This window comes from Nicotiana tomentosiformis, chromosome 10 (assembly GCF_000390325.3).
Source record: "Nicotiana tomentosiformis chromosome 10, ASM39032v3, whole genome shotgun sequence".
Lineage (NCBI taxonomy): Eukaryota > Viridiplantae > Streptophyta > Magnoliopsida > Solanales > Solanaceae > Nicotiana > Nicotiana tomentosiformis.
This window is the reverse complement of record NC_090821.1, coordinates 18891413-18963501: the sequence shown is the minus strand read 5'-3', so window position 1 is coordinate 18963501 and position 72089 is coordinate 18891413. Positions and strand designations below refer to the sequence as shown.

The 72089-nt window shown below is 39.4% G+C and overlaps 3 protein-coding genes across 3 annotated transcripts; 2 read left to right on the top strand and 1 right to left on the bottom strand.

Annotated features, from left to right (window-relative positions):
* Positions 1-20206: 20206 nt before the first annotated feature.
* Positions 20207-20842, bottom strand: LOC138899838 (uncharacterized). Its single transcript, XM_070186535.1, has 2 exons — positions 20522-20842; positions 20207-20434 (listed from the first exon to the last, which is right to left on the bottom strand). The coding sequence occupies exons 1-2, from the start codon at positions 20840-20842 to the stop codon at positions 20207-20209; spliced, it is 549 nt and encodes a 182-aa protein (XP_070042636.1).
* Positions 20843-42358: 21516 nt separating this feature from the next.
* Positions 42359-46755, top strand: LOC138899837 (uncharacterized). Its single transcript, XM_070186534.1, has 4 exons — positions 42359-42791; positions 43464-43612; positions 45075-45443; positions 46690-46755. Exons 1-4 carry the CDS (start codon positions 42359-42361, stop codon positions 46753-46755), a joined length of 1017 nt encoding a protein of 338 aa, XP_070042635.1.
* An 18631-nt stretch (positions 46756-65386) lies between these two features.
* Positions 65387-66917, top strand: LOC104096380 (cytochrome P450 94B3-like). The gene has a single exon (XM_009602742.4). The coding sequence runs from the start codon at positions 65427-65429 to the stop codon at positions 66915-66917; it is 1491 nt and encodes a 496-aa protein (XP_009601037.1). The 5' UTR covers positions 65387-65426.
* The last annotated feature ends 5172 nt before the right edge of the window (positions 66918-72089 follow it).

Genomic DNA, 72089 nt, shown 5'->3' with positions numbered 1-72089 from the left:
TTGCGTTTTATCAAAATCTATTTCCTCCTCATCATTTTCATCAATAGTTGGATTAGAATAAAGAGCATTCATTAATTCATGGTCTAATTGTTCACCAGCTCCAACATTATGACAAAATTGACTCTTAGTAAATTGTAATAAAACTATTATCACTATCAAGAATAGCAGGTGTAGGACTGGTATGGGGTTTGGGTCGGGGAGCCGGGGGAAGTGGAGGAGGAACAGATTGGCCACTAGATTCACCTCTCTTGAATTTTTCCTTATTTTTACCAAAATATTTTTTAAGGAAGTCATCTTAATTAATCAAGTAATAGAAAATAAATAAAACAAACAAAACTATAATATTAAAAATTAAGAGTTGGAACGAGTTTACCGAATTGACGAACAACGTGTTGAAAATTGATTATCGATGAAGACTTGAAGACTTCAATTCACCAACTTCACAATTGTTTCACAAATTGTAATAATAAAGTAAGCAATTATAGCAATTATAGAAGAAATTTATAGAGAGATTGATGATTTTGTGAGAAAAATGAAAGAATGAGGGGGTATTTATAGTTGAAAATATGGGGAAAGTGTAATTATAAAAAGTTTGGGGGGTTAAATGACTATTTTGAAAATAGCCATTGGCTATTTTGCAAATAGCCAACGGCTATTTTGGCAGACCAACGTCTAGTTTTTAAATGCCCAAACGGGCAAATGTTTTTTTTTTAAAATCTGACCGTTGGGACCGTTTAGGCCCGCCAAGGACCGGTCCGGTCCCGGTCTCGCGGTCATTTTGTGAAGGACCGGCCCAGAAGACCGGCCCACCTCCACGGTCCCAGTTCTAACCGGTTAAGGACCGTTTAGGCCCAGAAGCCCACATGGTCCGCGGTCCCGGGCCGGTCCTGGGCCTGGACCGGCCCACATGCCACCCTTAGTTGAAGTTATTGCATTCCTTATTGTCTTGTTACCTCTTAATTGTTGAATCACTTTTAGTTGAAGTTGTTATTTCGTGGACTATCATCTTGTTGAGTTATTGGTGTTGAAGTTGTAATAGTCGTTATCACATTGAGGCGAAGTTGTTAATTGTTGAGATACCTTTCCTTGTTGAGCATTCCATTCATTTTATTATTGTTGAAATTCTTGTACACATCGTGGTTGAGCCATGGACTATTTGTTGTGGAAATACTGGTGTTGTTGAGTTTGTGTCAAGTTGTGGCCTATGGGAACTTGTGGTGCGAGTGGTGATTGTGTTGTGATATTGATACGCATGCGGTGATATAAGTATAGGGGTTGATATGCATGCGGTGAGATATGGTGGGTTTGATATGCGTGTTGCTAGTAGGGGAACTAATTGAAGCCACGCGGTGAGATAAGGTGGGCTAAAACGTGTGTAGCTATTTCGAAAAAAATAATTTTCAAAACTAAATGTAATGTTCACGTGGTGATATAATGAAAGATTGTGATTGAAATTGTGAAATGTGAATACGAGGCGGTACCTCAGTTGTGAATTTTATTGTACATTCCATGTTGGAACAACTTGTTGATTTGAACAGTCATTATTCTTCCTTCAATCATTCATCCGCATTTTGATTTTGTTTGGTTATTCGTTGTTATCTTGGTGTTGGAGAAATTGTGGTTTCTTGTGTGAGTCATGCATTCTACGTGATTTGTTGTGTTGCTTTAGCATGCTAATATGTGCCTCCGTTATAACTTAGTGAATGGATTGTCAATATGAATTTAATTGTGTGGAGTGACTATATCATATTCTGTTGAGTTGTTGGTAATATAATGGTTTAAATAAAAGAATTATTAACATACTTTTTTCTATGTACCTCTTAAGATAGAACCCATTATCTCACTCGGTGCCTTATTATTCTAAATGGTTATTGCACTTCCACTATAATTGGATTCTCAAATTATACTCATCACCCTATTAGATGTTTGCCTTTCTTAAAATTATTATCATGTTTTTCTTAACAAATTCTATATTTAATTCGTTAATTTAACTTATGTTTTGCTTTGTTTAAAAATGATACTTTTACTCAATTTTATTGATTTCTAAACTAAACCCATCTTATACTCTGTTTGGTACAAATTGTATAGTATTTTATTTTACTTGATTTCTAAAATAAACTCATTATTTTATTTGACACCTTACTTTGTTCAAGATTGTAATTATATTTTATGGTGTTTAAATATATCTTTCGTTCATCTAAATAAATATGTTTCACGGTTGTAATATACATGGTAGAACAGGGGCTTTGCTATGAGAAGGTGATTGTTATTGTGGGCACGAGGTGCCATATGTGTAAGATTTGGAAATTGTGGCCCATGGCTTGTAGTTTATGAGGTGTGGTGCCTCGGGGTAATTCTTGTTGTAAGTCCATGCATTGGGAGCGATTTGATTATTTGAGTTGTCATCCATTTTTCCTTATTTAATTCACTTACATCTCTTCGGTGTTCTGATTATGTTATTTTTTTTATTACTCGTTTACTACTTGCTGCCATTTATATTTCTATTACTTCATTGTTGGTTGTAAATAATAATTTTTCCGTCATTGGTCTTATATTGATGTTCTTTCCATTGTTAGCTTATGTATATCTTGAACATGTTTCTATGTTTAGTAGGTGTCTTGACCTGGCTTCGTCACTACTCTACCGAGGTTAGGCTTGATACTTACTGGGTACCATTGTACTGTACTCATGGTATGCTTCTGCACATTTTTTGTGCAGACCCAGGTATATTAATTGTTGTTGAGAGTTGCATCTGCGCGGCGGGAGACTTCAAGGTATACCTGCTTGACGTTCGCAGGCTTCAGAGTCATCATTTCACTTCATTATGCTATTGCTAAATTGTAATTCAAAACAGTATTGTGTTTAGAAATTCTAGTGCGTTTTAATAGTGCTTATGACTCCGTACTACCGGTTTTAGAAAATGTTTAACTATTGGCTGCTTGCGGCTATGTATGCCATTTAATGGTTTATGTTAAATAATTAAATAGTTCAAGTTTGTTACTAAATCAACATGTGTTAGGCTTACCTAGTCTTAGAGATTAGGCGCCATCACGAAATCCTAAGGTGGGAAATTGGGGTGTACTGATTATGGTATGAAAGCTCTGTCAATTTTGATATCAAAGGTTTTCAGATGCAGATCTTACAGGTGACAAAGTTGAATGAAAAAGCACAAGTGGAACTTGTCTATTACTAGGAAATGCACTCATTTCCTGGCACAACAAGAAATCAAATTGCGTTGCATTATCCACTACTGAAACAAAGTATCTTGCAGTAGAAAACTACTGCACACATGTTCTGTGGATTATGCACCAGCTTCTAGATTATGATTTCCTTCTTAAGTTTGTTCCAATTATGTTTGATAAGACTAGTTCTATTTGTCTTTCACAAAGTTATGCGCAACATTCTAGAGCTAAGCACATTCAAATCAATCATCACTTTATTCGTGATCATATTGCAAAAGGTGACATTGTATTAGAATTTGTGAGCATTGAAAATCAATTTGCTGATATTTTTACAAAACCTCTGCTTAAAGAAAGATTTTACTCACTTCGTGACAAAATCGGCATATCCTCAATAACCCTTCACTGCTCTAAGTTTAGTATTTTACTTATTTAATCATTTTAAAAAATCTTTTAGACTCCAGTGTGTAAAATATTTTTATTGATTTGGTTGATATAATCGCATGCATTATCACACGTCTCACTCTAATCAAGGTAACTCCTTAGTCAACCACTTCTCTCCTTATAAGTCACCCCTTCTTTCACCAGTTACCATCTCTCATCCAAAAACCTTGACATCGTGGACATAATCAAACCCTCTCCGTCCTCCTCTATGCCACAAAGAAGTCACTGATTCAGAAAAAACCAAAACTCTAAAGAACCTATTGATTTTGAGTCATCGGAGGGCTCAGTTCGTCGGGTATTCGAAGATGAATCTAGTGATCTCTTGAGAAAACTCTCATAGCTCAAAAGAGGGCCGGCAAACGTCCAATGGAGTCATATCCCAAACAATCCACCCAGAAGAAAGTTAAAATCGAAATCATGGAGTTTGGACCCGAGGACAAGATGAATATCTACTGCCCGGAAGAGAAATCCAAGTATATTGCCTACAAAGGGAAGTCCATTGCTTAAAGATGCACTTTAAGTTTGAAATCCAAGTATGTTGCAGTTATTGCTGATACTGTTTATGAGGAACCTGTGCGTATGTTTTATGCAAATTTATTTGTGAATAACAATGATCAATTGGAATCCATGGTACTGGGAACTCACATCATTCTTGATACTTACTAATTTTGAAAAGATTTTCTCCACAAAATATTTTGGGTACAGTTATTCGGTGCAACACTCATGGCCTAATGATTTTGAAGTTTCTTTTGAAGAAGCAAAAAGTGTCTTGTTTGAGAATCGATTCTGATATAGGTCCTAAAAACCTAAGGTTTGAGCACTGTGTGTTAGCCCGCATTATTTCTACCATCCTCCTACCTTGCACTGGGTCCCTTATCACTTTGTCTACTAGAGATATGTTGTCTTATACTGTCTTGTGAATGGAAAAGCTATTGATTGGTTTTCTTGCATACGTCAATACATGCTTGAAGGTATTAGAGATTTATCTTCCTCTGATAATAGCATGCCTTATGGTCTACTAATCTCTCATATTCTGCAAGTGATGAAAGTGGACTTATCACCCTTTGTTCCTAAAGTCATCTCTAGTACTTATGAAAAAATAGCGTTTGCTATGATGGGATACACCCTGGTTGAAGGGAATTTGGTTAAGAAAGACAAATCCATATATACTACACCTCTAACTAAATATGGTAATGGAGAATTCAGGTCTGAAGCTAGACAACCTTATAGCTCAGATCAATTACTGCTAATTTAACAAAGTATTGCATGTATCAAGGACATGCTAACTACTATGTAGGGACAGGTGGACAAAATTAGGGATCTGACCAAGGAAACTGGAGCAGTTGTGGCAACACTAAGAATCAATCTTCAAACTACAAAGAGACAAGGAATCAGGGCTATGCAGGATGTCACTAAGCGATTGAAAAAATTCTCCAAGAATATTAATACCTCCTATGATAGCTTCTACACCAAAATGATCAACACCCTAAAGTGCTTCCTTTGAAGGAATTGATTAAGTGGACTGTTTAAAACTATGACTTCTTTTTGGTTTGTTAAGACTTTATTTTTGTGTGGTGGTTTCCCAAACATAAGGTCAGCTATAGGCCAACTATGACTGCTTTTGCTTGACTATGACAGCTTAACTAATGTGTATATATAAGTACTGCATGTATATTGTCGTTTCTTTTATTATCTGTGTATCCTCTCTTTTTTATTGTTGTCAAAGAAGGAGAGGAAAAGAGTATAAAGATAGGGGAGCAGTATAACAAAGAAATAGTGCAAAGACAGGGGGAGAACTGATGACTAGCAAGCATGTGGAAATCAAAGCAGAAGGATGGATGGAGAATTTCAAAGGGAAGTTTCAACTAAACATTACCTAAAATCTTTAAATCTTTTGTTTAATATCATCATCAAAAAGAGGGAGATTGTTAGGTTTCAAATTTTAATGATGACCAAAACAAAAGTCAAATACACTCTATTAATGTGTGTATTGCTTATGCAGGTCAACTATTCAGAACACAAGAAAGCAAGTTCCTAAAATCAGTGCAACATACTAGGAAAGAGAATAACATATATCCAATGATAAAGGCAGACAACTATTCGGTATCAATCTTTCTATCAAAGGCATATATCAAGAGAATGAGGAAGGAAAGAAAATCAACCAACCATGCAAGAACTACGGAAGTATATCAGAAGATTCAAATCAGGCATCTAGAAAGAAGACTGCCAAGAATGGAAGGCTTTGAAGTCGAAGACTGTTAAGGATGATCTGACGAATTGGTTGAGTTTGAATCCAGTCATGTTTTATATGCTGGATTCAAGATGTACACTTTGGGTCCTACTCTTAGAATACAGATGCCTCAAAAGGGAAAATCGTAATCAATAATTTTCCAAATCTCAGCACAAGGAATAGAGAGCTTCATCAAAAACTATTTATGAAGAGAAGGAAGACATGGAAGAACTACTTAGATTTCAACCAGTTTTTCCTCTTTCTACTTCTTAGAAAAATATTGTACTCCTAAGCTTACTAATGTCTCAAAATATAGAGAGAAAAACAAAGCAAGTGAAAGGTTGGATTACTTTTTAATTCATTGGTGGTAAACGCGAGAAAAACCACATTCTCATCTGTAACTGTTCTTCTGAAGATCTAAGAGAACCTTGTGACCCAAGAGAACTAGATGTAGGTACCACATCGTTACACGAACCAGTAAAAAAATCACTGTCTCTCCTGCTTTTTACTTTACTATTTATTATATATATTTGTTCAACTAACTTTTGCGTGCAGAACAACAGTAGTCGACAAATACAAAAATAGTCGACTAAAGAATTTTTACAATTCACCCCCCTCTTGTACTTTCACCTGGGCTCGCGAGTACGGACTAAACCCCTAAGCAACAGACATCACAAATACGACATAAACCATCAAAAATGTGACACGACACTTATAAATGCGACACACCCATCATAAATACGATGGTCGCAAATGCGACACTGGCATTCCCAACCCCTATCAAAAATGTGAGGTCAGGTCCGGAAAAGCGAACCTTGCATTTTCAAGCAGATGATTGCAGCATCAGTAGGCCCCATACATATCAAATTAGTCCAAAACTCAGTCGAGCCCCTCAGGTCCCATTCTAAACATCTATACAAGTATATAAAACTTATACGAACTCATTCGTACGTTAGAAAAATGTCAAAATAACTTCTTGAATCAAGAATCAAGCATCGAACCACAAGTTGCACACCTCTTAAGTTCAAGAACTTCTAAACTTCCAACCAAACATCTGATTCACGCCTAATGAGTTCACAGCCAAACTTTGCACACAAGTTCCATACTACAAATGAACCTATTCAAGTTTTGGAACAACATTCAGAGTCTGATATCATCAAAATCAACTATCGGTCAAACTTAAGAACTCCTCAATTCTTCATATTGCCAACTTTTGGCAAATATCATCAAAATCCTCTATGGACCTCCAAATCCAAATTCAAACATATGCCTAAGTCCAAAATCACCATACAAACCTATTAGAATCATCAAATCACCAATCTGAGGTTGTTTATACAAAAGTCAAACCTTGGTCAACTTTTTTGATTGAAGGCGTCAAAAATAAAACTAAGTGTTCCAATCCACTCCCGAACCCCATGAAAACCAAACCATCCATCCCTACAAGTCACAAATCACCAAATACAGATACGGGAAATATTAAATAGGAAACATGGATCATGGACTCAAAACGATCGGTTAGATCGATAGATTCTTCACCCCTTAAACAAATATTCGCTCTCAAATGGGTTTAGAAATATACCCGAACTACTGAAAAGAAGTGGATATCTACTCCGCGTATCTGACTCGGTCTCCTATGTAGCCTCCCCTCTTGGTTGGCCTTTCTAGATCACCTTCACCATCACTATCTCCTTAGACTTGAGTTTTCGAACCTACCTATTCAAAATGGCCACCATCTCTTCCTCATAAGCCAGATTCTCATCCATCTGTACTGAACTAAAATCTAACACATGTGATTGATCTTTATGATACTTCTGAATCATAGAAATATAGAATACCATAATAACTCCCAATAGGCTGGGTGGTAAGGCAAGTCTGTAAGACACCTCACTAACTCTCTATATAACTTCAAATGGATCAATAAACCTCGGGCTAAACTTTTCCTTATTTCCAAACCTCATCACGACCTTCATAAGTGAGTTTCTAAGAAGAACCTTCTCACCTTCCATAAATTCCACATCGCAAATCTTCTTGTCCGCATAACTCTTCTGCCTGGACTGAGTAGTGCAAAGCCTCTCTTGAATCAACTTCACCTTCTCTAAAGCATCAGGGACTACATATGTGCCCCACATCCTAGCCTCACCCAGCTCGAACTAACCAATCGGAGAACGACATCGCCTTCTGCATAAGGCCTCATATGGATCCATATGGATACTAGACCAGTAGCTGTTATTATATTCAAACTATGTTAAAGGCAGAAACTGGTCAGACTAGCCTATGAAATCGATAACGCATGCCCTTAATATATCCTCAAGGATCTGAATAGTGTGCTCGGACTACTCGTCCTTCTGAGGGTGAAATGGAGTGCTGAGCTCCACCCGTGTGCCAAACTCACTCTGAACTGCACTCCAAAAGTGCAATGTAAACTGGCATCATATGAAATGATAAAGATAGGTACACCATGCAAGCGAACAATATCTTTGATGTAGATTTGAACCGACTTCTCTAAGATGTAGGAAGTCATAACCGAAATGAAATGTGCCGACTTACTCAACCGATCAACAATAACTCAAATAGCATCAAACTTTCTCAAAGTCTGTGCTAAACCTGCCATAAAGTCCATAGTAATGCGCTCCCACTTCTACTCTAGTATATCAATCTTCTGAAGAAAACCACCCGATTTTAGATACTCATACTTGACCTGTTGACAGTTCAATCACCGTGTAACATGCATAACAAAGTCCTTCTTCATCCTTCTCAACCAATAATGTTGCTTCAAATCATGATACATCTTCATAGCACCAAGATGAATAGAATACTGCAAATTGTGAGCCTCCTCACGAATCAACTCTCTCAAGCCATCCACATTAGGAAAAAAACCGACCCTGAAGTTGTATAAAACCATCATTCCCGATAACCACCCTCTTAGCGCTGTCGCACCACACCGTGTCCCTAAATACCAACAAGTGTGGATCATCATACTGGCGAGCCTTGATACATACAAATAAAGATGACTACATAACAACACAAGCAAGAACTATGGTAATCTTGGAAATATCCAACCTCACAAATCTATTGGCCAAAGCTTGGTAATCCATAGCCAAAAGCCTCTCCATAACTGGAATAAACGCCAAAGTTTGCATACACTTCGTCTTTCTACTCAAGGCATCTGCTACTACATTAGCCTTCCCCGGATGATACAGATTAGCCAACCACCTCTGCTGCCTCAAATTTAGTTCTTTCTGTTTAAACAAATTCTAAAGACTCCGATAATTCGTGTAAACCTCATATAATACGTCATACAGATAATACCTCCAAATCTTAAGTGTGTGGACAATAGCTGCTAACTCCAAATCATAGACAAGATAATTCTTCTCATGGGGCTTCAATTGGAATGATGCATAAGTAATCACTCTACTATTCTGCATCAATACACACCCAAGACCAACACGCGAAGCATCACAATAGATCGTATACAACCCTGATCCTGAGTGCAATACCAAAACTGGAGTTGTAGCTTATGAAAGCTTTCCTCACACTCGTTAGACCATCTGAACGGAGTGCCCTTCTAGTCTACTTTGTCAATGGAGCTACAATAGGCGAGAAACCCTCTAGAAAACAACGATAGTAACTAGCCAAACCCAAGAAACTCCTAATCTCAATAGTTAAAGAAGTTCTGGGCCAATATGAATTGCCTTAATCTTCTTTGGATCCACCTTGATCCCATTACTAGACTCCATGTGGCCCAAGAATTCTACTGAATCTAACCAGAACTCACACTAGGAGAACTTTGCATAGCACTTCTTCTCCTTCAGAATCTGAAGCACAATCCTCAAATACTGCTCGTGCTCCTCTCTACTACAAGAATATACCAATATATAATTAATGAACACAATAACAAAAGAATCCAAATAAGGTTGTAACATACTGTTCATCAAATGCATGAAGGCTACTGGGGCATTAGTCAAACCAAAAGACATCACCAAGAACGCATAATGCCCATACGAGTCCTGAAAGCCGTCTTAGGAATGTCCGAAGCCCTAATCTTCAACTAGTGATAACCTGATCTTAAGTCAATATTCGAGAGCATCTTAGCAAACTCAACCTGATCAAACAAATCATCAATGCAATGCAATGAATACTTATTCTTGATAGTAATCTTGTTCAATTGCCTATAATATATGCACATCCTCATGGAACCATCCTTCTTGTTCTAAAACAACATCAATGCGACCCAAAGAGAAACACTCGGCCTGATGAATCCCTTATCTAACAACTCTTGCATCTTCTTTTTCAACTACTTCAACCCAGTTAGAGTCATGCGATATGGTGGAGTAGATATGGACTGAGTGCCTGATACCAAGTCAATACCAAAATCATTATTCCTATCGGGTGACAAGCCCAGTAGGTCTACTAGAAACACATCCGGAACCTCTCTCACTATGAGGACTGAATCAACCATAAGAGTATTAACACTACCATCTCTAACAAAAGTTAGGTACACCAAGCACCCTTCTCAACAATCCATTGAGCCTTCAGAAAAGAAATTATCCTACTAGGAGTGTGACCCAAAGAACCCCTCTATTCCAACCTTGGCAAACCTAATATGGCCAATGTCACGGTCATATAGCGAGATAATCAAGAATAGAGTGGTATGAAGATAACCAATTCATACCCAAGATAACCTCAAAATTAGCCATATCTAATAATAACAGGTCCACCTGCGTCCCATAACAACAAATAGTGACCACACAAGATCGATAGACTCGATCCACAATAATAAAATCCCCCACAGGTGTGGATACATAAATAATAATATCAAAAGAATCATATAGCTTATCCACACAAGAAGAAAAATATGATGACACATAAGAATAAGTGGAGTCAGGTTCAAATAATACCGAAGCATCCCTGTGGCACACTGAAACAATACTTGGGATCACATATCAGGACCCAAACCCACCTTGTCATGATGGAACCTAACCCCAACATGCTAGGTAAGCCAAGCAATGAATAATACAACTCAAATAAAATATCATCAATAAATAAGAAGATGAATATTCATACAAATACCGCAAGAATTGGTATAACCACTACGATTTAGAATTACAAAGCCGGTTCGCAGAATAAATATAACATTTGTATGAATATATATAAACATAAAAACAAATCCAAAATTACCAAGAACAAGTGGTAGCTTATATCTAAAACAAAGGTAAATCTTCAATGCTAGCCTTCGTCAACCCCAACAGCTTAGCTCCAAGCTCTGCATACAAGGTGCAGAAGTGTAGTATGATTACAATCAATCCTATGTACTCAGTAAGTATCCTGACTAACCTCGGTGAAGTAATGACGAGGTTTTTAAGTAAATAAAATACTCACTTTGAATAACATGTGCAGCTCAATAACATGTGCAATACAAAAAAGTGTCCAGAAAAGATAATCACAGAATAATGGATATCAATAATAAAGGTGCACCACTGGGGTAGGGGTAATAAATAAGCTTTTCCAATTAAACGAATCAAGCAAATGCTACTTGCACCAACTACGCACATAAAGAGACATGCACCAAGTAGTGTGTGCGCTCAAGTACTCATACATGAATGTAAAGTATGTGCATAACAATGATCCAATTATGTATCAATTTCCAAATACCATGTGTAGGAGTCTAAAGATTCAATGTATGATGATAACTCTCTTTTTCTATAAATCTGACACTCTCCAAGTCGAACAACTCACTAACAAGTATCGTACATATGTAAAATGCATCAACTAGCATATGTATATGATATGCATGAATAATGCATGTAAATGCATGAATATGCACAAAGGATCAGTCGAATGGCCAAGCTTCCACCTTTATGTTCAATAACTCATCACAAAGGATCCCACATCATAATCAACCAGAAACCCATTAGTTTAACACAACATGCGTGTACGCCATCAAAAGAGAAACATGAGAGAGCAACCCTTGGGAAATGGATCCATATCCGCACGCGGCACGGACAACTCAAGTGCTACAACCGCACGGACAACTCATGTGTTGCACGGACAAATCACATGCGAATAATCATAACAACCGCATGGACAACTCACGTGTTGCATAGGCATATCACGTGCCAATAATCATAATAATTGCATGGACAACTCACCTGCCATAATCATAACAACCGCACGGACAACTCACATGTTGCACGTGCAACTCACATGCCATAATTAATATCACATCACAGTCACTGCACGACAAAGACCTCATGCCCAATCAATAACAATATCTCAATATCCGCACGGCAGAAAACTTGTGCCATAACCTCAGTCCATATCCGTGAATCATATAGAGTGATGTATGCATAAGAATATGAGGTAAGCATATAAAATGCCCATGGATTGAGAAATAGCCATGCATAGATTAATGCATGTATACAAGGTGATCCCTGGGTAGGATATATACCTATATGTATGTATGACCATGTACCTAATATGGAATACGCCACCGAATTAATAATCATGCCCAAATAAGTATCATAAGCCATTTCATAGTCTTTAAGGCATAACACAAGAATAACAAGTACGGTTGTGTGTTCATAACATAAGTCTGACTACGTCTAAAGCATGTATAGCAACAGTCTCAAGAATAGTTCATCATGCTCCAAATAAGGTACAATTAGCCTCATCATTAACTCTAGCATGGTTTATCGTGCTCATGTAGTCAATCAATTGAGTAAAACATAGAATTAAGCAGAACACACAACCAAGCAAGGCATAAGGTAATCCAGAATCTACCCCGAGAATGAATACCCATGGCACATGTATATGCGCTCATTAGCTCATGTATACATCACCCCTCGTATGTAGCAAACAATACCAATTATTAGAAAAAATTACCTCAACAAAAGATCGGGATGACATTTACCTCATCCGGGCTATTGCAAAGCTCCAAAATTGTATTTCCTTAAGAAATCTCCTCTAAGAAGCTCAAATCTAGCCAAACATCAACCAAAAAAAGTCAACAAATGCCATAGGAAATGATCCCAATCCATAAAGCTTCGATCTTTCAGGCGAGTAGGATGGTGGTCCTTTACAAATCGTGTTTGCGTAGTTTTAGAGGAAACTAAGTATGCAAACGCGAAGAACAAAACTCCAGCGATCAAAATCACTCTATGTGAATGCAACCCACTGACTGCGAACGCGAAGTACATTAGGGATACTAGAAGATCAAGTGTGCAAATCAAATAAAAATAATTTGAAACTACCTCGAAACAAACTCGAACCCCTCGGGACCCCGTCCAGTCATACCAACAAGTCCAAATACATCATCCAAACTTATCCAACGTTTCAAACCATCACAAATAACATAAAAACCAAGAATCAAAGATTAATTTATTCTCTTAACTTTCAAGCATTCACACTTTGCCGAATGCATCTGAATCATATTTAGACATTCCGGATCATAACCAAACTTTGCACGTAAGTTCCAATCCACAAAATGAACCTATACAGTATCTCAAAACCATAATCCGAGTCCGATAACATTAAATTCAACTCCCGGTCAAACTTATGAACTCTTTAATTCTTCCAACTTCCAACTTTCAACAAATAGAGCAAAAATGTTCTAGGAACATCCAAATTCAAATCCGAACATACGCCCAAGTCCAAAATTACCAAACGAATCAATTGAAATCATCAAATCACAAATTCGAGATCGTTCACTCATATGTCAAATCTTGGTCAACTCTTCCAACTCAAAGTTTCCAAATTGAGAATTAATTTATCAAATCAATCTCGAACCACTCAAAAATCAAAACCAGCCATGCACACAAGTCATAATATACCATATAAAGCCACTTGAATTCTCAAATCACATAGCGAAGTGATAGAACTCAAAACGACCAGTCGGGTCTTTACATTCTCCCCCACTTAAACATACGTTCGTCCTCGAATATGCCAAGAGTCATTCCAAAGTTGTCCAGTCACGGTATAACTCATCATACACATCACCATGGGTGATCTCATGTCACCTCAATCCATATAAGACCATCAACGCATTCCTAACTGAAGATTCTTTCTTTAACCTTAGCTTACAATCCTTAGAACCAAATTCCAACGTCCAGAACTCCTTCCACGATCCGATGCTTGAAAATATACATTGTATCAATCTTAACAAGTTGCATCAAGCTGTCAATATACTGCCAAAATCTACCACATAGCTCATGTACTCGTAGCAATAGCTTCCGAACATCATAGTTGCTCATTAATGAACTTGGTGCCAGTAGTATACCTTATATAAAATAGAACCTTGTTCCAAACCTTCATAACACTGTTGATGATAAAAGAAACATGTAGAAACTCTTAACCTCCCACCAAATCAACAAGTCCTGGAGCTCTCTCTCCCGACAAGGACGATTGTCATATTATGAGCTGACTACTGACATTATTATTCCAAACATAACTTATCCCAATCCGATTGCACAAATTCCAGGTCCCATAATCTGTCACCCATTACAAGATTCCCGGCTATCAAGCCACACCAAATAACACTTAGAACCATATACGACGCAATTCGTGCACCAAATAAACGACATCTCGAATGTGATAAATAATGCAACGAGAATCAAATAAGAGAACTATCAAACAAGTTTAATAGATACAACCACAAAAGCACAATGTTGTGAATTGACCCCACAAGAGAGAAACAAAGCACATGGAATAACAATGCGAAATTATATCCAATCATAACTCTATTACAGCGTGTAACCCAATCGAATATCATGCCATTTCGGCGCGCAACCCGATCCAAATATATCAATCCACACGAGAATACCCATTGAGCTATATTCCTCATGCTCACCTAGCACAAATGTAACAACAACAAGCATGTGAAGTGCATGACCATAACCATGGAAGATACATAGCACGATATACCACATATCGGCAAAGCACGACTAAGGTGTAATAAGAAATCCAACATCTCAAGAGCCATCTCACTCAACATAGCCATAAGGCCTAAGCAGAACCACAACAAACATGTTAATAATCAAGAAATCTCACAGCCCATCATAGCATAAGAGAGGAACACATAGCACAAATCAAGGCATGAATAACATCTATTATGCCGATGATACACCCACGGTAAAATCTGCATAAGAGTAAGCAAATCCAATCTGGTATAGAATACACACCGGTATTAGGCCGACTAATAAGCCCCCAAACTATTTCAAACAAGTCTGAAATAGGTAAATTGCCTTTCAGAGATCCATAGTGACCTACCTATAACACGTACAACCAGCTATCTAACCTCTAACACACCTTCACAATCTACAACCAAGGAATAGTCTGCCTCTGAGAATATCCGTCCCTAAACCTCAAGATTACGAGAATCTCCATATTTGATCTCTTAAATGACTTATACGTCACTCATACACAATCACCTCAAGAGAAATACTCCCATAAATATTTTGCGTCAAGTAGCAAATCTGAAAATCAATGGTTACTAACCACACGATTTCTATAGTACTAGTCAAGTATCGGCAAATTAGTACACAATGCGTCTTCCCAATGCACGCCTTTATCAAGCGATGCAAGATATTGCCAGCATTTTCTTAAATATCTGAAATCCCTCACACTGCCTAGAACTCGTGAACTTCCTTCCAGAACTGAATCACAACCTTGTCCATTTAATTCCAAATGCCTCGCGACTCACTGCATTAATTATGCCATGATATGAAATTACGAGAACCCGATCATCAACTCAAAATCACGAGTAGGATATACACCCATCAAGAAAGAACCTTCCACTAAACTCAATCCAGGAGAACATCATAACATGCAACAAAGCTTCAATACTCGTAGAAGAATCAACCTCAAGCCGTGGTCAAAACCATCATGAACTCTTTGAAACCGACTAGCACATAGCGCATCCATTAGAAATGGATCTATCTAAATCAACCAAGTCATGCAGACTACCAAACCTAAAAGTAACTCAAATCGCTCGCTTTGAAGAGACCTTTTAATGAATCTTAAGTTGTTTCTTCCATCTCTCTAATACTGTAATGTAGAACCAATAATGATATAGAAGTATTGTAAGTCTCGGCATCATCCAATGCAAATCTAAAATCTTAGCCACACACAAATCTGAAAATCATTAAATATCACATATTAATCTTGAACCCACTAGAACCACTCTCTAGAGTCACCACTCTGACCTAGTCTCGAATGCATAGCAAAACATACCGAACAACTAGTGCATCGCCAGCACATGAACACTCTGAAAGAAGCAACAAAGAAATTCTTTCCTCATGCACACACTTGAGCCACTCCACAACCTCCATATACTCATAAGATGCAATACATCATGCATCTAGTAAATTCCTTGCCCAAATAATCCTTGATGACAACCTTCCCAAACCATATCAAATCCACAATGCATCTAAATCTAGGAACTACAGCAACACATGCCCAAATGACCCGATCATCAATGGTAAACTCCCCCACTTAGCTTAGAGCCACAAACACCTCATCTGATAACCCACAATACCTTTCTTTCTTAACTTGCCATGACCTCGTGCTGCTATCCAATTGAATCTCCTCATAAGCTCGCATAGCACTAATCAAAACACACTCGGATCATCTGCCGAGTACATAATTATCCTCACAACAGTCAAGCTAACTTCCTCAAGTGCTCCGACATGGTATTATATGCATTCCACTAAATAGAAGCCTTGTATGAATCACACAACCTTAAATCTTTGTCGCAGGAGATAACCCGCCTACTAACCTCGAATTGACATCTTCCTATGACCCTACCGTGGTCACAACTACAAAGCAATCAATTATCATCCCGAGTCTACACTCATCAAAAAGATTTAATAAATCCACTTCATTTCTCAGATGAGCAACTGAAAGATCTACCAACACATCCACATCTCAAAACTATACAACACATCAAGAGGATGATCAAGTATCCATAGCCCTACTCACCCTCTCTGCAATATCACAATTCCTTGGTGCACATCAAATACCAATTACTCAACATTACACACGAATCAAAGAGAAAGAAATTGGAGATTAGGCTTCAAGCTAAGACAAAGTCGCATGATAAAGAAAGAAAGAAAGAAAGAAGGGAAGTTTCCTATATTCCTTGTAGCCTCTAGAAAATAGGTATGGACATCATCATACCGATCTGCAAGACTCTAATAGACACCTACTCATAACTCGTAGAACCTATGAATCTAAAGCTATGATACAAACTTTTCACAACCCAAAATTTTACCTAATCGTGATAGCACCTAACCATGACATTCTAGGCATGTCAAACAATGAATAATACAACTCAAATTAAAGATCATCAATAACAATATATAAGAAGATGCATATCCAAACAAATACCCTAGGTATTAGTAGTACAAGTCATGTGCCACTAAAATTTAGATTTACAAAACTGGTTCAGAGAATAAATACAACATCTGTATGAATATACATAAACAGAAGTACAAATCCTAAACTACCAAGAATAAGTGGCATCTTATGTTGCACCCTATTTGCACGAGTCAAAACAAAATCCAACTAGTGATTTACCTGTTGATAATAAAAGAGAGTCTCCACCTAATATTTAAAGGTATACTAGAGTACCTATTTAGTTACTAAGAACATTTATCTATTATCCTGGTAATCGGTGAGATTTTGGGTAAGGGTTCTTATTCTTCTAAGGGGAAGGTATTAGACACTCCTTAAAAACTACTTGAGGTAGCTCCATAGGACTTAGACCAGGTTTAAGGAATTTCATGTCTATATTCTGCTTAATTAATGTCTAAAAGTATAGCTTATTGTATATCCAGTTTAAAGCCTATTACATAAAAATTAATATATGTAATTTTGAAAGGAGGGTATAGATTTATAAAAGCTTTTAAGAAATGTTTTACATCTACATGATTGAAAGTGTTTTTAGAAGTATATAATGTTTGTATTTCCAAAACCTTGTAAGATGTGGCTAAGCTTTAAAATACGTTTTCTTTTAAAAATGATGTGGCTATTTATATAACACTAGTAAAATAAAGATTTTTTTTTAAAGAAATAGGTCTTAGGTCCATCTTGAGGATTGATTCTCAAATCTCGCATTTTTATTTGAAGAAGTCGTTTGGAACCTTTGGCTTTATAGCAGCGTTTGTTTATTTATTTGTAGAAAAGCTCAACTTTAGAAGATCAATTTTTTATTCCAGTTCTTCTGGTTTTTAAAAGAGAGGATTTTCGTCCTTCGCAAAGGTTTTTTTAGTTTCAAACTTCATGAAAATCGTTAGTAAAGGTTGAGAGATAAATAATATAAGCGATTATCGAACTAGAATTCTCTACTAATATGTCTTAATGCTCCTTTTATACTATGTTTTTAGAGCTTACCTAAATTGTTAACATAATTCAAATATATAAAGCAAAGAATTCAATCAAATATTGTAAGTACTATATACATGTGAAAAAGAACAATAAACTCAATAAAGCAATAGAGGAAAGGAGTGGACTCTAGGTTTGGGCCTGAAGGAAAGTAGGCCCAGCAGGTAGCGAGGATGGATATCAGCAGCTTCAGACTCCCGAAAGGTGCAAGTACAGAGCTTGGGCCTGAGTTCTTTGAGAAATCGGCAAGCCCAATTTTAATACATGTTGAAGAAAACAAGAAAATCATTAGATATGCTGCCCAATTTATATAATTATACATAAGTAACACTAGTATGATCCCAAGATGAATTATAACAATCGGTAGTAATCAAGAGTGCATAATTAGTATAAAATCACGTATAGTAAAGCAATTTACTGGGCCTGAAGTTTACAATGAACACCTCATTAGCACCTACAAGGAGGTGTTCCTTTGGACTATTCCTTTAGAAATTTACTGAGCTTGAATGGACTATTCCTTTGGCTTCTTCTTGATTAGGGAATATTTTCTTTAAAACCAACTTCTCCGGTATAAATTGGCGAGGTTTCACCTTTTTGTTGAATGCATTGTCTATCCTATTTTGATACAGCTGACCGTGGCATACTGCATCCATTCTCTTCTAGTCAGTGAGCATGAGTTGCTCCTGCCTGACCCATATCCATTCTGCATCGTCTAACTTAGCTACTTGAATGACCCTTAAATATGGTATCTCGACCTCTGCGGGTATCACAACTTCAGTTTCATATACCAACATGTATGGCATTGCCCTAGTGGATGTCCTCATGATGGTCTGATCACCTAGTAAAGCGAAGGAAGATTTCTCGTGCCATTGCCTATGATTGTCCACTATCTTTCACAGAATCCTTTTGATGTGTTTGTTGGCTGCTTTAATTGCTCCATTCATTTGTAGCCTATAGGTTGTAGAGTTACGTGGACAATTCTGAACTTCTCACAAATTTTCCTCATGAGATCACTATTGAGATTGGTCGCGTTGTCACTAATGATTGACTCGGGTAACCCAAACCGGCAGACTACTACTTTCTTAGTGACGGCCTTTTATGTAGAAGCTTCTACCAATTTAGTGAAGTAATCAATTGCTACCAAGATAAATCGGTGTCCACTTAATGCAGCAGACTCTATAGGTTCGATTACGTCCATGCCCCAAGCAGCAAACGGCCAAAGGGAACCCATCACATTCAGCTCATTTTGTGGAACCAGGATGAAATCCCCGTAGATCTGGCACTGGTGACACTTGTGCACATAGTGGATACTATCACTTTCCATGGTCATCTAAAAGTATCACCTCTTAAAATATTCTTTGCTAAGTTAAGCCGTTCATGTGGGGTTTGCATGTCCTTGCATGTATTTCTTCTAGCAATCTGTTTGCTTCAACAACCTCTACATATCTTAACAAACCCAAGTCTTGGTTCCTCCTATACAGGACTTCCCCATTAAGGAAAAAGTGATTTGCCAGCCTTCTAAGAGCTCGCGTCTGAACCTTGGTGGCATTCTATGGATACTTTTTTGTTTCAAGGATCCTTTTGATGTCGTGAAACCATGGCTGACCATCTGGCTCTTCACCTATATGAAAATAGTATGCATAATAATCCTTGATCTCTATCTCTATAGGGTCGATGTAATTCTTATCTGAATGTTGGATCATTGATGACAAGGTTGCGAGAGTGTCGACAAACACATTCTGGATCCTGGGAACGTGCTTGAACTCGATCTTTGTGAACATTTTTTATAGCTCCTTTACACAGTGCATGTATGGAAGGATCTTGACGTTCTTGGTAGTCCATTCTCCTTGAACTTGATATATCAACAGATCATAATCTCCTAAGACCAAAAGCTCCTTGATGTTTATGTCAACCGCCATCCTAATCCCTAGGATGCATGCTTCGTACTCGGCCATATTATTGGTGCAAGGGAACATTATCTTTGCTGATGCTGGGTAAAAATGCTTCGTACTCGGCCAATTCCTAATCCTTTGAAATTTGTTGCTCCGTCGAAGAACATTCTCCACACTAGGTATGACTCTGTAATATCTTCTCCGGCGAACAACACTTCTTCATCTGGGAAGTATGTAGTGAGCGGTTCATAATCTGTGTCCACCGGATACTCTGCAAGGTGGTAAGCTAAGGCTTGTCCTTTGATGGCCTTCTATGTTATGTACGCAATGTCAAATTTGCTGGGAAAAAGATGCCATTTGGCTAGTTTCTGGTAGGCATCGGCTTTTGAAAGATATACTTGAGTGGATCCAGCCGGGATATTAAATGTGTGGTGTATGCTGACATGTAATGTCTTCTGGGGGATCCAAGTTAAGGCGCAACAAGTGCTCTCTATCAAAGTGTATTTGGCCTCACATGGTGTGCACTTCTTTCTTAAGTAATAGATAAATTGCTTCTTTCTTCGGGTCTCATCGTGTTGTCCAAACACGCATCCAAATGCATTATCCAAAACTGACAAGTATAAAAACAATAGCTTCCCGAGTTCAAGAGGAACCAATACAGGTGGATTTGACAAGTACTCTCGATCTTGTTGAAGTCTTTCTGACACTCTTCTATCCATTTTGTAGCAGCATCCTTTTTTAGCAGCTTGAAGATAGGCTCAAACATTACTGTGGATTAGGCTATGAATCAACTGATGTAATTTAGCCTACCAAAGAAACTCATCGCATCCTTCTTGCTTTTAGGAGGTGGCAATTCTTGAAGGCATAGTGAACGTTGTCTTCTCTGTGTCTTCTTCATGCATCAGGATCTTATGGTACCCAGTGGAAAAATCCATGAATGACTGCAGCTCATGCTTCGTGTAGTTGTCGATGAGGATATGAATATTTGGTAAAGGGAAATCTTCCTTTGGACTAGCCTTTTTAAGATCCGGATACTTAATCTTCCCATCCTTTTTTGGTACTGGTATGATATTTTCCAACCATGTGGGATAATTGGTGACCCTCATTACGTTCGCATCTATTTTCTTAGTTACTTCTTATTTTATCCTCAAACTCAAATCTGTCTTGAACTTTCTGGGTTTTTGTTTGACTGGCGGTCTGGCAGGATCGGTAGGCAATCGATGCAAAATGATGTCGGTGCTTAAACTAGTATTGTCGTCATATGACCATGCGAATATGTCGGCGAACTGTCGGATGAGCTCGACCAATTCTTCTTTTTGCTATGCTTCCAGATGGATGCTGATTCGAGTTTCTTTCACGTCTTCTTAGCTTCCCAGGTTGACTACTTCTGTCTCCTCAAGGTTAGGTTTTTTTTTTTGGCTTTCCAACTATTCGATCTCTTGTGAGAGGTTATCTGGCATCATGATTTCGTCTATTCCTCGTAATTTGGATTGCTTTGCTCGAGAGTTTCGTTACATGTCATAATTGAGGGATGCAAATTTGTATCATTTTGATTACTGAAAAGAAAAACTAAGTATAAATGAAGCTCGGGCAGGAGTGTAATAGGTTTTTGCTTAAGTGACAATCATGGGGATGTTATACATGCACATGGGCAGGAGATTAATGAAACAACCAACACTGAAGCGGAGACATTAACAATACTTGAAGCACTCAGATATTGTAAGCAGAACCATCTTTCTTATATGTGGTTGCAAACAGAGTCTTTGTTATTGAAAAATATCATTGAGGGGACTTGGAGTACACAATGGGGAATAATGGAATATGTGGAGGTAATATGGAGATTAATGGAGATGTGCAATGCTAGGATAACATATATATTTAGAGAAGGCAATAAATTGGCTGATCACCTAGCAAATTATGCATTGGACAGTGGTCCTATTGAGTGTAATTCTTTCGCTCAACTGGACACCATAGGAAGAAAGGTTGTGAACGATGATAAACTACAATGCCCCTACTTGAGGATAAGAGTTGCAAGAGGTTAGAAGGGGATGAGATGAAGAGCACAATGGAGGAGGAGATGATTGTTACTACATGTTTCCACCTTGTTCAAATACTTATGGAGGAGAGCATGGTGGATTTGGTTTTTACTAACTTTGTGTTCTTTTTTGCAGAAAAAGCTATTGTCTTCATGCCTTACCTCTCGATACAACTTCAATGGGTGGTATTAGTACTTAGTACTCATTCCCTTTAAGGAGTATTGAGAGCAAGCACAAGCATGGAGACAAAAATGGAAGCAAGGATCACAGTGTTGATGCTAAAGTTTGGTTGTTTTAGCTGGGCCTACTATACAAGGTAATAGCTGAACTTGTTTTGTATTGATACTGTATCCATCATGGGACAGTGTACTTGCATCCATCGCACATCTGGAACACAAGAATGGATTACTGTCCAATTTTTTGGTCATGGTTATCACTTGGTGATCAGGTTTTTGTGAGGAGTAATGAGGTTACTGCATGCATTATGGATTGACAACCCAATGTATCTTAGTAATACACTTCTTTGTAATTGGCTTTATGCATCAAACTCAACAGATTACACCTGAAGGTCACATGTAATTCTGTATCAACAACGTGTGCCCGTTACTACTACTATTGATGGTACTGATGGAATGGGATTATTGCACAAATATGTCACTCAAATAGGATGGGAAATGAATTTGAATATACTTCTCAGTTTTGCACAAATCTGGGTAGTAAGGAAGCCCTGCACCTTAATGAGGATTTGTACACTTTGGACTAAATAGACTCACAAGCATAGTTGCATTCATTCATAGGATAAAATGTGCTACTAATATTGAGCACCACTAGGTCAAAATTAGTAATAGGTATTTTGTATTATACAAAGCTTATTACCATTCACTTTGTAAGACCTCATGGTACTTTGTTTTTTGTTTTTCATATTTATATATATAAACTAGCCCTAGGCAGCATGCCTAGTGGATTATGCTAAAAAAGGTATAAATGAAATGGTTAATAATTTTGCAATAATTTTAAGAAAACGTTTCTTTTTATTTCATCAAAAGAGGAACGTCTAAGCATTCAATGAGGCAAATGACAAAAGTGTATAGCTCTGTAAAAGAAGTTTTGAGCTCAAGGAGGCAAGCGTCTAAGTGTTTAGCTCTAACCCAGACCCATACGCGCTCTGGTACAAAAGATTTCTGCTCGAAGCCACCGCTACAAGTCTTTCCAATTGGAGGCTAATACCCTATGTCGGCTCTACTTTTCTGCCTACTTGGTACAATCCGCTCTATTATCCCATCTGATCGGGCTCCCAGCCTGGTTCCTAGTCTGTATCCGTACTTCATCATTTCTCTCAAAGCTATATTTGATATGTATGGTGACCGCATACCCAGATTTTTTGTTTAGAATCTTCTATTTTTATGGTCTGTATGATTTCAACTGCATGAAAAGCGACCCCATCTAATCCTTCAATGAACGAAACTGCATGTTCCAAATAAGTTGACTGGCTCCATTGGTCGTGGACTACAGTCTCTTGACAACCCCACTTGAACTTCATGTACTGGTGTAGGGTAGATGGGACTGCCCCTGCCGTGTGTATCCAAGGTCTTCTTAGCAATAGGTTGTATGAAAATTAAATGTCCACACTTGGAATAATATGGGAAACTCAACTAATCCAATTTACAAAATCAAATAGATTTCCCCAAAGACGTCATTCTGTGACCCGTCAAAAGCTCTTACCCTCACATGAATTTCTTTTACTTCTCACAGATGAATACCCAACTCTTGTAGGGTAGAGAGTGGGCAGATATTGAATCCTAATCCTCCATCAACAAATACTCGGGACACTACCTTATCTCCATATTTGACGATGTTATGTAAAGCTTTATTGTGACCCACACCCTCTATAGGAAGCTCATCTCTTTGAATGGTAATCATATTTGCTTCGACCATCTTCCCGATTGTTGCTGCCAGTGCCTCGCTGCTAGTGTTTCTCGGCATGCTCACCCCACTTAACACTTTTATCAGGGCGTCTTTGTGACTTCCAGAACTCATCAGAAGGTCCATGATTGATATTTGCGCTAGGGTTTTCTTTAATTGTTCCTCCACGGAGTATTCTTTGGTTGACATCTTCTTCCAGATTTTGCAGCCTCCAGATCTGTTATATTCCTTCTTTGAAGATGTTCCCTTGGTTTACTTCCTCAGGAGCGTAACACCTCCCTGACCTGGTCATTCCATGAGCCACTACAGAATTTGTCATCTTGGCTTTCCCTTTCTGTTGATATGTCCACGGGACTGTCTTGAATCATGATTCTCTTTATCTCTGATAGCAGCGGTGGACTGTTGCTGGTAAGTCTAGACCATTACTGTAGGTTTTAACTGTACGGTGATCATTGGACTCCTTTGAGGTGGGACCCTTGCAGCCTCAGCATTTCCTATTATGACGATGGTACCTTTCAAGTCATACTCTTCGTCCAGGGTGAACATATTATCTCCTTAATTTCGATGGTCTGGCAGCGGGTTATTGTTCTCATTGGGCAGAGCTGGGGTGCACTGAATGGCTCCACTTTTGATCAGTGACTCAATTTCATTTTTCAGTTTGAAGAAATCCACGGTATCGTGCCTGGTACCTTTGAGTGATAGACGCACCATTTGGTTACATCAAAGTATTTCGAAGGATACTCAGGAATCCTTCCTTCTATCGGATGTATCAAGCCTTCTCTCCTCAGTCTTTCAAATAGTTAAGCCAAAGGTTCAACAATTGGGGTGTAGTTTCTGGGACCTCTTTCTTCAAAATTTGGGCGAAGTCGGGGTGCATAGGTGGGTTGATTTTGATGAGTGGTAGTTTAAACTAGAGCGTATGGTCGTGGTGGATTTGGATTTATATGGGCGCAAGGTGGGTTATATTGACATTGGGGAATTTAGTATGGTTGTGTGTTGTATACTAGACCATAAGCAGGTGGGTGTGGGGAATGGGTGTTTGGAGAGTAAGGGTTATTTCTATGGTGTGGATTGGATTGGTAATAGGGAATGATTGTTGATACCTCTTCCTTTTTCTTCTTTCTACTACCTACTGAATCAGATTGGATTGCTTTGCTAGTTGCTTGCAATGCGGCCATAGATTGTACCTTGCCGGACTTTATACCTTCCTCCAAAAAGTCTCTCATTTTAACAAGCTCAGGGAACTTCTGCCCCATCATGCCCATCATTTTCTCAAAATAGATTCCTTCCTGAGCCTTGATGAAGTAGTTGTTCAACTTATTATCATCTAACAGGGGGTTGTGCTCTGGCGGCCTCCGACCTCCACCGACGTGCATACTCTTGGAATGATTATGACTGCTTCTTTGTCAAGTTTACCAGAGCGAACCTATCAGGGGTAATTTCTGTGTCGAACCAGAAGTGGTTCATGAAATATTGTCCCATATCCTCCCACTCCCTCCAGTTTCGGTGATCCTGGCTAGTGTACCATGTTAGTGCCTTCCCTGTCAAACTCCTTATGAACAGCTTCATCCTTAACATCTCATTTCTTCCTACTCCAACTAGCTTATTGCAGTAAGCTCTCAAGTGTGCTTCGGGATCACCTTTCCCATCCAAGATATAAAATTTTGTAGGCTTGTACTCTATCGGCATGTCCACATCAGGGTGGATACACAGATCCTCATAATGCAGACTTTCGCTCCCTCGAGCGACCTGAAGGTTCATTATTTGTTTTCTCAATGATCGTAATTGTTCTGAAACTAATTCTTCCTCCTTATACTTAGCTTCCCTTTCCATTTTGGCATATTGATCAACTTCATAAGCCAGCCTGACCATGACGCGCGCTGTGAAGGTGGATTCTGAATCAGCATATATGAAAGGAACATATCGCTCATGTGCAGTGGTATGTGGCATGGTGACGCCATCATGAGGAAGGGTATGAACCGCATTGGTAATAACGGGTAGATTTGTAGGCGTTTGAATGTAATTTGGTACATAAGGGTGTGTATAGGAGGGTTTGGTGAGTTCGCAGGGGTTACTGGGGTATAGTCTGGGTGGTAGGGACTGAATTCAGGGTATTGTTCGCTTGGCAAGTAATTGAAGGAAAGTGATCGGGGATTGAATCTAGAGAAGGAAAATGATGTGGTTGTGGGAGCGTCGTCACGGCCAGATGTGCCAATTCCCAAATGTGTTGTGCTTCATCCCTAAATGATTTTATTTGTTGGGCCATCCTAGCCGCATGTTTGTCATTCCGCATATCATCATTCTCTCTCGATCGCCCCAGGCTATCAGCAATTACCAGAGCATGTTCGGTCGGGTTATCTATCGCAGACATCTTCCCTTTCGATGTCACATTGTACGGTGGTTCCGCCAGTTTTGGGTCAACACAAACCAACTTCTTTCTTTGGGGAATAATATTAAAGTAATACAAGAAAAGAAAAGAAAAATAAAAAGAATAGAAGTCAGTTTAAATATTTGCATAAATATAGGCACACGGAGCAGTTAATTCACGTATTCAAGAAAGCGTGTTTCCTAAAATTTGGGGGACATCTCTTTGCCCGAGGTAGGACTAAGTCGAGAATTTTGACAAACAATTAGATTTGACACATTCGGATCCGAAGCAAATTTAGGTTTTCATAGATAATCTTTGGATTGTAAATAGGCGGGAGCAAATGTTACATCTTCCAACATTCATAAGATTACATGGGCTCAAAAAAACTTGCCCTTAGGCAAATGGAAAGGTTCGAGATAAAATATACAAAGTGGGAAAAGGGGTGAAATCAACCAACTTATAATAACCATCCCCGAAAACATTCCCCGCCTCTTCTTCTTCCGGGTCTTCTTCAAATTCTTCTTCATCATCATTGAACTAGGGATCTTCATCTGGTTCTGTCTCAGACTTAATATGTATACATTCAACTACTCGGTCATCATCCTCAGGAGGTCACAACATGTGATCAATTGACCCCGGGACCACTTGGTGGTGCATGGAGGTAGTCACGAGGTAGTGCGACAAAATCTCATGATAGATTACCAAAGCCTCCACTGCATCCTCCAGCCAGGCTATTCCTTCCCTACTTGGTCGGGCTAGATTATCTTCTTCATTGATCCAGACATAATATTCTGGAGTACACCATGAATTCTGACCCATTGGCATTGTTATTAGATCGTTCCACTCCTCCTGAAGCCTCTTTATCCTTGGTATCGGGAACTTCCCATTGTATTCATCTTCATACAACGCCATCCTTGTCCAGAGAACTATAACCTGAATCAGCCCAAACTATCTGAGAACATATACGGGTGAGTATGACTGGATGCCCTCGAGTCCTATCAGCTCAATGAAACCACTCAGCCATGATAGCTTCTATTTGATCAACTCTCCACTTAAATTGTTCAGCATCTCTCTCCATTCTTCTTGTCCGCGTGGGGAGACCCAATGCCTCATTTTCTCACTGTGACTCCGAATCATGTTGCTAACTCCCATAAAGTAGTCAACTGTGGCCTCTCGCTGAAAGAAGTGCTATGTGGCCCATATCTGAAGCAAAAGGTTGCAACCCTTGAAGAAATCGTACCCCCGGGAACATGCCGACATTACTCTGAGAATTTCTACTGACACCATAGGTACCAGGGTGGCTTGGAGGTTGCCCCTGAATGTTGCCAAAACCACATGCAGCAAGTTGATATTGACCCGTCCTATTCTTTAAAGAAAGACCAATATTCCTAACCGCACCAAAGAGAAGGATATGGGTCAGAGACTTTCCCAAGTTGCCTGATCACACTAAAATTCTCCCAAGTACCATTCATAGCTCTCAAGATGTCCAAACCTGTCGAACAATTGGTCCAAACTTATCCATCCATCTTTAATGTTTCTCAAACCCCGACTGATTATCAAACCCAAAGCATCAAGAAACTTGTAATAGGGCATGGTCACTGGAAGCATCGGCTTTCTTCCAGTAAATGGTAGCTCTGTAAAGCTGGTAACTTCTTCTAACATCGGCACCAACTCATAATCAGCAAACTTGAAAACTATTTTGGCCGGATCCCAGAACTCTATCAGCAGGCGGGTAAGCACCTTGTCGGCCCGGATGTTTAGTAAGGCAGTCAATGCTCCTAGGTGTTCCCTAATTTCGTCTCCATGCTCTCGAATGATGTTCTTCCACCATTCCTTTAGCTTGTGTGGTGCTCCCATCACCATATTGATCTCGGGGATGTTTTGGTTGATTTCTATTTCTGAAAAGGGTAGAAAAAAATGTTTGATAAGTGTTTGCTTTGGATCTTAAGTGTCTCTTCATGATTAGTTTGTCTTTCCACAAAAGTCATGTTGTTGGATGCATTACCCGTCTACATTAGGGTGACTTTCCTAATTGAATGTCGATGCCAAGGATCAACCCACCTAAGTTTTATGCAATATGTTCTATTTTTGCTAGAGTAGAGTGTTTCTTAATTTTGTGTTGGACGGAATACTACGAGAAGTTATATCAATTGACCTGACAAAGCCATTCTCTGAAACTAAAGAATTTTGAAAGAAGGTTTGGAGGACTGTAAAAGACAACCCTCGCATGCCATCGTGTGTGATAGTGTACGGCCAAGACTCGATAAGAAAGAGTGTGATGACATTATATAAAGGGGTAACATATAGTGGGATGTTAGCAATAATCATTTAAACTAAGCAGATAAGTATAAAATCAACAGGTAAGGCAGGTAAGCATACAATTGCAATTAAACACAGTTAAAGCAGCGTACAAATAATCCTAAGTTCCAAGTCTAGTCTAAGTCTGCTAAGGTCAGAACCTAAGTGTGAAATACCCAGCAGAGTCGCCATATTGTCGCACCCTATTTTGCACGAGTCAAAACAAGATTCAACTAGTGGTTTCCTTGTTGATGATAAAAGAGATTCGCCACCTAATATTTAAAGGTATACTAGGGTACCTATATAGTTACTAAAATCATTTCTCTATTAGCTTGCTAACCGGTGAGATTTTGGTCAAGGGTTCTTGTTCTTCTAATGGGAGGTGTTAGGCACCCCTTAAAATCTATCGAGGTAGCTCCATAGGACTTAGACCAGGTTTAAGGAATTTCATGTCTATATTCTGCTTAATTAATGTCTAAAAGTATAGCTTATTGAATATCCAGTTTAAAGCCTATTACTTAAAAAATAATATTTTGAAAGGAGGGTATAGATTTATAAAAGCTTTTAAGAAATCTTTTACATCTACATGATTGAAAGTGTTTTTAGAAATATATATAATGTTTGTATTTGCAAAACTTTGTAAGATGTGGCTAAGTTTTAAAACACGTTTTCTTTTTAAAATGATGTGGCTATTTATATAACTCTAGTAAAATAAAGGTTGTTTAAAGAAATAGATCTTAGGTATACCTTGAGGATTGATTCTAAAATCTCGCATTTTTATTTGAAGAAGTATTTTGGAACCTTTGGCTTTATAGTAGCGTTTGTTTATTTCATTTTAGAAAAGCTCAATTTTAAAAGATCAATTTTCGATTCCGGTTCTTTTGATTTTTGAAAATAGAGGAATGTCGTCCTTCTCAAAGGCTGTTTTAGTTTCAAATGACTTCATGAAAATCGTTAGTAAAGGTTGAGAGATGAATAATGTAAGCAATTATCGAACTAGAATTATCTACTTCTAAGTCTTAATGCTCCTTTTATCCTATGTTTTTAGTGCTTTCCTAGATTGTTAACATAATTCAAAGATATAAAGCAAAGCATTCAATTAAATATTGTAAGTGTTATATACATGTGAAAAATAATAGTAAACTCAATAAAGAAATAGAGGAAAGGAATGGACTCTAGGTTTGGGCCTGAAGGAAAGTAGGCCCAGCAGGTAGCGAGGACGGACTAACAGCAGCTTCAGACTCCCGAAAGGTTTGGTCCTGAAGGAAATTATGTATTATATAATTATACATAAGTAACACTAGTATGAGCCCAAGATAAATTATAATAATCAATAGTAATCAAGAGTGTAGAATTAATATAAAGTCACGTATAGTAAAGCAATTTACAATGAAAACCTTTGTTTCCATTGAACACTAAACCTAAAAATATTAATAAATGTCAATAGAATAGAGGATATGGGTGGAATTCGATTCATGGCCAAGGTACTCTTTAGATCCTTGACACTTCAAAGTTCACAAGGGTCTCAAGGACCCCGAGAGTGCTTGTGTCAGGGAGAGTAACTCAATCAAGAACTAAGTTCTACTCCCACTTACTCTTTTCTACAGCTTTAGGTTCTAATGAGGCGTTCATTGTAAACTTCAATACCACAATGATGATTTATACACAACGAGGGATATATGACATACCAGAATATCAAAGCATCATCAGACATCTCATGATTTACACACAGGCATGTAGCACTATCATATATTCTTATCAAGCTTAAGAGCAGAGTATTCGATATAACTCATGCATTCGTGTACAAATCAGTCCAGACGAAGTAACACGAATATCTCCGGTAGTCAATCTATTTCCATCAGTCGGCAGGTGGGAGCGAAAGTGAGAAAATAGCAGCACATGAATATAAGGGCTCAGAATAAGTAAATTATATAGTTCAAAGGAACATGGGAGGTATCAAGCATATCAAACTTAATAGCCCTATTAGCGGGTTCATACTTATGAAGGTCATTAACTATGATCATATACTTAATCATACATCCTTAATGGGGGTCTACATATAGACCAACATTCCATTCTTTACTAAGCGGGAAAGTTATCAATCTTAAGAAAAAAGAGGCAAGCAAACACATAGGCAAGTGATCTCCAAAGAGATTTTCATTTACATCTAAGTTGGTTAAGAGGTCAACTATACAAACCCACATTCTAACAGGATAGATCACAATAGGGTTTTCTAAGTCTATGGGTAAGCTTCTGTCAACTTTATAGATTTTAATGACATTGAAGCACAATCATAAATATAATATGCAAGCAACAGATTCCTTTTGGACAAGGATGAGTACATAAAGCCTATTGAGTGACATTAAAATGTGTACATGTTGTATTCTAACTAGTATTACAACTTTCATTATGACTGAGTACTAAGCATGGATTCAGACTAACATGGGCATCATGATTGGTCCTTAATACTGAAAATTTACACTAGGCTTACTAGGAATTGAGATACTTATAAATATATAGTGTAGCATTCGAACAAGGCATATAAACATCAGAAGTATTACTTAAACTCCTTAGTGACCATAGTTGACTTATATCCCTATGCTATGTCGTTAATCCTTTTATAATAATAGGATGCAACTTTCTTCTTTATAAGATGACACAGTTCTAATAGATGTGAGAGCACAAGCAAGCACGAGATCTGTTTGAACAAGAATGGGTGCAGAATATCTAAGAGAGGTTTTCCAAACACATTAGATGAGATGCCCTTACAAGATCACAAGACTATAAGACTTGGCAGAGTAGCAAATAACATTGTATCAGATCAACAGGTTAACTGCAGGAGTTCAAAGCAATGAATATTCACATTAAGCAGGCATGGTTCTAATAACAGTTTAACTAATCCAGTTAAACAGGTTGAGTATACTAACCCAAGCATAGTAAAGTTCTAGTTTTAGCAGCATGCCATAACCAAAAGATAATGCACAAATCAGTAGATACTAAGCTCTTAAGAACAATTAAGGGCGTGGCTTAAGCTGGGCTGACAGAACACATAAGGCCAATTGTAGAAAGTCATTAGAACTTAGTTCAATCATTTCAAAACACTTTTCATACGGTGAATTCTAGAGGTTATCACACAGTCATAAAGGTCAGTAAGATACCTTATTAATGGTATTTCAGGAAGTCTCAAAATCACAGGAAAAACATATTTGAAGAAAACATGCAATTAAATTGATACACTTTAATTACAATGACAACCTTGTAATTGTCCTTAAGCGTCCATGATTACCATAGTCTTAGTTTTGCCAAAAAAGTAACTTAAATACATGATATAGACCAACAGGTAGCATCAAGGCAAGAGTAGTAGAACAGACATAAAAGCTTTAGCTAAAATACCATGAAATCTAAGGTCAGTTGAAGTGCAGAAGATCATTGAAGTTATTAGTCAACTACATAAGTCCAACAACACATAGATTTGCTCAACATAGAGAAGCATTCATTAAGTTCACAAAGATTACCGATTGATCTAATTTCAGATTATTTTAGAGGTCAGTGAGTTCACATATACAATGTCAAAGCATAGTGATCAAACTTAATATATTTTGAACAAAATAATCAACAAGAGGAACATGAATTTAATCTTGAAACAATTTAAGAGAGGAAAGGTCGATGGGCACTGACCTTTCTTTGAGCAGCAAACCAAATAAAGGCTTCGTCTAGCCGTTTAGGAACCAAAATTCAAACTTCGATCAATGAGTAAACCCAGAACCAGAAAAGAGAGAAATCAGAAATCGATTAGAAACTTAAGCTTCAAAAAAAATACTAAAATGCTAATGTATTATATACGGGTATTTTTAGATTGTTAGATGTTGTTAGATTGTTAGGTGTTGTTTGGTGAGATCCATTAAAGCTCATATTTATAGTGCGTCAAGGTCTAGATGTCATGCCCCATTTCCTCAAGAAAGCGGGTCTCGACGTATGACAACTCTTTTAAGGAGGTATTAAAAGAGGAGAGTCACCACCTAATGATTTTTAAGGTGCGTTGGGGCACCTATTTTTAAATAACTCTGTTTTAACTAGTCAACACCACCAAAGATCGGGTACGGGCTCAAGTTACCTCAAAGAGAAGGTGTTAGGCACTTCTCAAGGTCCACAACTATGAGTCCCGGCCGAACTTAAATTATATGGATTAAGTAAGAAAAGCGAGTACAAAATCTAAAAATTTTATTACAAAGAGATCTTGAATAGGGAGGTACAACTATTGTTTCATTCTAATAGAAAAGAAAGGAAATGGGGGGGGGGGAGTCCTAAGTTTTTTAGCCTAAAGGATCACCCCACGCAACAACAATAATATTTCGTAACTCCCTAGATATAGGGTGTTACTCATATTATCCAACTTGCATAGACTATCATCTCATGCTACCCGATTACTATGTTAAAGTGGTTACCTAAAAGCGTTCTAATTCAATTCTAAGTCGTACACTATACATGCACTACCCGTCCCATACCTATGGTCCAGGAGGTATTAGACTTCTATTTGGATGGTTCTAGACCTCAATTAAGCTTCTCATAAATGTCAAAACTAGGCGACATACAAAAACACATTGGACTTCACATATAGGCAGTTAAGGTTCAAGTTTGCCTCCACACTTAAGCAACAAATGCACGAACGAGAAACTTCATGTTAAGCAATTTAGAATTAAGAAACTTAAATCGCTATAGATATGATTTCTACATGACAAGGCATCAGGGCTTGCAAACAGTTTCAAAGGCCAAGCGTTGCTCATAGACAGGATTATATGATTTGCATGCTGATTAATGAAATTGCAGATTTCCGGTCATTAAGCCTGTTGTGTTAAGGTGACTCGTGCAATAAGGAATAATGAAAGGACCATTGGGAAGATCCCATAAGTGCATAATAAACCATATTGAGAGGTGAAACATTGACTCATATTAAGACAAAATAGTGTTGTCCTATAGACAGGATCTCTAATGTTTAGCACTTGGAGCTGATTTTATCATTACACTCAACCCTATAGACAGGTTCTCTAGGTGAACAATGCGATGCAGTAACGAATGAGATGATTAAAATCCTATAGGCATGGTTTCTAATGAATATGCTGAAATAAATTGAAAGAAAGTTCATTGACTTTTGTTCCTATAGGCAGGTTTTCAACTAAACACGTAACAGTAAGTATAATTGCAGCATTTGAATTCATGTTTGCCAATAGACAATGTGTGTGTGCGCGTTCATCCTAATAACATGGTTTATCCTAATTAAACGGCACATATAGCAAGTGAATCAATGAGTCTTATAGGCATGTTGTCTACCCCTTTTACACAAACATTGAGAATCTACCCCTTCCCCATTTTACTAACACCCCAATCTTTTATACAAAGTTTTTACAGGCCCATTAATGAGTAAGATACAAATGTTATACAAATAATGATAATAGGCCCGCAACAGGCTCACATGAAATACCCAGCACTGTCTGGGCATTCAGCAATTCTCACACAGCATACCCAGACTTCTAACAAGGAGCCGTATTCATCAACACAACCCCAAAATCCATAGAGGAGCCCAAAGTCCATTCATATAACCATATTGCCAAGTATTGTATCATTTAAACCAACCGACTTAGATGTACAACAGATAATAGGAAGAAAGGGGTTGAATGGGGGTAGTTTTCGTTTCAGGGAATGACTAAGGACCCAAATCCTAGTGCGTCAGAGTTCACAAGTGCCTCAAATAGACCCCGAGCAGTGTTCACACTAGGGAGGTCAGCCGGCTAAGAATGAGAAATTTAAAAGAGCATAGGTAACAAGTGAATGAGAGTGGACCAAGGTTGAGAGATAGGAATTGAGGGATACAATTATAACTTAAAACAGACATGGCCAAGTTGAGCATATAGAGCAGATAATCATAGTTCAACTACATCAGATGAAGAAATGTAAACATTTTAAACATAGTATCTCTTGACTGCGTCTGAGTTGATAGGTTTTGGCCAAATTTCTCCATCCATTTCTGCAAGTATGAGTGCTTCTCCTGTTAGTACTCTATGAACCATGTAGGGCCCTTGCCAATTGGGTAATAATTTCCCTTTGGCTTCATCTTGATGCGGGAAGATCCGATTTAGCACCAACTGCCCTGATGTGAATTGTCTAGGCCTGACCCTTTTGTTGAAAGCTCTAGATACTCTGTTCTGGTAGAGTTGACCATGACATGCCGCATTTATTCTTTTACCATCAATGAGAGCCAGTTGTTCATAGCGACTTCGTATCCATTCTGCATCACTAAGTTCAGCCTCTTGTATGATTCTCAAAGAAGGAATTTCTACTTCGGCGGGAATAATGGCTTCAGTACCATAGACCAGCAAATAAGGAGTTGCACGAGTTGATTTGCGAACCGTGGTACGATATCCAAGTAAGGAAAATAGTAGCTTCTCATGCCATTGTTCGTGATTATCTATCATCTTTCTTAATATCTTCTTGATGTTCTTATTGGCGGCTTCCACAGCTTCATTCATTTGCGGCCTATATGATGTGGAATTCTTATGCTTGATATTGAAGGTTTCACATATGGATCTCATCAAATCACTGTTAAGGTTGGCGGCGTTGTCGGTGATGATTGATTCCGGCACCCCGAACCGACAAACAATACGATCTCTAACGAAATCGGTGATGACCTTCTTAGTTACAGCCTTGTAAGATGCAGCTTCAACCCATTTTGTGAAATAGTCTATGGCCACTAGAATGAACCTGTGCCCATTTGAAGTGGCGGGTTCGATTGGACCGATGACATCTATCCCCCCAAGCGGAGAAAGGCCAAGGTGCACTTGTTGCATTGAGTTCATTGGGTGGCACGCATATCATATCAGCATGTACTTGGCATTGATGACACTTTTGGACATACCTGATGCATTTTGTTTCCATAGTCATCCAAAAATATCCTGCTCTTAATATCTTCTTAGCTAAGACAAAGTCATTCATGTGCGGTCCGCAAGTTCCGGCATGTATCTCTTCAAGCAATTTGGATGCTTCTTTGGCGTCAACACACCGTAATAATCCCAGATCTGGAGTCCTTCTGTACAGAATTCCTCTGCTTTGGAAGAAGTGGTTGGATAATCTTTGGAATGTGCATTTCTGAGTATGATTTGCGTGCTCCGGGTACTCTCCTTTTGCCAAATATTCTTTGATGTCGTGGAACCATGGGTTTCCATCCATTTCCTCTTCACATGAGCATAATAAGCTAGCTGATTATGAATCCTTACTAGGATAGGATCGATGTAATTCTTGTTTGGGTGTTGTATCATGGAAGATAATGTGGTCAATGCATCTGCGAACTCATTCTGGACTCTCGAAACATATTTGAACTCTATTTTTGTGAATATCTTCATCAACTCTTGTACATAGTACAGATATGGTAATATCTTAGTGTTCTTTGTGGCACACTTTCTTGAAACCTGATGTACCAAGAGATCGGAATCTCCAATCACCAGCAACTTCTGAACGTTCATGTCAATGGCCCACTTGAGTCCCAAGATGCAAGCCTCATATTCTGCCATATTGTTGGTACATGGAAACCTGAGTTTTGCATATATTGGATAGTGTTAGCCGGTTTCTGATACTAAGACAGCTCCAATAGCTACTCCTTTGAAGTTCGCAGCTCCGTCGAAGAACATCCTCCAACCATCGTATGCTTCAGTGATGTCTTCTCCCACAAATGATACTTCCTTGTCAGGAAAATATGTTTTCAATGGTTCGTATTTTCCGTCTATAGGATTTTCTACCAAATGATCTGCCAATGCTTTCCCTTTGACTGCCTTCTGAGTTACATAGATGATGTCGAACACACTCATCAACATTTTCCATTTGCCAACTTTCCGGTAGGCATGGGTTTCTGGAAGATGTATTTCAACAGGTCCATTCTTGATATGAGATATGTGGTATTAGCACAGAAGTAGTGCCTCAACCTTTGAGCTATCCATGTCAAAGTGCAGCAGGTGTGCTCCAGCAAAGAGTATTGTGCTTCATAGGGTATGAGCTTCTTACTCAGATAGTATATGGCATGCTCCTTTATTCCCGTCTCGTCATGTTGTCCCAAGATACAGCCAAAAGCACCATCTAGTACAGATAAATAGAGTAGTAGAGGTCTCCCAGGTTTTGGTGGGACCAGAACAGGTGGTTTGGATAAATATTCCTTGATCTTGTCAAAGGCTTTCTGGCACTCTTCAGTCCAACTTGGTGTAGTGTCTTTCTTCAACATTTTGAAAATCGGTTCACTGATCACAGTTGATTGTGCTATGAAATGGCTGATATAGTTGAGACACACTAATAAACACATTACATCTTTCTTGTTCTTTGGAGGTGGCAAGTCATGGATAGCTTTGACCTTTGACGGGTCCAATTCAATCCCTCGCTGGCTGACGATGAATCCTAGCAATTTTCCGGCAGGGACTCCGAAGGCACACTTTGCAGGATTCATTTTCAGATTGTACCTTCGAAGCCGATTAAAAATTTTCCTCAAATCCTCTATATGATATGTACCCTTTTTATATTTGATGACGACGTCGTCTACGTACACCTCTATCTCATTGTGTATCATGTCATGGAAAATGGTTGTCATGGCCCTCATATAAGTGGCTTCAGCATTCTTTAGGCCAAACGGCATCATTTTGTAACAATATACTCCCCATGGTGTAATAAAGGTTGTCTTTTCGGCATCCTCTTCATCCATCTAGATCTGATGATATTCCGCAAAGCAATCCACAAAAGACTAGAGTTCATGCTTGGCACAGTTGTCGATTAGCATGTGTATATTGGGCAACGGGAAATCATCTTTGGGACATGCTCTGCTTAGATCCTGATAATCGACACATACTCTGACCTTCCCATCCTTCTTCGGAACCGGCACCATGTTGGCTAACCAAGTCGGATATTCAACCACTCCGAGAACTTTGGCTTTGATTTGCTTAGTGACTTCCTCTTTCATCTTCAAACTCATATCTGGCTTGAATTTTCTGAGCTTCTGTTTCACTGGTGGACACATGGGATCGGTGGGTAACTTGTGAGCCATTATGGATGTGCTCAGACCAGTCATATCATTGTAAGACCATGCAAAGATGTCTTCATACTCCTTCAGGAATTGAATGTACTCTTCCTTCTTTGACGGTGATAGGTGAATGCTTATGCGGGTTTCTTTGACTATTTCGGAATCCCCTAAGTTAACCGTCTTGGTCTCGTCCAAATTAGACTTAGGCTTGTTTTCAAAATTTTCCACTTCTCTAACAATTTCCTCGGGTATTATATCCTCTTCTGAATCACTATCCTTACGTTGCATTGCCTCATTACATGTCACAGTCGCAGGTTCATCGGGATAGGTAATAATAATGCTGTAGAGAAAAAAATGTAAAGAATAATAATAAATACTAAAAATAACAATGCATTAAATAAATCTTGAAAACTTCAAATAAGTACGGCTCGATGACTCGAGCAATTATTTCAAAACAAAATATTCTTAAAACAAAATACTGAAAATGTCTTAGATGCTCATAAAATTGCTTTCAAAAATAAATGATACTAGATGACAGGCTACCCAAGAAATCGACGGGCCCTTGATGGTGCAGCAGTCCAGTTCTTGAGAATAACTCCCTTCTCCACGATCTGAATAATAAGGCCTTCCTCCTCCTCCTCAACTATCACACTGCAATCCATGTCTTCATCGTCCAGAAAAAAATTCCTTATGTCAGCTAAAACTTCATCTTCTTTGGACCCCCACATTATGCCAGCTTGATGAAATGACTGGTGCAAATGTGGTACTGGTTATTCTAGAGGGTAATAAGGACCACGCCATGGTGGTGACCAATTCTGACACTCTTGCCAAGTGTATTCATACCCAAGCCCAAAGGTTGTGCCATGACGCTTTAGCTGTATTGGTTTTGTGATCCCCTGGAGATTCTTACTGAGACCCTTGCCGAGTTCATACCTTGTCCATGACAGTATGCTTTATATCTTACTGCTCCACCATTTGTCTTTCTCAATTGCGTTGACGCGCTCGATGCGATGGTATGTTTCTCCACCCAACTTCTTTCTATTCTTGACGACCGGAATAGTCTGATTGGTATAAATGGGATTACTTCCGTCTCCATGGATAATCACTTCCTGATGGTTCCACTCAAACTTCACGACCTGATGTAGAGTAGAAGCTACGACCCCAGCAGCATGTATTCAAGTTCATCCCAACAATAGGTTGTGGTAGCATATATGTCCAACACTTGAAACTCCACATCAAACCAGGTTGGGCCCATCTGTAGGCTGAGGTTGGTCTCCCCAATTGTGGCCCTTTGAGACCCATCAAATGCTTTCACATTCATACTTCCTGCTCGTATCTCGTGTAGGCCTTTACCCAATATTTTCAAAGTAGTTAGTGGACATATATTGAGAATCGAACCCCCATCTATCAGGACTCTGGCAATGAATTTTTCCTCAAAATGCACTGTGATATGCAGTGCCCTGTTGTGACTTAGTCCTTCCGGTGGCAGCTCGTCTTCATGAAAATTGATCTTGTGGCTTTCCAACACTTGCCCTACCATGTTGGTCATTTCTCCACTGGTGATGTTATTAGGTATATAGGCTTCATTCAACACCTTCATCAGGGCATTCCTATGTGCCTTGGAGTTTTGCAGTAGTGATAAAATGGATACTTGATCAGGGGTTTTGTTCAGATGATCTACCACATAATATTCTCTTGCTTGCACCTTTCTCCAAAGATCATCCGGTCCAGTCTCATTGACAGGAGGCTTAGATGTAGCTGGTTTGCTCGTTCCTCCCAAATGCTTGGGTGCATAAACCCTACCAGTTCTAGTCATGCCTTGCGCTGCACCTGTTTCTTCCATTTTTGCTTTTCCTTTCCTTCTTGTTTCCGCAACATAATCCTATGGTATAGCATTAGACCTATAATATGGAGTAGGTGCTACCATCACGGTGAAGGGTGTTGTTACTTCAACCTCAAACGGAGTTGGTGCGGCTACCTCAACTTCAATTGGTGCCTGAGTTTGTACCACGATAGGTGTGAGAGTGACTGGAGATGTTTTAGGATTATCCCATTCTTGAATGAGTCCAATTAACCCTTCTGAGTCCCATTCTTCGTCGGTCTCTATCACGTTTACCCCTTCACCTCTGTGATCCGGGAGAGGATTGTTACGGACATTGGGTGCAACCTTCTTTGCTTGATGCCCTAGCTCTTAATATCGAAAATCTACTAAAAGGGGAGTAATTAGCAAGATAATTTTTGGGTGTGGGAGTTGTTTTCTTGCATGCATGTGTTATCAAATAATGTAGGAAGGATGTGAGCTAAAAATGGTAGAGAATGGGTTGATGAATGATGGAATCTTTCGTAAAAGGTCCTTAAAAACCTTAATGCACACCTAGTGCTTGTTAATATGCTCAAATGATCTAGAGTCATGACCATCTTCCTAATTTTGGTCCAACTTGTTATATTTCTAAAATAGATCGAAGTGCTTAGAATTCCGGAACGTTTTAGAGTTAAAGGAAGCTCAATTGAGGTATGTTGGCTAAACCCCCTTCTTCTTAGAATCGAATCCCACGGTGTTCATATAATTGGAGTAAGTCCTTGATCATTATTGAATTGGCTATTCCTAATGTGGTTGTGTTGAAGGATGTATGTTCTATATTTATTCTAAATGCTTTATCGTGTCATCTTGCCATTTGAGGATGTGTTCAAAATGTAGAATATGTGTTAGAAATGTTAAGACTTCATGTCAAAATCGAAATAAAGATTGTTATTCCAAATTGTATGAAAAGCCTCTATGTGCCTAAGATTTTCCAAATTGCTCATATGTGAATTTAATGTCTTGAATGGGAAGCCCTATTATTGTTGATAATGATAATGATATTTGAATGTGGAAAAGGGAACTGGAACTATGAAATACGGCCAAGTGCCAAGAATGAATTTGTAATTGTGATCACTAGTGCCAATGAATCGAAAGAATATGAAAGAAGTATGATGTGAGATGATTGACCGAAAAAAGTAACGTCTTGGGTGAGACGGCCTAGCCGATCAGGCCGTGATCGGATGCCATGCCGGACACATAGTGTTGACTGCGATGAAAATGATAATTGAATTTGTGGTTATGGTTGATGTCTCAAATGAGACGACCTAGCCGGTCGGGTCGGGATCGGACTCCGTGTAAGAATACGGTGGTATTATGAATTATGGCATATCGGCACTAAAGATCACCCAACCTAATAACATAAAAATTAACTTGAAAACTTATGTGATCCTTAACTTGATGTTTTAGTATTATTTGAAGCTCTTATTGAATTCTTGATTGTTTCCCCTTGTATTATTTATTCTATTGAGATGGTGTTTAGTTTTACATACTAATACTATTCGACTGTACTAACGTCCCTTTTGCCGGGGGCACTACATCTTTAAATGGATGCAGGTGGTTCTATAACATGCAGTGTTGATCAGCGATAGTGGTACATCCTCTTCCCAGCAGACTTGGTGAGCCCCACTTCATCCCGGGGTCACGTATTGTATCTTTTGTTCATATTACTATCACGTCCCAAGGTATAGTCGGGGCCTTGTTGCCGGCACTATCATAGACTCTTTTGTATCTTTTAGAGTCTCCGTAGACACTATGTGGGTTTGTACATGGGTGCTAGAAAAGTCAAACAGATTATGTTGTATTTTGATCTCTTGTTTTACTCGAATCATAAGAATGTATGTATTTTTGGACTTTAAGATGATGTAACCAATGAGACGATTTAGTATTGTATATATGATCTTCCTACTATCTAATTAATGAAATCATGTCTTCTCTTGATCATGGGTGAGTTGGGTAGAAAGTATCTAACAGGCTTGCTCGATCGGGTTCACTCGGTTGAGTGCCGGTCGCGCTTCCCGAGGTTGGGGCGTGACAAACTTGGTATCAGAGCCTAAGGTTTTAAATTGTCCTAGAATGTCTCGAAGCCGTGTCTAGTAGAGTCCTCCTTATCAGTGTGTTATCGACCACATCTATAAGTTGGAGGCTACTTGGACATTTAGGAATAATACCCTTCTTTGATATTCTGGATCGTGCGATGAAAGTGATAGTGAAATTGTTCCCCCTCTAACTCGTGCATTCCTTTAACTTTCAGTACATGGCACCTAAGAAAAGAGCAAGAACTGGCCAAGGAGCCAATCCCGCCTTAGGAGTGGCAGTTGACCCTTTACTTGGTAAGGCGGGTGAATACCCGAGGGGTGAGCATAATCCCCCGACTGCTACACTGCTTGATTCCACTACACCTGACCAGGCTACAACAGTTCATGCACCTACTGAGGGTGCAGCAATTCCTCCAATTGATATTTCAGTTCCACCACCAGCTCCAGCTTCCGATTCTGGTGTTTTTGATGTTGATCTTAGGGAGCCATCCAGATGCTGACACAGATAGTGGCTTCTCAAGACCGGAGATCAAATGTTGCACCCACTTCTTCTAGCCAACAAGGGGATTCTAGTGGTTCCAGGGTGAACAGGTTTCTTCAGTTGGATCCTCTAGTGTTCACGGGTGCTAATGCCAAGGAGGACCCATAGGACTTCATTGATGAGATGCATAAGTCTCTCCGGGTTATGCGCGCTACTGAGACGGAGGGAGTGGAGTTGGCCGCTTACCGCCTGAAAGGGGTGGCCTATTCTTGGTTTGAGTTGTGGGACGACTCTCGGGACAAGGGGAGCCCTCCATCGAGGTGGAGTGAGTCTGCTGACGCTTTCATGGACCATTTCTTGCCGGCCGAGACTAGGGCAGCTCATGCCGCAGAGTTTGAGAACCTTAAGCAAGGAAGTAAGAGTGTGTGGGAGTATCACATGGAGTTTGTTCGTATGTCCAAATATGCCATTCTCATGTTGCCTGCTATGGAGGCTAAAGTGCGCCGGTTTGTGCAGGGGCTTAGCCCCTTGGTTATCAATAAGGCTGCTACAGCCCCCTTGAATTCAGATATGAACTATGGGAAGATGGTAGCATTTGCTCAAGCTATAGAGAACCGTAAGTTGAAGAACAGAATGGAGCGAGAGGGTACCGGGAAGGCCCGGTCCGCGGGCAACTATAGGGAGTCATTTGGTGGGGGAAGATCAGCTTTTAGGGGAGGGTCATCAGGGCCATCCTGGTCTTTCGCTCAGTCTTCAGCCAGTGCACCGCCAGCAGGGCCCAGTCAGCAGTAGGGGAGTCATTTTAGGCCCAATCAGGGCACTAGGGGACCCCACTAGCAAGGCCGATCAGGAGGGAGATTCCAGCGGGAAGGGAGGCCCACATGCCCTAGGTGTGGGAAGATGCACTTGGGGATCTGCTACATAGACCTACCTATATGTTACGGGTGCGAATTGAGGGGTTATATTCAGAGGGAGTGTCATTCATCCCGCCAGGGTGCGGGAAGGGGCATAGTACATCCATCTAGTTCTGCAGCTGCCACGTCTTCAGCACCCTCTCCAACTTAAGGTACTCCAGCACCAGCGGGGCGTGGTGCAGCTAGGGGTGGTGCGCAGAGTTCAGGAGGACCCAGCCGTTTCTATGCTATGAGTGGTCGCCAGAGTGCAGAGGCTTCTCCATATGTTGTCACAAGTATATTGACTGTCCAATCTCATGATGTATATGCTCTTATTGATCCCGGTTCTACTTTGTCCTATGTTACCCCTTATGTTGCTATGGAATTTGGGATAGAATCGGAACAGCTTCCTGAGTCATTCTCTGTATCTACTTCAGTTGGCGAGACTATTATGGTTGCACGGGTTTATAGGGGTTGTGTTGTCATGGTACATGGTCGGTACACCGTGGCCGATCTCATTGAATTGCTGATGGTAGATTTTGATGTAATTATGGGAATGGATTGGCTTTATTCATGTTTTGACAAACTCGATTGCCGAACTAGAACTGTGAGGTTTGAATTTCCAAATGAGCCAGTTGTTGAGTGGAAGGGGGATAATATAATGCCAAAAGGTAGGTTTATTTCTTACCTTAAGGCCACGAAGATGACTAATAAGGGGTGTATCTATCATTTGGTCCGGGTTACGAACACCAATGCCGAGGCACCTACACTCGAGTCTGTGCCGGTGGTGAATGAATTTCTGGAGGTCTTTCCTGATGAGCTCCCTGGGATTCCGCCAGATAGGGAGATTGATTTTGGGATTGATGTGATGCTAGGCACGCAGCCTATATCTATTCCGCCCTACAGGATGGCACCAGCAGAATTGAAGGAGCTAAAGGAACAATTGAAGGATTTATTAGATAAGGGTTTCATCCGACCGAGTGTGTGACCATGGGGCACACCAGTTCTCTTTGTGAGGAAGAAAGATGGATCACTGAGGATGTGTATTGACTACCGGCAGCTCAACAAAGTCACAATCAAAAAACAAATACCCATTACCAAGAATAGATGAATTGTTTGATTAGTTACAGGGTGCTAGGTACTTCTCCAAAATTGATTTACGGTCCGGGTACCACCAATTGAAGAATAGGGAGCAGGATATTCTGAAAACAACTCTCAGGACCCGGTATGGGCACTTTGAATTTCTGGTAATGTCTTTTGGGCTAACAAATGCCCCGACATATTTCATGGATCTTATGAATCGGGTTTTCAAGCCTTTTCTCGATTCCCTGGTGATAGTGTTCATTGACCATATTCTTGTGTATTCACGAGGTTAAGAGGACCATGCCGATCATCTCAGAGCAGTTTGCAGACTCTTCATCAGCACCAAATGTACGCGAAATTTTCAAAATGTGAATTTTTGCTTGAATCGATCACATTCTTGGGTCATGTTGTCTCCAAAGAAGGAATTAAGGTTGATCCTTAAAAGATTGCAGCGGTGAAGAATTGGCCTAGACCTACAACACCAACCGAGATTCGCAGTTTCTTGGGTATAGCAGGTATTACAGGAAGTTTGGGGAGGGGTTCTCTACTCTTGCCTCTTAGTTGACTAAATTGACTTAGAAGGCAGTTAAGTTCCAATGGTCCAATACTTATGAAAGGAGCTTCGAGGAGTTGAAATCAATATTGACTACGGCGCCGGTGTTGACCCTGCCAGATCGTACAAATGGGTTTGTATTATATTGTGATGCTTCAAGAATCGGGCTTGGGTGTTTGCTAATGCAACATGGAAAGGTTATAGCTTATGCTTCTAGGCAACTCAAGAATCATGAAAATAATTATCCAACACACGACTTAGAACTTGCAGTGGTGGTTTTTGCATTGAAATTTTGGCGTCATTATTTGTATGGGGTCCATGTGGATGTATTCACAGACCACAAGAGTCTTCAATATATTTTCAAATAAAGGGATCTGAATCTAAGGCAGAGAAGATGGTTGAGTTATGCAAGGATTATGACATCGATATCCTATATCACCCGGGGAAAGCCAATGTTGTGGCAGATGCTCTTAGCCAGAAATCTATGGGAAGTTTGGCACACTTGGAGATATGTCAGAGGTCGTTGGCCAGGGAGGTTCACCAGTTAGCTAGTTTGGGAGTTCGTCTTGCGGACTCTAGTGAAGGAGGGGTAATTGTACAGAATATGGCTGAATCATTGCTCGTTGTGGAAGTAAAAGAGAAGCAATACGATGATCCATTGTTGCTACAACTGAAGGAGGGGATTCATAAACATAAAACTATGGCTTTTACTCTTGGCATGGATGACGGTAACACTAAGGTACCAAGGGCGGCTATGTGTTCCAAATGTAGATGGTCTCCGGGAAACAATCATGACCGAGGCTCACACTTCTAGGTATTCTGTGCACCCAGGTTCTACGAAAATGTATCATGATCTCAAGGAAGCCTATTGGTGTAATGGCATGAAAAGGAATGTGGCGGACTTTGTGGCAAGGTATTCGAATTGTCAGCAAGTGAAGGCCGAACACCAACGGCCTTGTGGGTTGGCACAGAACATAGAAATTCCAATGTGGAAGTGGAAAATGATTAATAGGGATTTTGTAGTACGATTACCACGCACTCCGCACAAGTTTGACTCAATTTGGGTGATTGTGGATCAACTCACAAAATTAGCACATTTCTTGCCAGTTAAATCTACTGACACAACGGAATAGTATGCTCAGTTGTATATCAAGGAAATAGCCAGGCTGCATGGCACTCCAATTTCTATCATTTCCGATCGAGGGGCTCAGTTCATGGCAAATATTTGGAAGATGTTTCAGCAACGATTGGGTACTCAGGTGAATCTTAGTACAGCCTTCCATCCACAGACCAACGGGCAAGCAAAGCGGACTATTCAGACGCTTGAGGACATATTGCGTGCTTGTGTTCTTGACTTTAAGGGTAGTTGGGATGATCATTTTCCACTCATAGAGTTTACTTATAATAACAGCTTTCATGCTAGTATTCATATGGCACCATTTGAGGCATTATATGGTAGGAGATGTAGATCTCCCATTGGGTGGTTCGAGATTGGGGAAGCAGAGTTGATAGGGCCAGACATCATGCATCAGGCTATGGAAAAGGTTAAGATCATTAAGGAGCGATTGAAGACTGCTCAGAGTCGTCAGAAGTCCTATTCGGATGTTTGTCGTAGGGATTTGGAGTTCAAAGAAGATGATTGGGTATTCTTGAAAATTTCCCCCATGAAAGGTGTAATGCGATTTGGTAAGAAAGGGAAATTGAGCCCGAGGTATGCCAGACCGTACAGAATCATTCCGAGGATCAGTGAGGTGGCGTACAAGCTTGATCTACCACCTGAGATGTTATTAGTGCACCCGGTGTTTTACGTGTCTATGTCGAAGAAAATAGTTGGAAATCCGACACTCATTGTTCCGGTTGAGGCTATTGAGGTTAATGAGGAATTGACGTATGAAGAGATTCCAGTTTCTATTATTGATCGGCAAGTCTGAAAGTTGAGAAATAAATAAATTGCATCCGTGAAAGTGTTATGGCAAAACCAACAGGTTGAAGAGGCTACTTGGGAAAACGAGGAAGAAATGAAGAAAACGTTTCCTTATTTGTTTGAATAGCCATATATTTATTAAGTTGTGTTCTATGAAAATTCTAAGGGTTAACTTCTACGAATTATGTATCTTTTGTACAGTTGATGTTAAGGGTGTTCTATTTCTGGTAATATATTGCTCATGAGGCCATAGTAGGTGTTGTTATTGTGTTATATTGCATCATTGGATTATGTATATGTTGTTACGGTGTGTTTCTGGGGTTCTCTGGCAGTGGATAGGCCCAGTTACAAGGGAGACTCTAACAAAAGTTTTTGGATATTTAAGGAGTTAGTCAAATTTCGGATTGATGATGTGTGGTATGAAAACTAAGTTGCATAAGATGCTAATAGCGAACCTTGACCCTCATTCGAGGACGAATGATCTTAATTGGGGGAGGATTTAAGGCCCCGTGAAAAGTTTCCTAAAAAAAGGGGGTTATTTGATGCCGGGGCAGGCGTAGAGGTTAATAATAGTAGAAATTCTTCGCGGCTCGGAAGCTCGCTGTGGTTCGGACTTTTTGGATTGAACAGTGCATTGGGGAGTTGAAGGAAAATATTTGGCAGAAGTATGCATTTCTGTGGCCACATAATCACTCTGCGGGCCGCAGAATAGTCGTAGAGAGAGACAGTTTTTCTGCGTTATTTTGATGTCATTTTTGCGACCCATTATGCGACCGCATAACCATTTCACGGGTCGCACTCTTGTCGCACAATCAGCCTTGGAGTTTTGTGGAGGGAGATTTTACGGCGCATTATGCGACCGCAGAATAGGTCTGGGGGCCGCATAGTGACCGCAGACCCGGTCAGTTCCTTTCCAGTTTTGGCACCCAATTTGTGCGGTCGATATGCGGACCGCATATCCATTCTGCGGTCGCATATGCGATCGCAGATCCTGTTCTGAGGCTTCATTTTTAGGGTTTTTAAACCCTGCCCTGTTTTGTTAAAACATATGCCATAGCCCATTTTGAGCATATTTCTGATATTTTAGAGTGAGAGAGAGTTCTTAGAGTGGGGGAGTAACCTTCAACCTAATATCCAACAATTCTTGCTCAATCCTTGAAGATTATCAAGAAAGTCCTCATCTTAAAGGTAAGAATCTATGCCCTAACTCTTAATTTCAAAAATCTACTAAAAGGGGAGTAATTAGCAAGACAATTTTTGGGTGTGGGAGTTGTTTTCTTGCATGCATGTGTTATTAAATAATGTAGGAAGGATGTGAGCTAAAAATGGTAGAGAATTGGTTGATGAATGATGGAATCTTTCGTAAAAGGGCCTTAAAAACCTTAATGCACACCTAGTTCTTGTTAATAAGCTCAAATATGAATTTAATGTCTTGAATGGGAAGCCCTATTGTTGTTGATAATGATAATGATATTTGAATGTGGAAAAGGGAACTGAAACTATGAAATACGGCCAAGTGCCAAGAATGACTTTGTAATCGTTATCACTAGTGCTAATGAATCGAAAGAATATGAAAGAAGTATGATGTGAGATGATTGACCGAAAAAGGTAACGTCTTGGGTGAGACGGCCTAGCCGATCAGGCCGTGATCGGACGCCATGCCGCACACATAGTGGTGACTGTGCTGAAAATGATAATTGAATTTGTGGTTATGGTTGATGTCTCAAATGAGACGACCTAGCCGCTCGGGTCGGGATCGGACTCCGTGTAAGAATACAGTGGTATTATGAATTATGGCATATCGGCACTAAAGATCACCCAACCTAATAACATGAAAATTGACTTGAAAACTTATGTGATCCTTAACTTGATGTTTTAGTATTATTTGAAGCTCTTATTGAATTCTTGACCGTTCCCCCTTGTATTATTCATTCTATTGAGATGGTGTTTAGTTTTACATACTAGTACTATTCGACAGTACTAACGTCCCTTTTGCCGGGGGCGCTGTATTTTTAAATGGATGCAGGTAGTTCTATAGCAGGCAGTGTTGATCAGCGATAGTGATACATCCTCTTCCCAGCAGACTTGGTGAGCCCCACTTCATCTCGGGGTTACGTATTGTATCTTTTGTTCATATTACTATCACATCTCAAGGTATAGCCGGGGCCTTGTTGCCGGCACTATCATAGACTTTTTTATATCTTTTAGAGGCTACATAGACACTATGTGGGTTTGTACATGGGTGCTAGAAAAGTCAAACAGATTATGTTGTATTTTGATATCTTGTTTTACTCGAATCATAAGAATGTGTGTATTTTTGGACTTTAAAGTGATATAACTAATGAGATGATTTAGTATTGTATATATGATCTTCCTGATTTCTAATTAATGAAATCATGTCTTATCTTGATCATGGGTGAGTTGGGTAGAAAGTATCTAACAGGCTTGATCTACCGGGTTTATTCGGTTGAGCGTCGGTCACATTTTCCGAGGTTGGGGCATGACAGTGTCCCTCGGCTCTCTCATAAGGAAAGAATCGGCCCTTAGAAGATCGCCGGTATGCGTCAAAAGCATCCCTAAATTTATCCCAGTTCTTATCTCAGTCCCGTCCCTTGGTTGATGTCGGGAACCCGAGCTGATCATCTTTTATCCTTATCTTAGATTCATAGCGGTTATGGACATCTGGCCATGTGGTCGCTTTGAACTCGAGCAGGCTTTCCTTCAACCTTCGGTAAGCGTCAGAGCTCCTCGTGTTTAAACCCTTAGTGAATGTCTCAGTTGCTCATTCGTGTACTACGGCCGGTAGCAGCATCCTTTATTTCTGGAATCTAATGAAGAATTCTCGCAGCAATTCAAACTCACCCTGTGTGATCCTGGATATGTCCGTCTTCTGGGCTTGGACCTTTCAGGCCCCAGCATGGGCCTTTATAAATGAATCTACGAGCATTTCAAAAGAATCAATTGAGTGTTCGGTTAAAAACGAATATCATGTCAAGGCTCTTTTCGTGAGGGTTTCTCCGAATATTTTCAGTAGAACCGGCTGAATCTCGTGTTGAGCCACGTCGTTCCCTTTCACTACCATTGTATAAGTTGTAATGTGCTCCTGAGGATCTGAAGTCCTATCGTACTTTGGTATGTCTGGCATCTTGAAGCGTTTCGGAATCAATTCCGGTGCTGCACTCGGCTTAAACGGTAACTGGGTGTACTTCTTCAAATCTAGACCCTTTAAAACTGGCGGTGCGCTCGGAATTTGATCCATTCAGGCATGGAACTCCTTCGCTTTCTGATCCATGCACTCGTTCATTTCCCTCATGAATTTCATGAGTTTGGTTTTGAAGAGATCATTACCGTTGTCGTTACCGGATCTGCTACCCGTCTTCCCGGCTCCGTCGAAGTAAACCTCACCCCTCAGAGTGCTATTATCAACTCTTTGAGCCGTTTGATTTGCAGGAGCACCGGGAGGAGCTGGGCCTCTTCCATTTGTGTTGTTGGAAGCGCCTAATAATGCTTGCTTTAGTTCCGTCATGACCTGGTCCTGTCTTGAGAGATGGTCCATGGTGGCCTTTTGCTGCTCTCTCAAGATCCTTACCATTTCCGCAACATACTCGTCCTCAGTGTCATCGGGAGTCATTTCCCGCACATGTCGAGGATACTGTCCGCCATGGACCCGAGTTGCTACGTCCTCCTCATTGCGGGTGTCACTGATTGAATCCTCATGTGGAGGCAGATTTTTGTGCACCTCAACGTTGTGTGCGATGTTGACATCGTTAGCTGTCATTTTTTGATTTTTTGATATGAAACAAGGAATCAAACGAGTTAGTAATAGATGCAAGGATCAACTCAATTACGCAGCTGTCTAAGCCCCATGGTAGGTGCCAAATTATTTATCCGTAAAACGGTACAGTTAAATTTGTTACGTGGTTTATAGACAAGTGAACTGATTTGATCCAAAATGATAAATAAATTAAGTTAGAAAAATAAGACTTAGCATTTAAATCAAAAGAAATGGGAGGCATGGCTCAGGGAGAAATGCTTTCAAGGACAAAAGTAAGAGCCATATCAGACAGAAAGTCAAGTTGTATTATTTAGGTTGAGAATATAGCATAGCATAAGTTTTGCCAGTAATTTCCTCTTCCTGCAATAGTTGTTGAAGTCACTATTTATAGCTATACCTAGAAATCAAGATCGTAGGATCAAGCCCCACCTAAATGACAATAAAGGGGGCCATTGATAAAAGTGTAACGGCAGGCCATGAATGCTATATTTCTCTGCAACGGCTGCCTATTTAATATTGGGAAAATATGTTTCATTAAATGTCATTTGGTGACAAACATTCGTTTCGCTTCTCTTGATTACGTTTTCTTTGGGATCTATCTGATACCAACCGCAGTTGTTGTCCTCGATCTTTAGTTCTTACTTAATTTATCTTCCGTTTGTATTCGCTTCCACCTTTCACGCAATCATTCGATCATTTAATATAAACCAATTTTACCCTATACAGTCTTGTTTTTAACTTAATTTATTTATCAATTTTGATCAATTCAGCTCGCTTGTCTATAATACGTAACAAATTCAACTGTATTGTTTTACGGGTACACATTACCAATGATGTAAAGCTTGGCAGAATTATACATATCAATGTTTCCTTGATTACTATAAAAGAAGTTTCCATCGGCGACTAAATCAATAAAGGATTCTATTAGACACATTCAACAATATCCACGAATTCACATCTATCTTTATATATAGGTTCACGATTAACATACATCTTTATATATAGGATCACGATCGAACATCCATCTTTATAGGGTTAAGATTCAGACATGTGTTTTTATATAAAATATAAAAATATAAAAAGAGTATAGGTCACAATTTATTGAACATTTCATTAGTCATATATATAAGGATTTCAGTTATCTAAAGGTTTAAATTTCTTCTACGCTATTAGTAACATTTTAATTATCAATTTCATTAGCTTATCAGTTAAAACTATTCATATAGATTTATATATAATTACTACGTTAAACTATATGATTATGTAAATATGTTTTATACTACATAAAACTAGAACTTGTTGTGAAACCATCATTTTCAAATGATAAGCCAATAAAGAGAAGCTTTGTTCCGTAAGGGGAATTTACACATAATACAACCGCTTTAAGACTTATTTAAATAAATTACAACTATTTACAAAAAAATTTATAAAATACAATTTATATTATAATTTTTTAACTTTCTAATTAAATTATATACCACTTTAACAGCCCCTAAATATCTCATTTTAAAACTTGAAAATAGGAATTGCCTCGTAAAAATACTCCCACTTAACATAGAATTAGGGATTGCTTTCACTTCAATTTTATCAAATCTTTTATCTCCTTCGTACCAGTCAAGGTGGGTCATTTCTGTGGAGAGCTGTGCAAATGGTGGAGGGTACTACCATTACTCATATTCTGTTGTGTGAGGCTTTGACAGCATTGTCCCAGTTGACATTTATGTTCCAGGTTGCCCGCCTACTGCTGAGGCCCTTCTATACGGAGTTCTTCAACTGCAGAAAAAGATTAATAGACGCAAGGATTTCCTTATATTAACTATGGATATAGTATATTAATAATATATATTAGGTATAAGATACAAATATAAATAATAAATATGATATATTACTGCCAATATATATAGTATATGTGATATATTGCTCCAAATATAAAATATATGTGATGTATACTATGTATACATAATATATGTTGAATATTAATGTACCAAATATAAAATGTATTATTATACACACACATATAAAACAAATAAATGCAAAGTATTCCTACTGTAAGTATACGTTATGGAGAATGAAATTGAAACAATAAAAGTTCCCAAGATGGAGTAAGTACCTATTTTTATGGAGGATATAGCATTGGTCATGAGATAGGAGTAGTGTTTATAGTTGTAACTTAATGTGTTTGTAGTGATAATCACTAATTAATAAATTGAAAAATTTTTAGGGACTAATTAAGGATACTTCTAGAATGGGACTCTCCTTTAATAGGGAATTTACCGTGTTTTTAGAGTATATCTTTTATATATTTGTTGTAGAATTTGTTATTCTAATATTAGTTGTATATTATGAATATTATATAAATCCGTAAGTAATTGTGAAAATTTCCCAGCCCTTATACAAGTGGAAAAAATATTATCAACTAAGGGTAGTAATTCATCTTGCTCAACAGTCCAGCTATCTTTCTATTGACTCGACACTATATCTGTTTACCCGAAAAACGGATAGAGTTGAATTTATATGTAGTTCTAAGAAAATATGATATAACTTGACACAAATCGTAAAGATGAATAGAAATGCCGAATACTGACCGTAAAGGGAAAAGAATAAGCAAAGTTGAAAGGGGGATGATTTAAGAACTAGCAAGATGAATCAATTTATAAAGCTAAAAAGAAATACTCTTCAATATAGGAATGTATGGTATTTGAGTTGCAATGTAAGCAAAAAACTTGCCTTCTACAGAAATGTAGCCATCCTCTTTATAGTGGAGGATCCTACTTTAGATATAATTAAAAATACATAGTGAAAAACCCATGATAAATTAGTTTTTCCCTAATTCCCGCTGAGATTCTCTCCCTTAGTGTTGTTGTAATGGCTCTTGTCTGTGAGCTCGAGCTTGATCGGACTCGGTGTCGGTTGGTATTGGTTTTAGAGCTCGATGCGGATTTGAGCTCGATGCCGACTCGGGGTCTGGTAATGACTCGGGCTCGGTATCGGTTAGCTTTTTCCCTTTAAGCTCGATTCCATAACGTCTCATCATAGTTCGATTCGGATCCGAGATAGATAATGATTTCGAACTCGGTGTATGACCTGTACCTGAAATCCGGGGCTCGTTCGTGCCATCTTCGGAACCCATCTCGATATTATGAAGTCTTCCTTTGGTCCATTATGATCCCATCTCGATCAATCGTTCGAAGACCGAAATCAATTTCGACCGTATACAGATAGTCCCCTCGTTTCTCGGGAAGGATGTGGCGAGAAACGATTTGATTTCCCAATGGATCGATTGGATATGCACTGACATTTGCATCGAGCCCGGCCATGACGTACGTGATAGTTATCCCGTCGGTTTAGTTTATCAAGGCATTTAATGCGTGTCAGACGGTGGTCGGCCATCGCTGATATTGAACCGTCATTGCTTCAATCTATAAATAGCCCTTCCTTTTACCATTTATCACTTTTACATCTTCAATCTCCCAAATTTTCCAAGCTCTTTTTCGTATCTTCTGAGTTCATTCGCAAATCTGTGACTCTTCTCTGCAAAATCCTTCTTCAAAACACCAAATCTTCGTTATCTCCTTCTTTAAATCCAAAAATAGTAAAAACATCAAAAACCGTCCTCCAGACAGAAAAAGCTTCTTCTTCCCAATCTGCCACCGATAAAATACCGGTGGATCCACGGCCTGAGGAGTGCGTTCCCATGGCGTGTGTTCTTACCTCCGATTTTAAGGTCAACAAAGGCTTTTCGGTTCCGGGCCGATGTGAGCCGGTATCGAGGTATATGTGTTCGATAACCGGGGATATCTCGAACAGATAGGAAAAGATTGTAATTGGGGGAACAAAGAAGTGGTAGTCCATTCTCCCAAAGAGGATATTACTACTCATGTGGAAGGTTTTTTAAGTGTGTACACTTACCCTTTCACGTTAGGTCCCCTCGACCCTGTTATCATAGATTTTTGCCGTAAATACCAAATAACCTTAGGCCAAATCCATCCTTCTTTTTGGCGGATCATTATTCTAATCTGTTTCTTTGAGAGCAAAATCGAAGGGATGTCTTTCACCCTCGACCACCTCATTAGATTGTACTGCCCCCACCTCTTTCTAGGCGGGTTAATAAAACTACAGCGCCGGGCTACAAAGGATTTGTTCTCGAGCATAGATGAGGACAAGAATCGAGGTTGGATGGGAAGGTTCGTTCGAGTGAAGTCGGCAGACCTAAAACTGGCCGAGAAGATGCCAATTTCCGAAGAATGGAACATGAAGCGTAAGTGTAACTCGGTTGTTATCTCCCATTGTTTTTCCCCTTCGTTTACTTTCTTACTGATATCCCCCTTTGTGGTGCAGCGGTTCCTTGGATGCCAGGTGCAGTTCCCGGCCTCAAGGACTGGGTACGGGCCCTGACTTCGACTTCTACGTAGGCCGAGCGCTCATGGCGCGATTTGTCAAAGGGCCGATGGGAGGCAAAAAATCATGGTAATCTCCTTTCTCGCATCATTGATAGCTCGAACTGGTTTCCGTACTCAAATCAATTTTCTTGTGTGTAGGTTTGGGCAAGGATGCGGTTTTGAGACCCCTATCCGGCGAGGAGGAAACTTTGGCCCCGGTTCCCAAACCGACGAAGGACAATAAGATAAAAAGGGCCTCTACTTCCGAAAACCCAAAACCGAAGGCTTGTAAGTCGAGGAAAAATACTATCCCTTTAACCTTAGAATCAGTTCGGCGTCTGAGGGATAAAGACGAGGAAGAAGAAAAAGACGATGGGTCCGAACTGGTGGCCCGAGTGAAGAAAACCATCGATGCCCCACAGGCAGCTGGATCGATGGTGGTTTACAAGGCTTCGCCTCAAACTGAGGATATATCGGAGAAAGATTCGGGCAAAGTCCCCGAGCCTTTGGGGATTAACGATATCTCCCATGGTGCCATCCCTGACTCTCTTCGATCTGAAAAGAACTCCCCAAGCGACTCACTTGGGGCAGTAGTAATCGAAGATTCGCTCACTTTCCCTGCTTTTTCCGAAGGGGCGATTCGGCAAGCCCAAGCTTTGGGGACCCTTAAGGTAGATAGATCTCATGAGGGAGATAGCCCTTTTTGTGATTTGTTTACCGGTGTCGAGACGTTGTCGGCACTAGTGATGCATCGGATCTTTTCCTCGGAGTGCAGCAGGCTTTGAATCGGGTAAGCCTTAACTTACTTCGTTGGTAATGCCTTTTTACTTGTTTTTCTTTTCTAACTTCGTTTCTTTTTTCTTTGCAGGCCGCAGTAGTTCATCGAGAAGCATGTTCTCGATCTAGAACCGAGTTGCGTAGATACAATGCCGACCTTCAATGGGTCATGGAGGAAAGGAACGCTCTTAAACTCCCCTTAGGGCAAAGGGGAGAGTAAATCAAAGACCTCCGAGCTAAGTTGGCCAAGGCTCACCAAGATCAGACCGATCTGTCCGAGCAGGTAATGATACTTTAAAAAGCCTATGGGCTTGATACCGAAACGATGGCTAATATTTCGGTCTCACAACTGCAGCAAAAAATTGAGATGATCGGGAAACTCCGTGAGGAGGTCGATGTGGCAAAAGCGGAGTCCTTGAAGTGGAAAGAAGGTATGGACCGCTTTGCTGCAGAGAGAGAGGTTGCTCGAGCCCAATTATCATCGGCCGAAAATCAACTTCAAAGTATGAAGGAGAAAATCTCAGTTTAGGCAAGAATAATAGAGGAGCTCGAGGCTCGGTTAACCTCTGAACTTTCCAAGGTCGAATCTGACACCGAAAAGGCAAAGGCCAATGCAGATGCGTTCGTGGCCGTCTATCGGGATGATGCTGAAGATGCTCAGGTACAAGCAAGAGAAGCAGGCGAGACTGCCAAAACTCGAGCATATTGGGTTGCTGAACTTTCTAAGTGCCGATCTCGGAGGGAGACCCTCGAGCAGATCCATGCTCTAGGTTTTGACCTCACTAAAGAGATAAAAAGGGATAAAGAGCTCGAAGCCGATGCTGAAGCCTTGGCTTTCGATGATGACGATGATGATGATGATGACGATGATGGGATCAAGAGTGGGTCCGAGAGTGGGGAGAAGCCCGATGGAGAAGAGACCGCTCCCAGAGATAACCAAGAAACTTAGCCCTTAGTTTCTATTTCGGATGTTGCAAACAATCATGTAAACAATCTTGTGTATATATATATAAATTTCTTTTCTTTTCCCGTCTTGCCTCTGTTTTATTTTCTGCCTTGAGAAGATTTTGTTTCATTCATGCCTTATGAAGGTTTTCATAAGGCTTTAGGCAATTTGATCGAATTTGGACCTTGTAGCCTTTATAACCGAGTGAGTGCTTGCTCAAACTTGAAATAAGGTAGCATGTAGGCTTGGTAGTCGAGTGAGTGATTTGAACTCGAAGTATTGTAGCCCGTAGGCTTTAATGGTCGAGTGAGTGCTTGCTCGAACTCGAAATAAGAGTAGCACATAGGCTTAGTAGTCGAGTGAGTGATTCGAACTCGAAGTAATGTAGCCCGTAGGATTTTATTGTCAAGTGAGTGCTTGCTCGAACTCAAAATAAGAGTAGCCTATAGGCTTAGTAGTCGAGTGAGTGATTCGAACTGGAAGTAATGTAGCCCGTAGGCTTTAATGGTCGAGTGAGTGCTTGCTCGAACTCGAAATAAGAGTAGCCCATAGGCTTAGTAGTCGAGTGAGTGATTCGAACTCAAAGTAACATAGCACGTAGGCTTAGTAGTCGAGTGATTGATTCGAACTCGAAGTAATGTAGCCCGTAGGCTTTAATGTTCGAGCGAGTGCTTGCTCGAACTCGAAATAAGAGTAGCCCGTAGGCTTTAATGGTCGAGCGAATGATTAGAACTCGAAGTAATGTAGCCCGTAGGCTTAGTATTTGAGTTAGTGATTTGAACTCGAAGTAATGTAGCGTGTGGGCTTTAATGGTCGAGTGAGTGCTTGATCGAACTCGAAATAAGAGTAGCACGTAGGCTTAGTAGTCGAGCGAATGATTCGAACTCGAAGTAATATAGCACGTAGGCTTAATGATCGAGTGAGTGATTCGAACTCGAAGTAATGTAGCCCGTAGGCTTAATGGTCGAGTGAGTGCTTGCTCAAACTCGAAAAAGGTAGCCCGTAGGCTTTGTTGATATTCGGTTGGCAGTCCCCGATTTAAGGGGTAGTGGTCGGCCCTTAAGCCTATTTGAATCATGAAGCAGAACAAAATTTTCAAAATGTGAGTTATCGGTAAAGAGGTCATTATACATGTGTTCGTATTTTGTGCCAGGACTCAAGCAAAACTATGTGGGCATGGTTCGTTTTGACCATTTGGCCCTTACTTTTTCCCTATCGAGACCCTGTTTGACATGACTTTGGTATGAAATAACTTTCTAGTATCGAACTCAATTTATTCGATAGTAAAGCCCCCCAGTATTCGAGGTTGATTATAAAGAAGCCTTGGATACTATTAAATTGTCCTCAGGTAACACATAGTTGTTGTCTCGTTAAAAAACTTGCCGGAAAAACCCGGTTTGGATAAAAGCCGATCCAAGAGAAAAAGAGTGCAATGCGTACTTTAAAACCTTAGGTCTCAATGCCTTTAGTCGAACTCCTGCAATGAGTTAGCGTCGAATATATATAGACGAAAGAAGGGAGAAAATCGTACCTTAACAATAATATCGTTTGAGGAGTGATATGTTCCAGTTGTTTGGTAATGGTTCACCATCCATCATTCCGAGTTTATAAGACCCTCCTCCAACTATATCGAGGACTTGATAGGGTCCTTCCCAATTCGGGCCAAGCTTCCCTTCATTAGGATCTCGAGTGTTGGCGGTGACTTTCCTTAGGACTAACTTCCCGATCCTGAAGTGGCGGAGGTTGGTTCTTCTATTGTAGTACCTTTCGATTTGTTGCTTTTGTGCAGCCATTCGAACAAGTGCCGCTTCTCATTTTTTATCTAATAATTCGAGGCTAGTACTCATAGCCTCGTGGTTTGATTCCTCCGATGTATGTCGAAACCTTGCGTTGGGATCTCCGACTTCGACTGGAATTAACACTTCGGAACCATATACTAAGGAAACGGAGTTGCCCCCGTATTGGACTTCGATGTTGTTCTATATGCCCAAAGGACTTCGGGCAGAATTTCTCTCCATTTCACTTTAGCTTCATTCAACCTTTTCTTCAGGTTTTGGATGATAGTCTTGTTTATGGATTCGGCCTATCCGTTCCTACTGGGGTGATATAGTGTTGACAATATCCTTTTTATTTAATGATTTTCGAGAAATTTTGTCACTTTACTGCCGATACATTGCTTACCATTGTCGCATACTATTTCTGCGGGTATCCCAAATCGACACACGATGTGATCCCAGATGAAGTCTATAACCTCTTTTTCTCTCACTTTCTCGAACGCCTGTGCTTCAACCCATTTAGAGAAATAGTCAGTCATAAACAAAATGAATTTAGCTTTACTTGGGGCCGATGGTAGAGGGCCGGAGATATCCATCCCCCATTTCATGAATGGCCATGGGAATATGACTGAATGAAGTCGTTCTCCGGGCTGATGGATCATCGGTGCAAACCTTTGGCATTTATCCCATTTTCAAACAAACTCCTTAGTTTCTTTTTCCATGATATCCCAGTAGTATCCTGCTCTAATGATTTTGTGAATTAGTGATTCGACGCCGGAGTGGTTCACATAAGTGCCTTCATGTACCTCTCGTAAAATATAATCGGTGTCTCCTGGTCCTAAATATACTGCCAATGGTCCATCGAATGTCATTCTATATAATGTTCCATCTTCGGCCAACAGGAATCGAGCAGCTTTGGTTTGTAGGGCCCTCGATTCTTTAGGGTTCGATAGGAGTTTTCCATTCTTTAAGTATTCAATATACTTATTCCTCCAATCCCAAGTTAAGCTTGTAGAATTTATCTCGGCATGACCTTCCTCGATTACGGATCCCGAGAGTTGAACGACAGTCCCCGAGTCGATCTCATCTTCCTCAACCAATGACCCCAAACTTGCGAGTGCGTCGGCCTCACTGTTTTGTTCTCGAGGCACATGTTATAAAGTCCATTCCTTGAAACGGTGCAAAGTTACCTGTAATTTGTCCAAATACCTTTGCATCCTATCTTCTCGAACTTCGAAGGTTTTGTTTACTTGGTTCACCACTAGTAGAGAGTCACATTTGGCTTCAATTATTTCTGCTCCCAAGCTTCTAGCTAGTTCGAGACCTGTAATCATGGCCTCGTACTCGGCCTCATTGTTAGTCAACCTAGAAGTTTTGATAGATTTCCTAATAATGCCACACGTGGGGGGTTTCAAAACGATGCCAAGTCGGGACCCATTCACATTTGAAGCACCATATGTGAAGAGGGTTCAAACCCCCGATGATGTACCCGATTTTATCAAGAGTTCTTTTTCAACTTCGGGTACGAGGGTTGGCGTGAAATCGGCCACGAAGTCCGCTAAAATTTGAGACTTAATGGTTGTACGGGGTTGATATTCGATATCGTACCCACTAAGTTCGACAGTCCATTTGTCCAATCGGCCCGATAGTTCGGGCTTGTGCAAAATATTACGAAGTGGGTAGGTGGTTAACACGCATATGGGGTGACATTGAAAGTATGGTCCTAACTTTCTAGAGGCGCTTATCAGTGCAAGTGCCAATTTCTCTAAGTGTGGATATCTAGTTTCTGCTTCTCCTAAAGTTCGACTTACATAATAAATAGGAAATTACGTACCTTGCTCTTCTCGAATTAGTACGCCACTCACAGCGGTTTCCGATACCGCCAAGTATAAGTAAAGTTTCTCATCTGCCTTCGGTATGTGAAGCAGTGGTGGGCTCGACAAGTATCGCTTCAATTCTTCTAATGCCTATTGGCACTTCGGTGTCCAGGCGAAATCATTTTCTTTTTGAGTAGAGAGAAGAATCTATGACTTCAATTCGACGACCTCGAAATGAATCGGCCTAAGGAGGCTATCCGTCCGGATAGCTTTTGCACAGCTTTTACACTATCCACGACGGCGATGTCTTCGATGGCCTTGATCTTATCGGGCTTGATCTCGATTCCCCTATTCGATACCATGAAGCGGAGGAACTTGCCCGAACCAACCCCGAAAGCACATTTCTCGCGGTTGAGCTTCATGTTATATTTCCTTAAAATCTTGAACGTCTCCTGCAAATGAGTCAAATGGTCCTCTGCGCGCAGGGACTTAACTAGCATGCCATCAATATAAACATCCATTGACTTACCTATTTGTTCTTCGAATATTTTATTTACTAGGCGTTGGTAAGTAGCTCCTGCATTTTTTAGCCCGAAGGGCATTACATTATAACAATACATTCCATACTTGGTGATAAATGAAGTTTTTTCTCGGTCCCCCGGGTTCATTTGAATTTGATTGTACCCGGAACAGGCATCGAGAAAAGTAAGGATCTCGTGGTCGGTCGTGGCATCGATCATGCGATCGATGTTAGGCAGTGGAAAAGAATCTTTAGGGCAAGCCTTGTTTAAATCCTTATAATCTACACACATTCTAAGTTTGTTCCCTTTTTTAGGGACTACAACTACATTGGCTAACCATTTAGGATATTTTACTTCCCGAATCGACCATATTTTGAGAAGTTTAGTTACCTCGTCCTTTACGAATGTGTGCTTTACCTCGGACTGAGGTCTTCTTTTTTGTTTCACCGGTTTGAACCTAAGGTCCAGCTCAGCCGGTGCGTTGTTATCAATGGTGGGATCTCTGTCATGTCTAAATGGGACCAAGCAAAACAATCTATGTTATTGATAAGAAATTGAATAAGTTTTTTCCTGAGTTCGGGGGTCAATCCCGTCCCCAGGTATACCTTACTCTCGGGAAGATGCCTGATCAATATAACCTGTTCCAGCTCTTCGACCGTCGATTTGGTGGCGTCAGAATCTTCGGGGATGATAAAAGTTCGAGGGGTTAGAAAATCCTCCTCCTCTTCTTCTATTTCCTGCTTCCCCGATTCGGTCGAGGATGGAGGCTGTGATTGCTATTTAACTTATCGTTTACCTTTTATGCTTGACCTTTTCGAGGTTCATAGTGTTGATATTGGCGTTACCTCATCGACCGCAAATATTTCCTTCGCAGCATGCTGCTCCCCATACACTGTGTTTACACCATCCGTCGTCGGGAATTTAATTACTTGGTGGAGAGTCGAAGGTACCGCCCTCATATTATGGATCCAAGGCCTTCCGAGTAAGGCATTGTACCTCATGTCGCCCTCGATTACGTGGAACTTAGTATTTTGGATAGTCCCAGCCACGTTTACCGGTAGAATAATCTCCCCTTTAGTTGTTTCACTGACCATGTTGAAGTTGTTTAAGACCCGATCTGCGGGCACGACTTTATTTTGCAGACCGAGATGCTCCACGACCCTCGATCGGATGATATTTGTAAATCTACCTAGATCCACTAAAACACGCTTAACCTAAACTTTATTTAATAAGATAGAAATTACCAGAGCATCGTTGTGGGGCTGAGAGATGCCTTCGGCTTTTTTGTTGTTGAATGATAAAGTGTCTTCGAGCACATAATCTCGGGTTTGGTTTTCTCTATTGATCGGTATCTTTGTGCGTTTAAGTATGGGTTCCTGTGGAGTGTCGACCCCACCGATGATCATATGAATGATATGTTGAGGTTCCTCATGTTCATTTTTTTTAGTGGCGTCTCTCTCTCTCTGAAATGGTTCTTGGCTCGATCGATGAGGAACTCTCGAAGGTGGCCCTTATTGAATAGACGGTCTACCTCCTCCCTTAATTGTCTGCAATCCTCGGTCTTATGGCCATGTGTGCCATGATATTTGCACATTGAATTTGGGTCTCTTTGGGAAGGATCGGTTTGCATGGGTCTGGGACACCTAGTATTCTTGATCCTTCCGATTGCCGATACAATGCCCGATGCATCGATGCTAAAGTTAAATTCTGATAATCGAGGTGCCTCTATAGGATCGGCATATTTGTCGAAACCACTTTTGCTCATAAGTCCCCGAGAATTTTGTCCTTGATCACTTCTTCGATTGTTCCGGGCAGAATTGCGTCCCGAACCATTGTTCCTTCGATTTGTGGTGTATGGTTGATATCGGTCTCTGTTCGACCTTGGCTCTCCATCGATGTCCTTCTGGTTTTTAATAACTGACCTGTTTGGATGTACTGATCCGAAAGGAGCTCCTAATTGGTCGTCTTCGAACCTAATTTTTGACTAATATCGATTGTGCACATCTACCCAAGTTACAGCTGGATATTCGATCAACTTTTGTTTCAGCCGACGTGATGTTATCGAACTTCGCTCGTTCAACTCTTTGGTGAAAGCTTGAACGGCCCAATCGTCTGTGACCGGTGGCAACTCCATGCGTTCCATTTGAAATCGGGACACGAATTCCCTCAGCATTTCATTATCCCTTTGTTTTACTTTAAAAAGGTCTGATTTCCTTGTTGCGACTTTTATGGCACCGGCGTGTGCATTTACGAAAGAATCTGCTAGTATGGCAAATGAGTCGATGGAATTCGGTGGCAGATTGTGATACCAAATCATTGCTCCCTTCGAGAGGGTCTCTCCGAATTTTTTCAACAACACAGATTCGATTTCGTTATCTTCTAAATCGTTACCCTTGATGGTGTGTTCGTTGCGGTCGGTAGTTCCATTATATTTGGAAATCTCGAGCATACGGAAATTTTTCGGGATTGGTTTTGGGGCTGCACTCGAGGGAAAAAGCTTTTGCACGAATTTTTTGGAATCCAACCCTTTTATCATTGGTGGTGCCCCCGGGATCTGATCGACCCTGGAGTTATATGTTTCTACTTTTTTATCGTTTGCTTCGATCCGCTTTGTGAGCTCCTCGAGTATCTTAGCAATTTCGGGAGTAGTCCCCGATTCTTGCTCATTTGACCTTACTATGGCTGGCTCTGTTCTGTGGGCAATTTCTCGAGGTGGACTGGGCTCTGGCCTGCTTGGTACCTGGGTTTGGCTCTGCAACTGAGCTATCGCTACCTGTTGGGCTTGCAGCATTTCAAAAATCATACGCAAGCTAACTCCGTTTTCCTCAACGTTATGGGTGTCTCGAGCTGCAGATCGAGTATCGCCATGAACGTTATTTTCAGGTTCAGAACGTTGGTTTGCCTCAAGGGCTACATGTGAATCAACGTCTAGTGGTACTTCGATCCGAGCTTCAAGTACTCTGACTCGAGCTTCCACGACATCGATAAGCGGTCTTCCGGCCCTGGGCGTCAAGTTGTTGGTTTCATCTTGAAGACCGGCTTCGTTATCGATAGGTAAAGCCATTAATCGAGGGTTTGCCATTGCTAATCCGAAGTCAAATACACTTTCAAAAGACAAGTGTATAGTGGTGTGTGTTTGTATATTTGTGTCAAATAACCACTGTTATCCTTAGCCCCACGGTGGGCACCAAACTGTTTATCCGAAAAACGGATAGAGTTGAATTTACATGTAGTTCTAAGGATATGTGATATAACTTGACACAAATCGTAAAGATAAATAGAAATACCGAATATTGACTGTAAAGGGTAAAAAATAAGCAAAGTTGAAAGGGGGATGATTTAAGAACTCACCAAGATGAATCAATCTATGAAGCTAAAAAGAAATACTCTTCAATATAGGAATGTATGTTATTTGAGTTGCAATGTAAGCAAAAAACTTGCCCTTTACAGAAATGTAGTCATCCTCTTTATAGTGGAGGATCCTACTTTAGATATAATTAAAAATACATAGTGGGGAACCCATGATAAATCAGCTTTTTCCTAATTCCCACCGATTCAAACCCAGGATACTCAGCTTTTGTATTTCTATTTCTGCCCAGCTAACTGCCCAATTCTCATTCTTTTACATTTAAAAATTACAAGTAACTTATATTTACAAAATTATTTTAGGTAATCAATTTAAATTAAACTAAACTAAAATATTAATTATTTTTTATTGAATCAATGTAGAATTAAAAATCTTATAATAATCAGCTCCTTTATGTGTTAATATATTTAAGATTAGTGCTTAAAAGCTACTTTTTCAGCTAATCCAAACGGGCTCTTAACAAGCTGAAAGCCACAAATTGGGATGACCAACTTATGAATTTTGGCTAATTTCGGCTTATAAGCATATGACTTATAAGCACCTTGGGTGTTTACCAAATGCGTAGATACATCAAAATATGCTTTCTAAGCTAGTTTGACAAACTTATAAGCTTGGTCAAACACCCTCGTGGTTAACAAAAATACTTGTAAAAAGTTAATTACCTATTTGACTGAAAAAATATATTCCATCTTTAATAATTAGTTACTTATTGACCAAATTTGCTTAGATTTGGGGAATATCACTCGTTTAGATGTTAATTCACACCAGTGACATGTACACCTATCACATGGAAAGAAATAATGGTAATAAGTTTAATTGTACCTTCTTGCTTTGATCTCAAAATGGTATGAAATAATTAATGGTAATATAATAAAACTGGGAATAAGTTTTAGTTGTACCTTCTTTCTTTGATCTAAAATGGTAAGTAACTAATGGAATCTTTTTTGGAAATAAACTAATGGTAATATAATAAAAATGGTAAGTAATTCTAGTTGTATCTTCTTTCTTTGATCTCAAAATGGTAAGTTATTATTGGTAACAGAATAAATCTGGTAATATTTTTAATTCCACCTTCTTGCTTTGATGTCAATATGCTAAGTAACCAATGGCAATAGAATAAAACTGGTAGTGTAATGACCCAGAGAGCTGCCTTCGCTTTTGGCGTTCCTTAGTAAATCTCCGGAAGTTTTAATTGTAGCTTCTTGCTTTGATCCTCAAATGGGATTTAGTCCGGTATTTGACCTCCAAAATAAATTATTTTAAATAATGCATTTAATTGAGGTAAGTGTGGTTTTTCTTCCACAAAATTGCTCAACCATTAGATGTCGTTTAAATACTCAAATGTCTTCCCTTACCCACGGTTTCAACACTCCTTTCAGTTATCCCAATCTTGAAGTCTTGCCTTTAAACTGAAAAGGGTCTATCTTCCTCACAAATCAAAATGTTTTTACCTCTCTTCCTTTTCTTTTCTCTAGGGTTTCTTTCCTTTTCTTTCTTGTCTTTCTCAATCAAACTCCATCTCAAATCCAGAAGATCTACTCCCATATATGGCCCCTCTTCTTATCCCATCCTTGGTTGTCTTATCTCATTCTATAAAAACCGCCATCAGCTGTTAGATTGGTACACTGATCTCTTGTCCGAGTCACCTACACAAACCATTCTAGTTCAGCGCTTCGGCGCCCCTCGAACCATTGTCACAGCCAACGCGGACAACGTAGAACATATTCTCAAGACAAACTTCACCAACTATCCAAAAGGTAAGCCCTTTACTGAAATTTTAGGGGATTTTCTTGGGGTCGGGATCTTCAACGTGGATGGCGAAATGTGGAACACGCAGCGTAAATTGGCGAGCCACGAGTTCAGCACCAAATCCCTGAGGGAATTCGTGGTCAAGACGCTTGAGGAAGAAGTCGAAACGAGGCTAATTCCTTTGCTGGAAACAGCTGCTGAAAGCGGCAGAGTTTTGGACTTGCAAGACGTGTTGAGACGTTTTGCATTCGACACTATTTGCAAGGTCTCACTTGGCATCGACCTACATTTTTTGGATGTTTCTCAGCCTGTGCCACCTCTTGTTGAGGCGTTTGACAACGCGTCACAGGCTTGCGCCATGCGCGGCATGGCACCAGTCTATGCTGTATGGAAATTCAAGAGAGCTTTCAAATTAGGATCCGAGAGTAAGTTAAAGGAAAACGTAACACAAATTCATGATTCTATTAACGAGATCATAATCACCAAAAAGCAGAATATCCATGAAAATGGAGGTGAGAGGAATAGTGATCTTCTCTCCAGATTATTATTGGTCGGTCTTGAGGATGAGGTAGTGAGAGATATGGTCATAAGCTTTCTCATGGCAGGGAGGGATACCACCTCTTCAGCCTTGACATGGCTCTTTTGGCTCCTCACAAAACACCGAAATACCGAAATCGAAATACTAGATGAAATCATGTCAATCAAGGCTATGAACTACGACGAATTGAAAGAGATGAAGTATACGCACGCATGTTTGTGTGAATCGATGAGGCTTTATCCGCCGGTGGCGTGGGACTCCAAGCATGCAGTTAAGGATGACATTTTGCCTAACGGTACTCGGGTTTACAAAGGCAATAGGGTTACTTATTTCCAGTATGGGATGGGTAGAATGGAGGAGTTATGGGGAAAGGATAGACTTGAATTTAAACCTGAAAGATGGATTGATCAAAATGGGGAGTTGAAAACAGTGAGTCCCTATAAGTTCCCAGTGTTTCAAGCAGGTCCAAGGGTGTGTTTAGGGAAAGAGATGGCTTTCATTCAGATGAAGTATGTCTTGGCTGCAGTGCTCAAACGGTTTGAGATTAAACCTGTTAATGTCGACAAGCCAATATTTGTCCCTCTTTTAACTGCTTATATGGCTGGAGGTCTCAATGTGAGAATTTGTAATCGTGCCAATGCTTGAAATGAAAAGTAATAAGTCATACGGTTGTGATCCCTTGGTAAAATCAAATCCAATATTCGTATAACATAGTTTTTTTTATTAGTCAGTTTAAATAGAATTCTATATTTAAAGATAATTTAATTTTAAAATTTTCAGTTTACATTCATATGCTTTTATAATCAAAGAAATTTCATGGCATGTTTAAAATTAAAAGTTTCAAACGTTGTTTTTACAACACGTGTGTGTACGGGTAAAATCGGGGGTAATTTCTACCCTGATTCTCCGATGAGAAAACGGAAGAAGGGCACGGATGCACGAGATTGTGATCGAGGATAGAAATCCTTTGTATCGAGATCCATGAAAAGTGAACGATGTGCTCATTATCGGGTAGGATAAAGAGACGTGCCCCGGGCCCAGAACGAGTTCTAAGACCTCGGAAAATACGGTAGACGGTTGCACACGACAGATAGAGGGCAGTGATATTCGCACCTAACCGGATATCACGGCACGGATCTCGCTCGGTGTCGGTTATGGATCAGTAATTAACGAAAAATGAAGATTTTTTACCTTTTTTAGACTTATACTAGGGATGAAACTCTCCTACTATTTAAAGGGGAAGTTTTTCTTTGGTAACACACATTGTAACACGCAAATCAAAGCAATTCAAATTTATTTTTCTGCTTTCTAGCTACTGCTAAAGTTCTTATTTAATTGTTCTGTTCTTCATTCATAACTGGGCTCGAACTGAGGATCCAATCGAGGACGAGGTTACTGTTCAACCTAGGTTTGGGCTAGGCCATAACATTACAACTGGTTTGATCGTTTATTTTGTCTTTAACTCGTTTATCTAATATTTTTTATTATTTGTGTTGAATCAAACCACATATCCTTAAAACCGCATACAAATTTAATTGTTATCCAATTTAAGGGTAAACAACGTGCACAATTAAATTATGTCTCGTTAATTATAACGGATGTAATAATCAACATGAAAAACCACACTTTACTCAATGAATGAACTGTTTTGGTGCGAAATACCTATCTAAATCCCTCTTGGGATCAAAACAATTACAAACCGCTCTATAGCAGCCTTATTTGTTCTAAATATTTTTGGATATTATAGCGAAGTGTTGTTATAAAGAATATATATTATAACATAATATGAAAATTTGTTCTAGAAAAAGCTTGGCTTTTATAGTAAAGTGTTGTTATATAGGAATGTTGCTATAAAAAGCTCTGACCGTACAGGTATAATTAAATTTTTATTCTATTCCATGAATATTTTTACCATTTTGAGATCATAGCAAGAAGGTAGTACAGTTAAACTTATTTCCTTTTTCTTACGGTCTTATCATGTGGTAAGTAGTAGTACATGTTGGTGTGAATTTACTTAATCTAGCGATATTCCCCAAATTTAATCAAATTTACTTAATAACCATTTATAAGATAGAATATAGTTATTCAGTCAAACTGATATCTTAATTTTTCACGTGTGTTTTAGTTAAGAAGATTATACTTTGTCTAAAGAGTCCTTTTGACTATGCGCAGACCTGTAGCTGGAGCACAAGTTATAACTAGGTGAAATTTAAAAATAGTCAAATTTACCAGTGGTGATTGAAAAATAGTCACAGTTTCAAAAGTAATCAAAATTTAGCCACTTTTTATGTAAGGATAAATCTGAACAAAAACACTATTCAAAATTTGGAAAATATTCCAGCATAATATACTGGAGTTTGAATTTTTTACATATGAACTTCCAGTATAAATATAGTGGAACTCCATCATAATATACTGGAGTTCCAGCATAATACACTGGTTCAGCATAATATGTTGAAAGTTCATACACAGATGCTTCAATCTCCAGTATATTATGCTAGAACTTTCCGCCTGTTGGAGTTCCAGCATAATATACTGGAAGTTCATACACAGGTGCACCAATCTCCAGTATATTATGTCGGACCGGTCATTGCAGCAAAATAGTGGCTATTTTTCAATGACTTTGCAAACGGTAGTTATTTTTAAATTACCAGTCCGAAAACTGGCTAGCCCGTGCTATTTTTACGTTATAACTCTCTTCCTTTGATACTAGTTAATAAGCATACTACTCCCTTTGTTTCAAATTAGATGACACGTTTTATCAATTGGAAATAATTCAACTTTAAACTTTTTATTTTACCCATTTTATCTTTAATGAGAAGCTTTTATAATCAAATGTCATGGCGCCAACTTTTGCCCCTTATATTTTTAAGACCACAAGTTTCAAAAATCTTTTTTTTCTTAAACTCTGGTCCGAGTCAAACCACCTCATCTAAATTCAAACGGAGGGATTATTAATTAAATATTAGTAGTTTTACACACTACTTAAAATTCGAATCTAGAGTTTCTAAAACATGGGTGCACCACTAAAAAGCGAAAAAAAGTACTAAGTGAGAATCGATCAATGTTCCTTTAGATAAATAACTCAACGTTCAACCAAGTGCAACATTCAACCTTTTTGGAATATGGGGTACCAACATATAATATTAGATCAATTTTACAAAAATATATACATAAAATACCTAATTTGTCAGAACGTCCATGGGTTCACGTGCACCATAAAAACGGCCTAATTAAATCCGCCCCTGCTTATAAAAAGGAATTGTTATATGACAACATGTGTTTACGTGCACTTTTTCACTTAATCTAGTTGATAAGTATGTATTTTTACCTGAAATTATAACTTGATTGTAGATTAATATTGTTGAAATATGCATTAGATGTAAGTAAACTTCGTTTGTGTTTGAAAAGATGGAAGGAAGAAAATAGTAATTTCCAGTACAATTTTCACTTTCGTTGTTTGGTTTGAACAAAGAAAAAGGAAATGGGATTTGGAGAAAAGGATATAGTTTTCTCATTGTCACACTCAATTTTCACTCCTTTTTTTGGACAATAAAATGCCGAGAAAGTTTCAAAAAAGTGATTTAAGGAATAATAAAATACTAGTACTCCGTAGTAGTCTTTTTTGTTTTTCGTGCTTCACTTTGTCTTCCTTTCTTTCTCTTTGTTGATTTGTTTTCCTTTTCTCGTTTTCTTCTATCTTTTTTTCTTTTCCCAGAAAAGAGTAGTACCGAGTATTATTTTTTTTTCACCAAGAAAAGGCTAGTAGTTGCAATGAGTAAAACGGAAACAACATACATTGATCCATTGCCCTTGTCTATCAACGGATCGACTACTATCATTGTTGTCTGTATGGGGTAAAATTAGTGGGTGACAGTGGTCTAAAGATGAGGTGACACTTGTACCGAAGACATAACGTGAGTCAGCAGATGACTGGCACCGGATGCAAGCATCTAATTAGTACTGAACAAAACCAGAAGACAACAGCTGGTAGTAGAGATTCAGAACATTGTCATCGAATAATATTTAATGGGCAGCCGTTACAGAGAATATCTGTCTTTATAGCCAACCGTTATGCACCCATCAATGACAATTTTATTCTCATTCAAGAGAGGCTTAATTTGAGGATCTTGTGTCACGACCCGAAATTTCCACCTTCGGACCGTGATGGCGCCTAACATTTCACTTGCTAGGCAAGCCAACGTTAGAATAATATTATCCATTTTAAAATAACTTTTAAATTTATTAATAACAAAGAAACAAATGCGAAAATAAAATCTAAAATATAGTGAATAATCCATAAAAATAACGGTGTCTAAATACCATCCCAGAATTAGTGTCATAAGTGCACGAACTTCTAGAATAATACAAATACAGGTCTGAATAAAATAAAGCTATATGAAAGCAAATACACAGCTAAAATAAGGTAGACGGGGACTTCAGAACTGCGGACGTTGTGCAGTTATACCTCAAGTCTCCTTTGAATAGCTGAAATTCGAGCAAGTCTATGGTACGTCACTAGGACCAACTCCGAAATCTACACAACAAGTGCAAAGTGTAGTATCAGTACAACCGACCCCATGTACTGGTAAGTGCCGAGCCCAATCTTGACGAAGTAGTGACGAGGCTAAGGCAGGTCACTTATATTAACTTGTACGCAATAATAGTTATAACCACAATAATAGAATTAAATCAGGTAACTCATTTCTAATAGTTGAAGCCAACTCAGCAGTCATAAACAATTATTATTTCAATCAATTTCTGTTGCAGCGTGCAACCCGTTCCCACAACATATTCATTTTCAATCCTCTCATATATTTATTTTAATCAAGTATATATAGACTTTTAAATAAGTCTGTTGCGGCGAGCAACCCGATCTCCCAATATGGACTTTTAATAAGTCTGTTGTAGCGTGCAACCCGATCCCCCAATATGGACTTTTAATAAGTCTATTGCGGCGTGCAACCCGATCCCCCAATATTTTCATTTCAATCAATTATGTTGCGGCGTGCAACCCGCTCCTCCAATATATCCATTTACCAATTCTTACAGAAGAAATTGCCCCAATAAATGCAACAATTAATATAAAAATTTTAAGACAACAAGCATACAATAATTATGATTTAATTATGAAACAAACAATGACAAATAGCAATTTATTATAGAAATCAGGGGGAAAAAATAGGCAGTTTACTATTTAATATGCTAAATGTCAAGTAGCAATTAATGCATATAAATCAAATTAGCATGTAGCAAATATTGCAGGAATTCAAGAATTAATATTTGACAAAGAATAGGAGAGAAACAATTATCATAACAATTAATTCGTATATTAAAACAAATTTAGGATTTTTAAATAATTATGTAAACAATTAATTTGACGACGTATAGACACTCGTTGCCTTGCATATATGTCGTTCACATGCTTTTCACATAACAAATAATTTAAGGGTTCTATTCCCGCAAGTCAAGGTTAACCACGACACTTACCTCGCTATGCAACCAAATTCAAGATTCCAATAAACCTTTACCTCGCGAATTCGTGTCTGAAATCCTCAAATCTAGTCATAAACAATTCAACGTACTCAATACAAATCGTAGGAAATAATTCTATATGAATTTACTAATTTTTCGAATTAAAATCCGAAATTTATTTTAAAAATCGACAGTGAGACCCACGTCTCGAATCCCGAAAAAGCTCACAAAATTCGAACACCCGTTCCGATATGAGTTCAACCATACAAAAATTATCGAATTCCAACATCGGATTGCCTTTCAAATCCTCAATTAAAGTCTTTGAAGATTTCTACCATTTTC

What these genes read in the sequence shown, in the direction of transcription:
- LOC138899838 (XM_070186535.1), bottom strand. Translation starts at nt 20,842, where the DNA reads ATGGATAGAAGAGTGTCAGAAAGACTTCAACAAGATCGAGAGTACTTG. An exon ending in TCCCGGCTGGATCCACTCAA is followed by an intron (nt 20,435 to 20,521) that starts GTATATCTTTCA and finishes TACATAACATAG; the next exon opens with AAGGCCATCAAAGGACAAGC.
- LOC138899837 (XM_070186534.1), top strand. Translation starts at nt 42,359, where the DNA reads ATGCATAAGTCTCTCCGGGTTATGCGCGCTACTGAGACGGAGGGAGTG. An exon ending in TGCTCAAGCTATAGAGAACC is followed by an intron (nt 42,792 to 43,463) that starts GTAAGTTGAAGA and finishes AATTTGGGATAG; the next exon opens with AATCGGAACAGCTTCCTGAG. An exon ending in TGCTGATGGTAGATTTTGAT is followed by an intron (nt 43,613 to 45,074) that starts GTAATTATGGGA and finishes TTTCAAATAAAG; the next exon opens with GGATCTGAATCTAAGGCAGA.
- LOC104096380 (XM_009602742.4), top strand. Translation starts at nt 65,427, where the DNA reads ATGTTTTTACCTCTCTTCCTTTTCTTTTCTCTAGGGTTTCTTTCCTTT.